The sequence below is a fragment of the Hydra vulgaris genome, chromosome 04 (assembly GCF_038396675.1).
Source record: "Hydra vulgaris chromosome 04, alternate assembly HydraT2T_AEP".
Classification (NCBI taxonomy): Eukaryota; Metazoa; Cnidaria; class Hydrozoa; order Anthoathecata; family Hydridae; genus Hydra; species Hydra vulgaris.
The window spans coordinates 30,195,676-30,256,623 of record NC_088923.1 but is presented as its reverse complement, the minus strand read 5'-3'; the positions used below and the strand labels follow the sequence as shown (position 1 = coordinate 30,256,623).

Here is a 60,948-nt window from a genome sequence, read left to right as displayed (position 1 = left end):
TAAAACGCTTGCCCCCGGCCCAATTGTGAGGGCACTGATGTCGTAAAATTTTCAACTTCACTATCTTAAACTAAATTTAAATTTATCGACAGATTTTAAATTTCGTAAAAAAATATTAAAAATTACAAAAGTTATGACCGCGCAAAGTTTACACCCCCTTCATTTTGGTGGGGTCGGAAAATTTGCATGGTCATAGCTTTTGTAATTTTCAATATTTTTTTACGAAATTAAAAATCTGTTGACACATTTAAATTTAGTTTAAAATAGTAAAGTTGAAAATTTTACTACATCAGTGCTCTCACGTGCTTGGACATGTATTATAATTTTTCAATGTTTGATTTGCATGCAAGAAATTTGTGATATTATATACATTGTAATACAATGTATATAATATGCACATAAATCTATTGAATACAAATCGTATATAATATATATTTATTTATAATATATGATTATAATATATTATATTATAATATACTATATAAACTATATTATATAGTTTATATTACCTATATTATATAAACAAATATAAACTGAATGCGTACAAATCACAGAGTATATAAACTATGTAGCATAATATATGTATATACAATTTGAATATAAATATTTTATGTTAGATAGTTTATAAGTAACTCATGGGCTTAGTAGCCTATTGTTAGCATTTTAATCATGGTCACGCTCAGATTTTTAGAAAAAGAGTTTTGAAAACATAAACAAATCACGCTTTTAACAGTTAGATATTAACAGCAGAGAATCCCAGTTTTTTTATATACTAAAACATCTTTATCTTGATTTTATCATTCTTGAATCACAGTTCAATTATCTTTAAAATTATTTCATTCTATCAAAAATTTACAAATAGTAACTACTTAGTAAAACTATGTTGTTGCTACTCAAAAAAAATTTTTGTATCTAAAGGCCGTCACCATCTTTAAAATTGTAATGTTTGTATTTGACACTGCGCTTGCGTATAATAACTTTCCACAATTAAATGATCTGGACATGAAGTTGAGCTTGTGTTAGAGCATTTACTGATATTGAATTAAATATAAATGTTATAGAGACAGCAGGAAAAAAACTTTAAACAATCATAAACGGACAAACTAAAACCTTTAGATTTAAGTGACCCAAATTAGGTACTTAGGGGAAACAGGAAAGACTTAGAAGCTGAGTGGCCTTGTATAAATACGGGAAAGATTTTTTAGTATACCCTTAAAAAAAATACTTTAACTTGGAATATATTAGCGAGTATAAGGACTAAAAAGCATTTTCATATTTTGACAGCAGTTTTGTTAGCTCTAAATGCACATTAGTTTTTAAAAAGATATTTTGTTTTCGTCACGTATTTCATAAGAGTTGCTTAATTCCGAAATTTTCTATAAAGCAAAGAACCCGCTTAAAAAGTGTTGGTTAATTGCAATTGGTATAAAAAATTTATAAAATGGTTTTTTTTCCAATTACACGCATAACTTATATAGCTCAGTGGTTTAATGCGCTCCTTAACATAATACATTTTCAATTTTTTCAATCTGGCTGTATATAAATTTTAATTTATATATTTAATGTATAAAAGAAGTATAGCATAAAATACTTTGAATTGTTAAAATAAAATTTTAAAGTTTTTGTTAGCTACAGGCTTTTTTTTTGTCTCCACAGTAGCACCTTTTAGAGTAGCAGGATGGGCTTATAAATTTTTTTCTTTATTAGATTTAAAACCATATTTTTTTCAGATCATCCGCAGCTTATTAGGAATAATTAACTGATCACATTGATAACATAAGTACCTCTATTATGACATATGCATAGCTCACAAATATAGTTTTTAGGTATAAAATAATATGACCCAGGAAGTTTTAATGAATTTAGGTCATTAATATCATATGTTATAAGGATCTAACTTTGAAAAAATCTAATAAGTGGCCCTTTTTGAGAAAATTTAGTTTTAAAATTTGCAAAAATTTGATTGTATTTTTGTATGATTTTTAATGGTTTTGTTTCTATAACTAATATTTAAATCAAAAGTATGGTTGATAATGTTTATCAAAAGTATATTTGATAATGTTTATCAAAAGTATGGTTGATAATATTTATCAAAAATATGGTTGATAATGTTTATCAAAAGTATGGTTGATAATGTTTATCAAAAGTATGGTTGATAATGTTTATCAAAAGTATGGTTGATAATGTTTATCAAAAGTATATTTGATAATGTTTAACAAAAGTATGGTTGATAATGTTTATCAAAAATATGGTTGATAATGTTTATCAAAAGTATGGTTGATAATGTTTATCAAAAGTATGGTTGATAATGTTTATCAAAAGTATGATTGATAATGTTTATCAAAAGTATGGTTGATAATGTTTATTAGTTTTTATGTAACATATTACAATGCTACAACATTTTAAATGATGTAGCGTTTTAATTAATAAATCAATGACAAAAAATCTTTTATTAATATATTATAACTTTGACAAAACTCTTTGATTACAGGTTTGCACAACTAACACCTCTGCAACTGTCTTGCTTCTTGTGAGATTTTTTTTGCTCATTTGGGAAACATTGAATCTGTTGATAATAGGCTTCATCATGCTCATCATCAAGCCTGCTCTGATATCTTCCAAGAGAATAGCCTGATCTGGAGATAAAGTCTTCTAAGTGTGCTGTTATAGCATGTACTTTCCAAGTGACAGTCAGATCATTTTCAAGAGACCAAAATATCATAAAATATCAATCAAATATTTTTAAATAATGCTGTTTATTGAAATAATATTTTTTTTTTTTTTTTTTTTTGGTGCCCCAAGAAGTCCTAACGGTCTTGTCACAGAGCACCGCGGAAGTGCATTTAACCAGGAATTTCACGCCTCCTTCCTTACCGTGAGGCGAAAATATCTCTTTAAGAAAAGTATTATGTATAAATTATAAGGAAATACTAAAAAATGTACAGGGGCAAACAATATTATTAAAAACAAAAAGGGACATTCTATAGTCTACCTCGTTACAGTTTTCTTGGGTAACCACGTAAGGTTGCGTAAATGCCTGAATATCATTTTTGTAATTGGGGTGTAAAAAGTATAAATTTGGATTATAATGTATAATACCGAAATTCCCAACAAAATGTTGATAAGTTTCATGTCTGATTCAAGAGAATATTTGCATTCATGCAGATTTAGGCTCCCAACAATCTGCAATAGGTTGTCATGGGTCTCTTGTAAGTTATCTGTATATGCAAGAACGACAGCCCTATTGATCCCCGAGTATGTTTCTTTGTCCCCTATGTCATCCTCTCTCTCTTGTTCAGGGTAAAATATGTTGCAGATTACTTTCAATGAACCTCCACCTGAATTAAACATGGAGTTTAGGGATTATTTTACTAAATACTAGATTAAAAGAATGCTCATTTTATATCTGTCCCTCATTTTTAATTTTGGCTATCTGAATCAATTCCAACTCTGACAAAAGTACAGTGGTAATTTTGACCTCTGAAATTCATGACAAAGTTGAGAAACTCTGTAAGATCTTCAACATTAGCAAATTCTCTTGTAACTACCTTTGTAAGCCTATTGTTTATCTTCTCTTCAGCTTGAATAGTCTTGACAGCATAAAAATCTGATAGGATCTTGCTCCTCTCATCTAGTTTTGCCTCCATGATTCAAATTTAATACCGCATTTTTGAAGCCCCTTCAACATCTACTTTTTCATATATTGAAAAAGTCTAATTTGTTCAAAAGAGGCTGGATCTCTTCAAATTTTACTTTCCTGGTTTGTTCAATTGGTTTTCCAAGGATTACAGGAAATGCTTATTCTCCTATAATAAAATTTAGTAATACTGAAAACACAAAAAGTTTCACATTTTATTTAGAGTATAATAGATAAGTAACCTAACCTGTTGAAATATTGATCTCTTCTCCAAGGTTTGTCTGTGAAGACGCATAGATGTTTTTGAGCAGAATTGAAGTAACTTGCTGTTGTACCATTGATGATTAGCTGCTTAGCTGGCTTGAAGCATTTACCTTCTCCTGTCCAGGAGAACATATATGAAGAATACCTTTACCAAGAATACAAAAGCAGTTAGGACATAAAAGAAGAGGTTTTTCTGACTTTGGCTTTTCAATTCTAGCTTTGGTTTTCCCTGGCACCTAACGATCCATGGATTTTGCCATAGCGCAGACTGTACACTGTATGATACAATCACTTCCAGACTTGAAAAGCATTATTAAAGCATTAGATCCTCCATGCTTCCAGTTTTCAGTAATATTTATTGGAATAGGATTTTTGGAAGCCAGCTTATACATGTATGATTTGCATAATGAACAAATTTCTAAAGTAGAATAAAACTACAATTGAGGATTAAAAATAACATCTGTTTTTAACAAAGAACATTGATGTGAGTGGGCTGTAAGACATGTTTTTTTTTTTTAAATAATTCGTTTAATATACTGTCAAAAGACAACATTGAATTAATGACAATACTCAACCTCTATAAAAATGTTCAGTGTAAGTTTTACCTGTTGGATATTCATGTTTTGAATAGTTGGGATTGATATGGTCTTTAATAAATTTCTCCAGTTTTAGGTTAATGGGTATACATTTTAAATGTTTGATGTGGAGCAGGTCAAATCAGTTATATACTTATACTTATTCTTTTTAGAGAGTAGACGTGGCATAACTCTTTGTTTCTTTAAACTAGCTTTGCAGATTTTATTTTTCAGTCTTGTGGATTATCTATTTCAGACAGATAAGTATGTATGTTGTTACATATTTAAGTTTAGAAAGTGAGCATAAGTAGACAGCACAAACTAGAATAAATATTAATAAGAAATACTATTTTAATGAATCCATTACAATATATTAGACCCGCAAGCCGCCGCCATTAGCCGCTAGCCGTCGCCAAGCACTGCTTTATTTTTAGCCAGCTGTGAAAAATGCCTTCGCCAGCCATGAAAATAAGTCGCCATAGCCAGCCGTTAAAATCATAGTTAGTTAATTGATTTAAATCTTTAAATTAGTTTATGTTCAATTTTTTTTTTAATTTTATCATATCACCTATCACCAATCTCTTCGTAATATAGGTTTTGGTTTAACCATGGAATTCCATAAGTCTCGTGTTAATATACCGTATGATCGAATACCTTAATTTTCGCGATATAAAAAAAAGTCTCTTGCAGTCCGAAAACAGTAGTCAATGTTAATCATAAAAAAAAAGAAAAGTTGTCATCTGCGCAATTTAAATTTTAAAATGAAAAGAAACAATCATTCTAAAGGTCCGAATTATCATTATTGTTTGTATTATATATATATATATACACACACATATATATATATATATATATATATATATATATATATATATATATATATATATATATATATATATATATATATATATATATATATATACATATATATATATATATATATATATACATATATATATATATATATATATATATATATATATATATATATATATATATATATATATATATATATATATATATATATATATATATATATATATATATATATATATATATATATTTATATACAGTTCGTGAACGAGTAAATAAATTTGTTTCCATTGAAAAAAAAACTGGAACAATTTGCTTGCTCAAGGATCTGAGATGGATTCCTGTGTCCAACAGCAAATCTAGGGCTTCTACATTCAAAGCATGGGACTTCATGGGTCAACTAAATTACTAATTGGGTCCACACTGTACAAAAGAATAAACCAGCACAAAGTTTGAATTCAACAGAGATATTTGTCTGTTAATATGTTTAGATCTTAAGCCATTTAGTTCAGTTGAAAGATCTGGGTTTAAAAGTTTTTGTTCAAAAAATACAGCGTTTCAGCCTCCATCATCTGACTGTATATCTGGATCTGCCCTAAAAAATGTTTATACTTCTGTTAAACAAAGAGTCTTAGAAGTTCTACAATCATGTGTAAGTGGAACTTTGATGATGGATGGTTGGACTGACAAGTGTAATCGTTTACCTTATTTTGGAATTCGTTTAAGTGTTGTGCATGATTGGAGATTTAAAATTTTCACATTGGCTGTTCAGCCAGTGGAGTCGCACACTTCTGAGCAGCTTTATCGATTTGTTAAAACTGTTTTAAAAGAATTTTTACCTCAAGATAAGCATTTTTTATTATTTAACATAACTGATGGTGCAGCTAATATGAAAAAATTATCAAAGCTATTAGGCCATGAACGTATAACATGCACCGCTCATGGAATTCATCTGCTTTTAACCTCGGATAGCTTAAAAAAAATTCCAGAATTAACTTTACTAGTAAGCAAATGCAAAGAACTAATAAAAGCTTTACATTTTAAGGGATATATGCTATCGAATGAAATTGAAACTGCGAAAGACGAGGAGTTGTTCAAAAGAATTACAACTCATGTTGACGAGCAAATAGCTGATGAAGAGGATCCAATTCTGGATTTTGAAATTGAAACTGAAAATGTAAGCATTCTTCCACAAACACAGCTAACTAAATCTGTTAGTCAAGCTGATGAGAGTTCACTTGAAGAGTATTCTGAAGAGTATTCACTTCTAGATTTTGACATACAAGCTAAAAATGATGTCATAAAAAGTCATGAGCACAGTTCTTTAAAAAATAGTGTCCCAACAAGATGGAATAGTACCTTGGAAATGATTGAATCTATCTTAGATCTAAAAACTCATGTTGATACAGTGTTAAAAAAAATTGGAAAGTATGATTTATATTTTCTTCCTGAAGATTTAGAACTTCTGCAAGAACTGCGCAATTTTTTATCTCCATTTCGAGAACTGACTCTACTTGTTAGCGAGGGAACACCAAATTTGTCTTGCCTTCCACTCATGGTAACTAAAATTAAAAATTGTTGCATTATTCAAGTCACAGATTCTTCTGCGATAAAACAATATAAAAAGTTAGTTAGAAAATGCATTGAGAAACGGTTAGTTGTTACTAATTTAGTTGAATTAGTGTGTTGTTTTGATCCAGCAATTCGTGATGTTGTTTTGACGAAGGAAAAATGTGAAATTTTGTTAAAAAACAGCTATGACAAAATAAAAACTTCTTTATTTGGTTCAAACATTTTACCACAAATAGGAACCGATAAAAAGATTAACTTCTCTGCGTCATACATTGACAATAATCAAAATAGTAAAACCTCAAACGCAGCTCAGGATTTTAAAAAACTTAGACTGACTTTATTACAGGAAACTGCAAAAACTTCACTAAACTCTGGAGCAATATTAGAGAATAGCAATGGGTTGCAAGCTGAAATAAATCTTTATCTTACCATTTGTGATAATCAATCACCAGCCTTGCTGTTTTGGAAAAAAAAAAATGCAGAAAAGTTCCCTATTCTAGCATCCATGGTAGAAGATAATTTTATTTTTGACATTAAATTAATACTAGTGACAAAAATAACAGCAAACATTAATTTTTTTCTGAAGTTTAATGTTGCTTATTTTACATAGTTTCTATTGTTTCAGGTTTATCTTGCATTGAGCATCGGCAGTGTACCTGTTGAATGTCTTTTTAGCACAACTGGTTTAATTTTGAATGGAAAGAGATCCTCCTTGGCACCATTTCGAATAAATGCAGTTTATTTCATACACGATAACTATCCAAATGCTGGTCTATGAGCTAAGTCTTGCATTTTTTGGATTAGGACATTATTTATGTTTTTATTTCATTTTGATTAACTTTGTATTTCATATATGAATATTTATTATATGCAAAAGTTTGTTTTGTTTTGGTTAATGCTGTCAGTATTACACTTGTATATATGTCATTATTATACTATAAATATATTATATATATATATATATATATATATATATATATATATATATATATATATATATATATATATATATATATATATATATATATATATATATATACACATCTGCATAGCAATATAAAATTAAATTAGTAAAAACACTTATCTAATTTTTGATTACTTCAACACTGTGTTTCACCATCAGTAGGTTCATCAGGATTCTTTCTGATGAACCTACTGATGGTGAAACACAGTGTTGAAGTAATCAATAATTAGATAAGTGTTTTTACTAATTTATATATATATATATATATATATATATATATATATATATATATATATATATATATATATATATATATATATATATATATATATATATATATATATATATATATATATATATATATATATATATATATATATATATATATATATATATATATATATATATATATATATATATATATATATATATATATATATATATATATATATGTAATAGCCAGCTATGCAGCCAAAAAAATCAGGCGGCTAGCCAGCCACAAAAATGTAGGCTAGCCTCTCATGCCATCAGCTAGCCGGTCAGAATTTTTTTTAGCCAGCCATGAAAGTAAAATACCGTGGCTAGGAGGTCTACAATATATATAAGTAAAAATAATAAAAAAGGCAAATATGTGTGTATATGTATCTATATATATATATATATATATATATATATATATATATATATATATATATATATATATATATATATATATATATATATATATATATATGCGCGAGTGTGTGTGTATGTGTGCGTGCATGCGTGTGAGTGTGCATATATATTTATGACTAGTTATGCAATATAGCTACAAATATTGATATAGAATGGGAAACAGATCAAAATTTTTTGCTTTTTAACTAAAATATTGTAGTGTTGTAATATTTAACAAAATTGATAATAAAAATTGTATTATCAGCCATACTTTTGATATAAATACTAATTAAAGGAGTTAAACCATTAAAAGTTCTTAAAATATTATAAAATTTTTGCAGATTTTTAAACCAAACTTTCTCGAAAAGGGCCACTCATCGGATTTTTTTAAAGCCAGTTTCTTTAAACATATGATATTAGTAATCTAAATCCATTGAAACTTCCGGGGTCATATCAATTTATACTTAAAACCTATATTTGTGATCTGTGTATGGGCAACAAGAATTAACTGACATGAGAGATAACGAATGCATGACACAACGTTTGACGACCAGAAGGATGATAGAAAATAAAAAAGAAGGCAAATGGATATTTTTATAATCTTTTCTTTCACTTGATATGACTGGTATTGTGGTTTATCCGTTTCCGGCTAATTGCCATATAGAGGCCACATACCAAGGCCCGCAAAGACTGGCTCAGCTCCAAAAGGAGCGTCATAACCCGCTAGTAACCGAGAAAACCGAGAGTAAGGTGACTTTGGGAATAACGAAAATATGTTAGAGTAAAAAAACAGAAGAAGCGTGTTAGAAAGATAGCAAAGAAAAAGCGGACAGGATTGCACACGATGTTAGAAGGTGCAATACGTACTGTTAGTTAGGTCACCTAACCAATGCACAGTGGGCCAGAGACTGCACAAAAGTATAAAAACCAAAATTAGAATTTTGATGTCTAAATGGTTTCAAACCATTATAAAGATATTATAAAACAATTTAAAACCGTTTATATACACTTAAAGTTTTAATAAATATACTAATGCTGTGGTTGAAGTAGACGCGAATGTAAATTAGAAAAAAAAATTATAAAGAGAAAAATGTTGTTTAAAAAATCGATGGAAAGAAATAACATTTACATAAAATATTGCGCTTTTTAAAATATTATATAATAACTCTATATATTATATAGATTTTAAAAGTTGCTGGACTAAAATTGGTAAGTAACTAACATATTTATAGCAACTTTAAATATGTTTAATATGTTATATTTTAAAGTTTAACTTTTGCTTTTAATTGACCATATATTTTTTTTATTGCTATATTTTGTTTTTATACTTAGATATTTTAAAGCTTATATATGTTTGCTTTAATAATTTTATAAACGTTTGAACTCTTTTACCTAACAAAAAATCTGTAATTGCGCTCAAAAATTATTTTGCACAAAATTTTAAAAAACGCAGAAAACATATAATACGGTCTTACTGATACTAAACGTATTACTGAACAATAATATATATATATATATATATATATATATATATATATATATATATATATATATATATATATATATATATATATATATATATATATATATATATCCTAATTTAAATTTTGTTTATATCAATTTAGCGCTTGTCAAATCAAATGGATTTAATAATTTTGGTTGGTTTGGTTGTGGCTACTCATTTTAGATGCTGAAATGCTGTTTTTATGAAGGCTTACTGAGTGTCACAAGAAGCAAAATTCACTAATTTATTTGACTCAACAGTCTGTCGATACATGAAAAAGAAGACAGTATACTCAAATACGACTATATTAAAGGGCAAGATTTGGAGTTTCAAATCAAAAAGTTAATATTAAATAATTTATGAATTTTGTCCAGTAAAGCGAATTCTGGCCCACTGTGCAATGTACGCCGACTAGGACTTGATCGGAGTTCACTTGATACGAACTCTTTCTCGAGTAACTTAGTCGTTTTTGTTCTCAAGTCACTTAGCCTTTCTCAAATAACTTTATCGTCACGCTGTATCGTATTGTAGTTTATTCTCCTCGGGCATTTGCCCTGCAGAGGTATTAATAAATGTTACAGTAGTTAAGAAATAAAAATACAAGCTGGTCTACTGTTCCACTATTAAAATACATAAAGACAGACTCCCAGGGGGCTCACGTTTAAGAAAATAAAAAACCCACTATATAAAAAATAAAAAATCGAAAACGAAAACGAAAAAACGAAAAAATTAAAATTCGAAGAAAATAAAACGAAAAAGCGAAAAAGAAAATTTCAAAAAAGAGATTTTTCTAAAAAGTATATCTGGGCATTTTAATTTACAAGAACTTTGTTAGTTTCTAGATTAAAATTATTTTCTCCGCTCTAGATATTTTTGCATTCTTGTAGAAAAGAAATCTTTTCATTATTAATAATAATAGAAATTTGGAATTCGTCTGACAAAATTCTTTTAATTTTGCCTTGGAATTCCAGCATGAGCGTCCTTCTGGGGTAAAATTTTTTGTCGTGGAACGACCTCATTCTATTGCAATATATTATGTATAATAGTTCGTTAGTTATTAGTTTTCCAATATAAAATTTATTTACAAAAGTTGATGAAAAGAAGAGCAGTGATTTGAAAGTGTTTTTAAGAGGTATTAGGTATGGGTATATTTTGTGAATGAGGGCTAAAGTGTATTTTACTAAGGGTTGAACTTTTTCACACTTAAACATCATGTGTTGTATGTTTTCTGATTCTTTCATACATTTGGGCAGAGATCGTCTGTTATATGGCCTCTTTTTTTAAACAGTGTATTGGTGGGTAGTGCAAAATGTATTAGTTTATACTTTATTTCATCGGCTTTGTTGTTGCTTTTTTTTTTGTGTATGGATATAAACAAATGGGCCCATTCTTTTGTTGAGTTATTATTCATACTGTTGAAAATGTCCTTCCATCTGTAAAATATATTGGGTGTACTTTTATCGTTGTTATTTAGGGAAGTGTTGTAAATTGCTTTAGGAGTTAAGTCAAGGAATCGTATTCGACGGTTGTTTTTGGTGCTTATGCACAACGACTTTTTGTTGTAGTCGAATCTTTGACTTTGGGTGTTTATCATGTTTTTCCATTGGGGTGGTAATGAATTTATTATGGTTGTTAAGAGGCGTTGTTTTATACCAATAACTTGGCTTTCCAGAAAGCCCTGGACAAATACTTTTGATATGTCCCCTAGCATGATTATGTTATTATTTATGGATTCTTGAGTTGGTTTCATAGTTTGGTTTTTGTTGCGTATGTATGGGTTAAAAAATATTGGTTGCATTAGCACTTCTTCGATGGTGAGATTCTCATGGTTATTGTGTTTTAAGTAGAATTTATTCCAACTTTTCATTGTTTGTTGGTAATACGGAGGTAGAGTTTTTAAAGAATCATATGAGTGTGATGTGAGAAGGACAAGGTTTCCTTGATTAGCGTTTCGGTATTGATTAAGTATGTAGGAAGCTGAGTCTTTCCAGGCGCCGTTTTTGTTTTTGTTATATAACTTTGAGATTCAGCTCAGCTGTAAAGATTCAAGTTTTTTCTCGACTATATTTAAACCTCCCTGGTCTATCGGAAGTTTTGATGTTTGCTAAGGGGTTTTTACGGTGCTGTTATTCCATAGAAAACTTTCTACTTTACGTTCAATTATTTTGATTTCTTTGTCAGAAGGAATGGGTATTGTGAAGGCTAAATGCTATGAGCTGCTTAAAAGGGTTTGATTTATTATGATAGCTTTACCTTTTATAGATAACTTGAAACGCTTCCAGCTATCAACTTTTTTGCTAATGATGTTAATACTCTCATCCCATTGATGGTTTATGTAGTTACTTGTGTTTGAGAAAGTTATACCTAGACTCTGGAGAGTGTTGCTGTGCCAGGAAAAATTGAGGAAATTTTCTTTTATCCGAGATCTGTTCATTCCGAGCCAAAGGCCTTGGCATTTGGTAGTATTTAGTTTTGCTCGTGTGGCTAGTTTGTATACATTTAGGGCGTTGTCTAGAGCTTTTATAGAGTTGTCTGAAGAGAGGTAAAAGTTTGTGTTGTCGGCGTATTGTCGGAGCTTTGTCTCTTTGTTGTTTAGAGTTAATCCCTTTATTTCGGTATTTTTACGGATGTATCCTGCCTGCAAAAACTTCAGCTTGCAGAATGTAGTGTCATTGAAAGAGGACATCCTTGTCGTACTCCCCTGTGTTTGTCACGCTGTATGAATTTTTTTTCGACTTTTACAGCCGCTAGTAACGATTCAGAAAATTAACCTAAGATATATAGAAATTAGCTACTATATTGCTAGCGGGTTTGTTTTTAGAAGAAATCTTTATTCATTAACAAATATTTTCATTTTTAAAATAGCTTATATTGCTTGTGGGTTTGTATTTTTTTTTAATAAAAATTGTTTTCTTTTATAATTACATTTATTTATTTTTTTAAATTGGCTAGTATTGCTTGTGAGTTTGTTATTCTTTTTTTTTAATAATATTTCTTTTATAAATCTTTTCATTTTTAAAATTGGCTAAAATTGTTGTGGGTTTGTATCTTTTTTTAAATCTTTTAAAAATACTTTTTGTTTAAAAAAAAAAAATTTGTTTAATATATCGTAACTTTTTGTAAAGATTAAAAAGTAGAAAATAAAATATAGCAAAAACATTTGCTCAAAAATATAATCTTTTTTGTACTAAAAAGTAGAAAATAAAATTTTTAATTTAAATTTAATAGATCAGTAAACTAAAGATTGACAGGTATGTTTCAATATAAACCTTGTGCAGACCTGTCAATCTTTAGATTACTGAACTATTAAATTAAAAAGTCAATATAAACGATGCACAAAGTTACACAACAGTATAAACAAAACATAGAATTACACGACAATATAAAAAATACACAAAAATACACGACATTATAAACAATACACAAAATTACACAATATAAAAATCCAAACAACATAAATTAATAAAACTTAAAACATGTTATTTTTGTTTTCTTTTAGTAACTTATTCAAGTTTTTTATTTTCGAATTTGTCACGAACATTTTTACTCGTTTAACTTTGAATTTAGTTCTTCTGTTTGTTTAATGTTTGTCAGTTTTTATTCTTTAATATTTTCATTGTTTTCACTTTATTTTTTTATTTTTCAAATCATCTATATTAAACAATTTTTGTTTTTCTTTTCCTCTTTTATCTATTTTACACATTTCACCATTAAAAAAAATACTCCATTTGCAATGTCATTGCAAACTCAATACGAGGGTCGTTCAATAATTAACAAAACAATTTAATATTACTCAAAAACGGTTGAATTGATCCTTATAATGTATGTATATATATATATACAGGGCCGTCCCGAGGGGGTTATAAGGGTGTCTAATAGACACTGTCTAGCCCCCTACGAATTTTATTAATCGACAAATTGGACACTGGGGACGTCAAAATTGGATCTGTAGTTGGCAGTCGGCAAATGTCGGCCAACAAGGACCATTTTTTTAATTTATATAGTCGTCAAAAAATCTTTTACATATATATATATATATATATATATATATATATATATATATATATATATATATATATATATATATATATATATATATATATATATATATATATATATATATATATATATGTATACATATATATATATGTATTGCCCCTTATCATAAAAAAATATATGTGTGTTTATTATAAACTTATCCTACAATGTGATAAAAATAAATTAACAAACATCGAACACATCGATATACACATCGTACACATATACATCGTACAAATATACACATCGTACACATATACATCGTACAAATATACACATCGTACAGTTTTTTATTGACAAAAAATAAAACTATAAGTTTTTATTTTTTGAGCTTTATTTTTAAAACAATTTTCAAAACTTAAGTTTTTAAAAATGTTTCAAAAATGAAGCTGTTGCAATTGTACTCAGAACCTGGTGTTCAATTGCTAATGTAGCCATCCACATAGGCGGTCCTAAAAAAGGGTCGATCGAACGCAATTTTTAATAATCCTTAATTTAGAAAAACTCATTTGTCACTCATTTGTCACTCTTTCCGTCAGCTTTTAAAACGGAATGAAGGTTTTTGCACTTTTTTTTAAAATGCGTCTGTTTCACGTTTTTCAATTTTTTTCATGTTATAAAAAAATTCAAAACGTTTGCTTTGATTTTCCATCTGTTCAAATTTTCTTATATAAAAAATTAATTGCTGTGTCTAAAACTACAAATAAAAAATTTACTTTGAAAGACTCTTTTGCTGACTTCACTGATTCATCAGTTAACTTCTTAAAAGAAGAAGTTTTCTTCCAGTTCTATTTTTCTTTCTCATGTTCTCCAAAAAAGTCTTGACACTTTTAATTAGTTTCGAAGGTTTCGAAGGACAGTTTTTATCTGAAGTGTTTTGCTTACTAAATTAAACTTGAACAAGACATCATACCAAGTGACCAAACAGCAGAGGAGTTTGAAATCTGTAGTTTTCTTAGCCATTCCCATAGCGTTATATTTTCCAAAAGCATCAATCTTGAAATCTAATGTGGGTTCATAGACAGCGTCATAAACCACATCAATATTGTATCGCAAAAGTTCAAACGGATTTCACTGGGAGGTTTTACAGTCAAATTATTTACATAATTTGTTAATATACTTCATCTATGGCTTGATCCAGAAATAATTTCCAGAATATTTATTAAACAGTTAGCAGCTACAGTGCAGGGAAGCGCTGAATTGTTTACAACAAGGTTTAGTGAATTGCTTCCACAAGAAACAAATAATGCTTGTGGGTTATTGTTAAGGATTTTTTATACGCCTACATTCTTTTCTTTCATGTTTGATCCAATATCATAACTTGGCCACGAATATTTTGTAAGGATATTCCTTTTTTTGAAACCTTGTCTAACAAGCAAGCTAGATGTATATAAAAGCTGACCAAATCAAAGAAAATTTTCCCTCGTATTTACTTCAGACCTGCATAAACAAAGAGAATAACAAGTACCATCTGTTTTTTACAATTTACGTTAACAGTGCAGTCAAGAATTATAAAATAATAAAAAGCTTACAGCAGTTCACACAAGATTAACTCTAAAAAAGTAATTTTACAGGAAAAGTCCAACGAACAAATTTTGAATTTTTTTGCTTAATAATGTATATTAATTTTTTTTAGTTGTTGCTTATATCCAATGAAGATGTTTAAAAGAACAGTATCAAATTTTGAAATATGTTCAAAAAGTTTTTAAAAATTTCCATTGTTTTCTTTGTAAACTGTTTCACTTGTTCCATGAAAATCTAATCCTTGAGTACCAAGGAATTGCACAATACAAAGGATTTAAAGCTAAAGTTTTTTTTTTAAAACAAAGGTTTGTACTGTAATTTTATTCAATTTATTTTTTCAAGAAAAGGCTAGACCTTAAAAAAAAAATGGTGAACTTGACTTGAAATTAATTCGCTCTTATACAGAAAAAGACTAAGCTCAAGCTGCTTCATCAGGAATGCCTTTTAAATCTTGACACTGTGAATTTTCTCCTGACGTCTTTTTCTCCTAGAGTACAAGAGTAGAGTTTAGTTTCTGTTTGTTATGATTTATAAAAATGGTTAAATATAAACCCAACACCCAACATAAATAGAACACAATGGTTATTAAGGCATAAATAACGGTAATCTATTACCTCTCTAAATTATTATTGTGTTGTGTTTATTAACTAACTAACTAAGTAATAAATGCACTCGTATATCTTACCTGCTAATTTTACCTGCATTTAATAATAATTTAATCGTAATCTTACCTGCATTTAATACTGATTATTGTTTAGACCAATTTATTCAATGTCTCTGCTTGTTTTTTGTCTTCTCTCTCCATATCTGATTTGTGTTTTCTATAAAAAAAAAAAAAACCCGAAGATTTCTTTTTTGTCACCATGATGACTCACAAACTTTTTCTTTCAAATAATTAACTAACGACAACTTTTTGCAGTAATTATTTTTTCATTGAAGTGCAAATCCATACAAAATAAATAGTTTAAAAAATAAACTATGGCGCCCCTAATTGTAAATTTAACTTAGTACTTGTTCACAATATGGACGCCAAAAATTATATTTAAGTTTTTTTTAAAAAATCAAAATTATGAAGCTATAAAGAAAAAACGTCGGCTAAGCCAGCGCGGCGCCCCAGCCACGCTGGTACCCTATGCGACGACATGAATCGCATTTCCATTGCACCGGCCCTGATATATATATATATATATATATATATATATATATATATATATATATATATATATATATATATATGTATGTGTGTGTGTGTGTGTGTGTGTGTGTGTGTGTGTGTGTGTGTGTGTGTGTGTGTGTGTGTGTGTGTGTGTGTGTGTGTGTGTGTATTATGGGTAGAGTGAAAGGTTTATTATAAAATGATTATTTTTTGAAACTTTCGCATAATTTTGCTTCGTTTGAAACCCAACATTACAACATGTTTTTGTTGATAATATTAGCATAATAAGATGTTAAATATTCAAAGGTCTTTTATAAATTTATTTTTTATAATCTTTATAAATTCATAGAGCACTGAAATTTTTCAAGTATTTTTATGATATGAATGGACCACTTACAAAATGATTTAAAAAAAATTACCTTAACAAAATGAATTAAAAAAAAAAAATTCCATTTGCACACATAAATGCGTTCCGCATTATTCTCGGCGTCTATTAGAAAACAGACTTTCACTTTCATTACTACACCTAGTCCAGGTGAAGTTAACAAATACAGTTAAGCATAAAGATAGTTGCATGGTTACATTTATACTTTTCTACACATAAGTGAGCGTTGTTTCCATAGCTTGATTTAATATATTGTAAGCTTATATTTAGTTTTAATTAAATGATCATTGTTAACAATTTTTAGATAATGTATATAATGTAATAATGTATACTACATCGTGTAAATTAACAATGACATTTACTACGTAGCATAATTTGATAATAGTAACAATAATAACAATATTAACAACAACAACAACAACAACAACAACAGCAGCAACAACAACAACAACAGCAACAACAAGAATAATAATAATAATAACAATGATAATAATAATAACAATAATAATATTAATGACGTGAAAAGTAGTATGTATTTTTCTTATTTTTAGTATGAATGAAAATTGAATGAAAAAACACAAAATGAAAATAATATAACTTTTATTCTTAGCTTGAATTTATAATAAAATAAATGTAAGAAAAAGTTTAAACCATATTTGATATGTATAAAAATTGCTCTTCAGAAACCAAATGCACAATCATTTTATCAGAATAGAGTTAATCCGAGATTTTAACTTCTGATGTCTCTGCTTTATTGGTATTGTCTGAATTCATAGTTTAAATTTTGTTTTTGCTTCAACTTTAGAACTTAATTTAAACATTTTAATTTGTTTTATACTTTAATGTTTTTAACACTGTTTCTAGGTCAGGAATTGCTTTTATATTACCCGAATCAACAAACAAAACTCAAGCCAAAACTTAAGGGGTAAACAGATTCTATATGTTGACCAGCCTTGCACCCTTTCTTTATCTATTAGGCTGGTGCAAGTGTATTTAAAATGCATTGTTTCCAGTTTATGATGTTATATGCTGGATCTTCTTGACTCAATGCATGGGTTTTGATTGTGTCTCTGTTTTTATGACTAGGCAACTCATTATGTTATCTCCTAATAAGAATACAGCTCTAAAACTCAGTTTTATGGTTCTGAGGCTGGCTGGTAGTCAGGTTTCTCGAACTCTGTAGTAGCTTTCAGAGAGGCTGATTCCGTCAACAGCTGTAAAATATCAGAATACTAACTATGCCGTTTTGCACATGGGTGGTGTCCTTTGTTATGGATTAGGGTTTGTTAATAGTAATGAGGCAATTGCTTGGACTATTGAATAGTGTACTGAGTACTATCTCTGCTTTAAGTTAAGTTCTTTAAAAAATTTGATAATGACTAAAGTATCAATAACTATAAAACACAAAAAACCATTGTCATCACCAAGTTCTCTAAACCTATCATTCACTAATATTCATGGTCTTCAAACAACTTTTCTTCTGTTGAGTCTTATCTCTTGCAAAGTTCACCAAATCTACTTGCTCTTTGTGAGACTAATTTGAGTTCAGCTGTCTCATTTTGTGATCTTAGTGTTGATGGTTATCTTCCTTTAATTTGTAAAGACTACAATAGTCACATGCTTGGCCTTTGCATTTACCATCATAAGAATTTACCCATTTGTCGGGAAACTAGGTTTGAATCTGACTATTCTTTTATGTGCTTTCATTTAGTGCCACTTCACTCTATTGCCTTTCTCTTTGTTCTATATCGCTCTCCTTTATCTCAAAACTGCTTTCTTTTTGATGTTATTTTTGATCAAATTGACCAAGCCCTCTTTCTTTATTCATCAGCCAATATCATTGTTGTCTGTGACTTTCTCAATCTCTAACTGAGACAATTTTCGTGATGACCCTTGGGTAGAAATTTTTCCTCTTCCTGCTGACAAATATGCTTCTTACGTAACTTATTGGATTCAGGCTGGTATAGACACTTTTATTCCCTCTCGACAATTCCAAGTCAAGCCTCAATCTTCTCCATGGTTTTCCTCGCATTGTGCTGCTGCAATTTCTAATTAAAACCATTACTTCAATATCTATCAGCAAAACAATTCTCCAGAAAACAGATGTCTAAAGCCCGCTATTCTCAGGCCATGAAATCTCGTATTTCATCTCAAACACAAGGCTCTTGAGACTTCTGGAGAATCTTTAACAGCATCAATAAGGGCAAATCTGTTATTCCACCTCTCTTGTATGGTTCAAATTTTGTCACCTCACCTAAAGACAAAGCTGAATTGTTTGCTAAGAACTTTTCATCAATACCATCTCTCGATTCTACTAGTTGCGGTCTACCTGATATTGCCGACAAACAGGTTGATCTATTGCTTCACATTGTATCACTCCAGCTTTTGTATCTAAAGTGATTTCCTGCTTAGACTCTTCTACAGCCTGTGGTCTGGACAACATACCTTTAGTCTTGTAGAAGTGTTCTTCGAAGCTGTCATCTATGCTTTCAAAACTATTTAACAAGTGCTTATCTGAGTCTTGTTTTCCAGCCTGATGGAAAGCGGCATCTGTTATCTCTATTTTCAAAAATTCTGGAGAGTGATCTGACTCGTCTCTAACTACTGTCCCATTAGTCTTCTTCCTATCACAAGCAAGGTTTTTGAGATATTTTTTGTGCATTAGATAGAAATGAAGAGGTTTAGGCTATCACTCTTGACATTTCTAAAGCTTTTGATAAAGTTTAGCATGTCGGTCTTCTCCATTAGGTTTCTTCTTACTGTTTATTAGGTAACATCTTTAAGATTATTGAATCCTTCTTTACCAATTGTAGTATAAAAGTTGTCCTCGATGGACAACACTCTTCTTCATATCCTGTAACCTCAGGGGTTCTTCAAGGTTCTATCCTTGGCCGTATACTCTTTAATTTGCATTAATGATCTCCCAAATAATCTCACATCTAAGGTGGCATTGTTCGCTGATGATACTACCATTTACCATACCATACAGATACCATTTTCTTGTCTTGATAAGAAGCCAACACTCTCTGATTGCTTGGAGGGGGCATTTGAGGTTGAAAAGAATCTCACTTCTGCTACAGCGTGGGACTCGCAGTGGCTGGTGAACTTTAATTCAGGTAAAACCCAATTTTTTTCAGCCAATCGTTATCGCAATAATCTTCCTTTATTTATGAACAGTGATGTACTCAATGAGTCATCTACCCTTCATCTTCTAGGATTAACTCTTACTTCCAATCTTTCTCTGAAATAATTTATCAAATCCATTGCAAAATTAGTATCTGCTAAGGTTGCATCTCTTTATCGTGTGCTTGGCACTTTCTTACTCCGGATTCTATTCTTTATCTATATAAATCTCAAATCCGTCCTTGTATGGAATACTGTTGCCATATTTGGGGCGGATCTTCTAATGGTGTCCTTTCTCTTTTAGACAAGGTGCTAACCTCCAATCATTGTCACATTGTTGTAATGTTGCTTCTCTTTCTTTTTCTACAAATACAATGCCATCTGCTAAAATTCATTCTTATGATCAATTAATTCTCATCCTTTTACTGTGACTGTTCCTAAGTGTTCCAAAAACTCGCTTTATTATTTATTTTTTTTCTCGAGCTTTAGTTCTTTGGAGTTCACTTCTTTCATCTTGCTTTCCTGATTCATTTAATTTGCAATCTTTTAAGTTGTCTGTCGATCATTAGCTTGCTCTATAAACTTCACCTTTTCTCTTCCAGTAACTTCCAACTAAAATAGTGGTTGTTTGCAGCCTTGTTGGAAGTGAAGATGTTGAAAAAAAAAATGCACAAACATTGGCATATTATTAATAAAACTCACATTTATTATAATTATTAAAAATATGTTTATTTTAAAAACATATAACTTTGTAGTAAGCTACCCCAAACATCCCAAATTGGGGGGAGGGGCAGCAAATTTAGAGGGGCTCATTTGCAATATTTAGGAGCCCTTCAACAAATTTGCAAATGGGCTTTTTCACTTTTAACAAGATAATTCACTTTTATCAAGATTGCAAGCAACCATTATTTAGTTATGATTACTAGAAAACAAATAATAAGGTTAAAGAGAAAGGAAAGAGTTAACTAAAGACTTAAAAGTTGTAGCTTGTATGATTCAGGAAAGCATGAAGATGGGTGAGAGTTTAGAGGTTTTGTTGACGTGTGAAGAAATAAACTAGATAGATAAATGTGCCTGGAGGAACAGATACAATAAAAGGATGTGAGTTTGTGGAATAACAAGCCAAGCAAGTTGAGTATTGGTTCATCAAACTAGAGCTTGTTTGAGTAGCAACCATGATAGTATTTGTAGAAAAAGAAAGAGATGCAACTTTACAAAAACAGGATAGTGACTCAAGCTTGGCAAATAAAGCAGGTCAAACTACATTTACAATGTGCTTTTGGACCTTGTTTGAAAGTGAGAGGGTTGTTATTCCACAATATAGGAATGTCAACAATATTTGGATAGTTGTTTGCAATAAATAACTATCCAAATATTGTTAGAGTTTTGTTGGAGTTAAAATCCATATGCCACTGCATGCTCCAAGCTGTTACATGAAAGCAATCAGATCAAAGAGCAGCTGCTTGTTCTAAGCTATCAAAAGAAACTTCACAGGAGCAAGGATAGAACTCCTAAAGTTACTAGAAATAAAGTAGAGCATAGGCCTTTGAGGATGACTTTAGTACTGCAGTTAGAAAGATCTAACTGCTGTATTAAAGTCATAGGAAAGTTGGAGAGGTCTGAGGTCTAGAGTTTTTAAATATTGGAACCACTTATTTAGCACCAAACAATTGTTGAGCAAGGGTTAAAGAATGCTCTGGAGAACACTTTTGTTAGACTATGATGAGTTAAACTGGAATTGCAGGAAAAGTATGTCCACTACATTCAAGAGTTAAATTAGAGGAAAAGTTCTTTGCAAATAACTCTGCCTTATATTTCCCTTTTCATCTTCTGGGGAGAAGTAATAAGATGAGACTCATGAATTAAGGCAAGTTTCTACTTATCTATTTTTTCATGGGAACTGGAAAGGGAAGAGAAAAATAATCATATGGGTATGCGTATTATAAGTTTTAATTTGTCAGAAGTAAAACTTTGCATGCTCATGTGATTATTTTTCTCTTTCCTACTCTGTTCCCATCGAAAAACGGATAAGTGAAAACTCACCTTTAGAGATGTAATGGCGGACTTTAGTTAAGGATACTTTGAAAGATTTTCCAAAAGTCTCTATAACCTAATATCTAAGATAAGATATAAGATTTAGTAAATTGAGAATAATGGAGCTTTGCATCAGACAGGACTCTTCAGCCTTAACTTCTACTAATAAAAAGACATTTCTTCTCAATAAGGATATTCTTTTGAAAAAGACGAGAAAAATGATTATCGGTTTAATATAGCAACTGCACAAAAAATGTGAAAAATGTGGAGTAGAATGAGGCTTAATTTAAAACCAAAGAGAAGGAATAAAAACTCCCATACCCGCATGGATTCAGGAGATTAAATAAGAGCCACATTTATGCATACATAATAAACATATATATTGATATAAACACATATTTGCTATTTATTTAGATGCTGGAGTACAATATCTTTACATATTTGTATAAACTTTAGTATTTATGTAGTGTAGTATTTGCCAAAGAAGAAGATGATGATCAGATTGATGCATGGTATGATTCTAACAAGACAAGAAAAGGACCCATAATTTTAGACAGATTAGAAAAACGTTGTATTGAACAACTTTTGTCAGAGAAGATTAAATCGGTTTGGATATGTAGAGAGGTAGCAGCATCAGGAGAAAATGGTAGAGGTAAAGGTAAGAAAACTTGTAGAGAATACATTACATATGGTATGAATGAGCTTTAGTTGAGGAAAGAAAATGCTCAAGATTTTTTATATTAGAGAAACAGTAGGAAGGCTAAAGCTTGATGATGATGATAGTGATGATGATGATAATGATCATTTTAATCATGATGATGTTTATATATAAATATACATGCATATATATATATATATATAAAATATAACATGAATTTTAAATGAAAAAAGTATGCTTTAGGATGTAATAATGTTTATGCAGCTGCAATCACAAACCTGGCCGTGGCTATTTTTTATCAAGCTTGCTTCCGGCCCCAGTTTAATTTCAACTACAGTCACTTACTATGATGTTTTTATTTAATAACATTATTGGCTCAATACATGTTTGTTTAAAAAATAGTATAAAAGTTAATATAAAATAAAAAACGAGGTTTAATACCAATAGTTATACCATTTTGATAATGATATCATTTTGATAATATAATAGACATGAAAACAGAAGTATTCAAACAATTTGTAAAATAGTGCTGAATAAAAAATATTTATTAATTATCTATAACACTGACACAAATATTTTCAAATTAATAAAATTCAAATTTAAATTTAAATTTAAAAAAAAAAAAATGATATTTAAATAAAAAATTTTCACATTGAACATGAAATTTTAAATACAACTGTGGCAAATCATAGTATGTTAAGTTACACTGCTAGATAAAATATGCATAATAAAACAAAATTGCTTCTCTAATAATTACTTTAAATTTTATATTATTTTAAATTCTAAATATTAAACTTTACAGGTATAAAAACAATTTTTACAACATACTTTTATTTCAAAGAGTTTCCTCCCGGAATACAAGGTTACTATCTGTAAGTAGTGGTAATTAATTTCATTGATCTATTTGTGGCTAACTGTCACTCTAATTGCAGAGTTGTAATCAGTTGACACAACTTGTGTTTCAATTTGCTCAAAAAGATAGTGTCTCCTTTAAGTCATATTGGATAGACACAAAAATATTCTAACACTTTTTTGTTTAATGCATTAAATGAAAATTTATAAGAACTTTTTCAAATAATAATCTCAAAGTACTAAAAGCAATAAAATTTTCAATAATCATAAAATTAGAATAAACTGTAACAAAAAATAAATATTTTATGTAAATATGCCCTATAACTTTTCATTTACTTAATTTGTAAAAGAACTTTCATAATAAGGTTCAGAAATACATAAAAATTTAGCTTTATATACTAACTATATAGTCTTATTTCATAATATATAAATATTATGCTATATATACAACAGTCTCGAAAAAATATTATATAAAAACATACTATTTTAATTCAAGTACTTATTTTTATTTCTTCTCATCATCCTATCTGTTTTAATTAAAATAAAAGCAGGTCTTCTTGTGATACAACAGTGAAAATTGCACTGTAAGGATTTTTTTTCCTCCTTTTTAAATTTTTAAAAGTTTTGAGAAGATAAGTTGTAACTTTTCATTTATTTAATTTTTATATAAAATTGGAGTTTTTATTAAAATTAAAGAATAAATTTTTTTAATAGATTTTGCAGCTCATTATCTTTTACATATGTCTAAAATAATAGAATACAACTTCCTTATTAACAAGCCTTGCTGCAAGACCATTTTATTTTAATTCTGTTTGTTAAAAGGGGTAAACAGATTCTATCTGTTGACCAGCCTCGCACCCCTTCTTCATTTATTAGGCTGGCACAGATGTGTTTTTAATACATTGTTTCCAGTTTCGGATGTTGAATGCTAGATCTTCTTAACTCAATGCATGGGTTTTACTTGTGTCTCCATTTTTATGACTAGGCAACTCATTCTATTATCTTCTAATGAGAGTACAGCTTTAAAACTCAGTTTTATGGTTCTGATGCTGGCTGGTAGTCAGGTTTACCGAACTCTGTGGTAACTCAAAGTGAGGCTGGTTCCATCAACAGCTGGAAAATATCTAAGTATTAACAGTGCCACGTTGCGCATGGATAGTGTCCCTGTTTGTACTGTTGGTGTGCATTATCAAGGCCACATTTACATTCGTAAGAATTCACCCATTTGTCGGGAAAATAGGTTTGAATCCACAGACTATTCTTTTATATGCTTTTGTTTAGTACCACTCTACTCTGCCTTTCTCTTTGTTCTATATCGCTCTTCTTCATCTCAAGACTGCACTCTTTTTGATATTATTTCTGATCATATTAACCGAGCTCTCCCACTTTATCCATCTGCTAATATTGTTGTTGTCAGTGACTTTAATGCTCACCACACCAAATGGCTTGGCTCTAGTGTCAACGACTCTGCAGGCATTAAAGCCCACAATTTTTGCCTTTCTCAATCCCTAACTCAAATAGTCATCTTTCCAACTTGCTATCCAGACAACTTGAATCATTTACATTCTCTACTCAACTTATGTCTTGTTCTGATCCTAGTCAGTGCTCAGTTTCCCCACATTCACCCTTAGGTGCTTCTGATCACAGTTTGATCTCTCTAAAGCTATTATCTCATTCTTCTTTATCATCGGGATTCCCCTATCATTGTGCCTCTTACAACTACCTTAAAGCTGATTGGGACTCTTTCCGTGGTTTTCTTTGTGATGGCCCTTGGGTAGAAATCTTTTGTCTTCCCGTTGACAAATGTGCTTCTTAGATAGTTTCGTGGATTCAGGCTGGCATGGAATCTTTTATTCCTTCCAAACGATTCCAGGTCAAACTTCACTCTTCTCCATGGTTTTCCTCACATTGTGCTATTTCCCATCGAAACCATTACTTCCATATCTATGAGCAAAACAATTCTCCAGAAAACAGATGTCTGTTTATTACTGCTAGAAACCATTGTAAAAAGGTTTTGTCTAATGCCAAAGCCCGCTATTCTCAGGTTATGAAATCTGGTATTTTATCACAAAAATTAGGCTCTTGTGACTTTTAGAGAATCTTTAATAGTATTAATAATAAGGGCGAATCTGTAGTTCTAACTCTCTTTTATGGTTCAGATTGTGTCACCTCACCTAAAAACAAAGCTGAATTGTTTGCTGAGAACTTTTCATCAATATCATCTCTTGATTCCACTAGTTGCGGTCTACCTGATATTGCTGACAAACAGGTTATCTATTGCTTGACATTTGTATCACTCCAGCTTCTGTATCTAAAGTAATTTCCTGCCTAGACTCTTCTACAGCTTGTGGTCCAGCCAATATACCTGTTATAGTCTTGCAGAAGTGTTCTCCGGAGCTGTCATCTATACTCTTAAAACTATTCAACAAGTGCTTATCAGAGTCTTGTTTTCCAGCCTGCTGGAAAGCATCTAACTACTGTCTCATTAATCTTCTTATCATAAGCAAGGTTTTTGAATCTTTAAATAACAAACACTTAATCTCTCACCTTGAATCTAATAACTTACTTTCTAATCATCAATATGGATTTCGATCTTCTTGTTCTACAGTTGGTTTGCTAACAGTAATAAGCGATAGGTTTTATTTTGCATTAGATAAAGGTGGAGAGGTTTATGCTATCACTCTTGACATTTCTAAAGCTTTTGATAAAGTTTGACATGCTGGTCTTCTCCATAAGCTTTCTTCTTACTGTGTATCTGGTAAAATCTTTAGGATTATTGTATCTTTTCTTTCCAATTATAGTATAAGAGTTGTCCTCGATGGACAGCACTCTTCTTCTTATTCTGTAACTTCAAGGGTTCCTCAAGGTTCAATCCTTTGCCCGGTACTCTTTTTATTTACATTAACGATCTTCCAGATATTATCACATATAAGTTGACATTGTTCGCTGATGGTAATACCATTTATTCTTGTCATGATAAGAAGCCAACACTCTCTGATTTCTTGGAGGGGGCGTTTGAACTTGAAAAGGATCTTACTTCTGCTACAGAATGGGGGTCACATTAGCTGGTGAACTTTAATTAAGATAAAACTCAATTTTTTTCAGCTAATTGTTATTGCAATAATTTAGATCTTCCTATATTTATGAATGGTAATGTACACGATGAGTCATCTACCCTTCATCTTCTAGGATAAACTCTTACTTCGGATCTTCCTTGGAAACCATATATCAAATTGGTTGCAAAATTAGCATCTGCTAAGGTTGCATCTCTTTATCGAGCTTGACACTTTCTTACTTTGGATTCTATTCTCAATCTTTATAAATCTCAATCCTGGCCTTGTATGGAATACTGTTGCCATATCTGGGGCGGATCTTCTAATGATGCCCTTTCTCTATTAGACAAGGTGCAAAAACGCATTGTAAGCATAGTTGAACTTGCTCTTGCAACCGACCTCCCACCATTATTATATGGTCGTAATGTTGCTTCTCATTCGTGTGCTCCAAAAACTCTTATTCCTCTAGTTTTTTTCCTCGAACGTCAGTCCTTTGGAATTCGCTTTCTTTATCTTGCTTTCCTGATTCACATAATTTGGAATCCTTTAAGTTGTCTGTCATCTTCATCTTTTCTCTTCCAGTAACTTCCAACTCTAATTAGTGATTGCTTGCAGCCTTGTTGGAAGCGAAGATGTTTCGGAAAAAAAAAAAAAAAAGTTAATGGATTTTCTTTTATATATGTTTATATAATTTATAATTAATGAAAAAATAATTACTAATTAAACCATTGCATCATAAGTTAATTTATTTAAATACTTCTCTGTTTAAGCTGTAATTGTCAAACTTGTTAACTTCAAAATATACTAAAGGACATTATATAAATTACTTATGTTATATATATTACTGATGCTCTATAAGGTATGCATGCATATAAATATATCAGTAGAGGCAAAATTATATCACGATAAAAAAATTAATTACAAAAATTATCTTTGTAATTAATCTTACACAGTTAGCCTTAACTAAATTTAGGTTTTCTGAGTTGTGTCCAAATTAATTTCAACGTTTTCTGAAAGAGTATAGTTTACTGATCACTATGTATATAGTCCACCAAATCAGAAAATTCCTATTAAGTAATTATGGCATTTTAAAGATTTTTTCGCGCATTTTATTCTGCGCTATTTTTTGCAAGTGTTTTGTGCCATTTTTTGGTCTGCCATGTTTTCATTCAAAATTTTATTGTAAAAGTTACAAACAATTCATTGGAAATGAATAATACATATGATATTGTGTTATATTACATAGTTTAAAAGTGAATAAACAGATAATCAGAATGTTTTAAATCTTAAAATACTTACAAATATAAAATTAAAAGCTTTTTCTTTCTTGAATTGAATCACTAAAAAATATCAACATTTAGATCAAAATGTCCAAGAGAAACAAGATGTTTTCCATTATAAGAGTGTAATGCCCTTACTAAATTATGTCCATAATTAAAATTATTTGCGGACACCTTGTACCGGTTCCACGAGGCAGTTTTGAAGAGGTAGTGAACACTTTCTCCTGATTGCTCCGAATAAACTCCAAGGCCCATTTTTTTTGTTTTATAGAATTCAGATACATGATTGAACAGGATATGAAATTTTGGTGTCAAAGTAATACCATGTTCCAACATCAAATTTTTATAGCAGGCTTTTAAATTTTCGATATTAGTTTGAAAGTTTTCATCAAGTCTGGATCCAAAGCAAGACTCAACAACTAAATTTAACAACCTTATGCATTTAAGACTTTAGTTTAATTGGCAGCTTATCATTAAAGACTTCCCACTTTTTAAGAATTTTTCGAAAAGAATTTCCATTAAATTCTCCACTATGCTGACCAGTCTTAATAATTTGCAACTGTTCGTAAATCTTCTTCATATTCATTTCCGACCAAATCCATGTTATCCATTACATGGTTGACAGTTCCCTTCATTATATGAAGCTCCTGTAAAACAAGTCTATCTACAAGAAGTTCAGAGGGGTTTCCATGTAATAATCAGGGTTTATACAATTCTTATAATGCTGTGCACACTTAGGTTTTGAACCAGATTCTTTGAATTTTGTATAGTTGTTTTGACAGCTCTCGAAAGTTCTGTATTGAGCATTTGTCCAAGTTTCTCTTCTATCCCACTCATATACATAACAAGGATGAATTGAACTGCTACTTGGAGATATACCTGTCAGAATTTGACTAGGTTTAATGTCACATACCCAATGTGCTCAAGATTTAATTTTTCAAATAATATTTTAATGATTAAATATCTTTCTGGGATTTCTGGAGCTACCAGAAGAAGAAATGAAGCATTTACTGCGGAATCTTTAAATATTTTTTTTAGACCATCTTTATATAAAGACCTGCAAGCTGTTACCGGTTTTGTTTTAAGGTAATCAATTTCAACTTTGCCATAATTTTCAAAAATTTCATTGAGATTAACTATATTTAAACAAAATTTGTTAAAACCACTTCCCCGTCAACAGTAATTTTTAGCAACTGATTCTTAGAATCAACACATTTAAGATCCAGGAGTAGTTTAACAAAAAGAGTAACATCATTGCAATACGCTACTGTAATATTTTTATATTCAAAATTTATCATCTTTGTTTTTAAATTCAAATAAAATATTTTCTTCGGTAAATAATGGGAGAAGGTAACTGTCCAAATCAGAGACACAGTTTTTCAGTCCATGTTCTACAGCGTTTCTTCTTTTTTCAACAACTCTGTAATTATAAATTTTTTTATATAATAAGTTTTACTCCAAATATCACATCATTTTATTGTGCAGAATTAAATTTGTATTAGTATTGTGATTTTACCTTATAATATTAGCAAGTTTTACCATTTGATGGTTACTTAAGGAAAGAGAATTCTGAATATAAAGAAGATTTTTGTGGGTAAAATTGGTTGTTTTTGGAGTATTCTCAGATCCAATAGATAGTTTCAGTTTACTACCTCCTGTCTTCAATGAAATGGTGTTACCACTTTCACTACATAGCTTTTCTTTAATATAGTGAGAAGCAATTTGTTCCTTGACATCTAAATAAGTTACAAAACTATGGAGACTGAATGAAAAAGGTTTTGGCAACTTTACATTGTTAAAAAGGTTATAGGTTCAAAAGCTTACAAAAGTTTTTTTAAATTAAAATTATCATTTTTGATTTATTATTCTTCACATTTCTTTCACTTATCTCTCTATTAGTAACGCAAATTAATACGGTTTTTCTAATACCTTGATATTCGGATGCCGCTGATATGTTATTTCTGAAAGAAAAAAATTACATTTACGAGCTTGATTTCTATAGAACATGGTATACAATCTTTCACAGTCAAATAATCAAAGTTATAAAAAGGTTTTCTACCTGAGCGTTGTTTCATTGCATTTATGATGCAATCCTCTTTTAACTTTAGTCAGACAAGAACTACACCGCGGATTAATAGCTGGCATTTTAAAACTCTTTATACCAGATTTTTTCTTGGGTATCTTTCCCTGCATTCTTGCAATTTTGCATGTTTCACAGCTGCAAGTTTTTAGTTTCCTGAAATTATATAAAAAATTATAATTTTATATTTCTTTACAACAGATATACAAATAAAATAACATTTTACCTATTTCGTGTTTTAGCCGGGATAGTCACCTTTGACCAGTCAATGTCAAAATTAATTTTCTGCCTGAGATCAACAACATTTGTTCTTTCAACTATACCCCTACACCTTAAAAAGATAAAGATATGCTAGTACCAAGCAAAATGAGATTTGATTCATTTATCAAATCTTATTTCTTTGAGTTCAACAAGGTATCCATTTTTTCAGTTATTTGAATGGTTTTACGTTTATGACATATATACTTTTTATATATATTTATTTAGTTAAAAATCATTAAGTATACCAACCTTGGACACAATCCAGTAGGGTATCGATCATCAGCAATGTTATTATCTGAAAAACAGCTCTGAAATTTAGAAATTATATGGCTTTGGCTGTTTATTTTCATATGACATTTGCAACCACAAAAAAAACATACTTTTTCTCTGTACTTTTGATGATCTAAAATAGTCTGAGGATGTGATTTACCGATTCTTAACATTTTTTTAAACAAAATTTGTTCTATGATTGTCTTTTGCAATTAAACTTGTGGCAGAAAAAATGGTGGATTAAAGATGGTCATAAAAGACAAAAAAAGCGCAAAAAAATCTTAAAAATGCCATAATTACTTAATAGGAGTTTTCTGATTTGGTGGACTATATACATAGTGATCAGTAAAAGTAGTGATCTAAACTTTTTTTGAATTTTGTGTAGTTTAGCACTTTTCCTTAATTTTTTATGCTGATTTTGAATTACTTAATACTTTTTTTTATTATAAATATTTGGCCTTCTATTTCAATTTCAATAAAAATGGTTATTTTGACAAAACAATTAGTTGTTTAACTAAATGAAATCATTATTATTATCAAAGTAGAATCCGTGGTGAATATTTTTCCTTTTGTTTTGCAGTGATTTGAGTTCTTAATCAGAATCAAAAGGTCTGAGGTTCGATTTTGGCTCTGATCAGATAAGCGACATTAGAAAGGAAGGATGTGTAAACTTCCTATTTAAACTGCTCTCCCACAGTGCTTTGTGATTAGATGCTTAGTTCTTCTTGGAGCACCTTAATAATTGTATAAAAGTCATCGAAGGTGATAGTGGATTGTTGTGAGGACTTTCCAAGTAAAAACTTCGAATTATTAGCTTATTCTTCTGTAGAAATAAGACTTTTATTTATATTTTTATCAATAATTATGATTTTAAATAAAGTGGATCTTTGCTGCAATGACTTACTATTTTTTCATTATTACTAAAGTAAACATCCCATTCATCAATCATTTTTTGACATTTAACATATCTTTCTGTTTTTCAATATATTTATTGACATCTGATTCGCAAGTAAATGGGCTGCCTTGGAATTTCAAACAAGCTAAGATATATTTCTTGGGCGCCTAATGTAAAGCTTACAGTTTTTTTGCTAACCCGTTCTGTCTCAGTTGTTTCTGTTATTGGTTCCAGTTGTATTTTATATTTTTAAATTTTTTAACAATGAGACACATTTTTCAAAAAATTTCTAATTTACCTAAATCTTGATTTCACAATTGTTTGGATATTTAAGCATATTACCACAAGGAATTTTTGTAACTGACGGTATTTCCGAAGCCAGTTATAATGAATGCCACGCTGATGCTTAAGTTCAATGTTATTTGTAATTGTTTTATAAATTGCAAAAACCTGATTAAAAACGTAATACATCAGTTGTTTCATTATTGTATCTTTTTTCCAAACCCATAATACTTTCTTATTTTCTGTTCAAAAAAATATAACTCTAACTAACTTTTTGAAATATAATTTATTGTTGACTATATTAAAGACAAGTACAAAAACAACCCTGAGTAAAGGCAGTTTTGTATGATAAAATTTGTCTATTGCTGGGAAATTTCTAAAGAAGTTTATTAATTTTGATTTATTTGTTTACTAGTTTATGACTTATTTTTTTATTAGTTTGTTACTTCCTGTTGCAATATCTTTCATTTTAATCGTTATCTAAATTCAGTTTACAAAATTGATAGCAAAGTATTTTCTAGTAGTAAATCAAAACAAATTTTTACACTAGATAAGACCTATTTTTCCTAAGTTATCCAATCAAAATTTAAATTGCATAAATTTTGACATAAAGTTGCACAACTTTACACTCAAAGAATATGCTGCAAAGAGTTCTAGTTTTTAAGTTTTTTTAATATTTTTAAAATGTTAAAAATTAAAGTAGAAGGTCAACCACAAAAAATTAGCAAAACCTGAATTGTTTATTGAACTTTTTAAAAAAAATTAAGAATAATTAGTTAAACAAAAAGAACTTTGTTTAACTAATTATTATATAATTTTGGACCCCCTCCCCTTCCCTTCCATGAAAAACTAATGATATTACTATTACATCACATTGATCTCATTTTTTGATTAAAAAATGCTATTAAAATTTTTATTCAAAAATTGAGATCAAAGTAATGTAATTATGATATCAATAGTTTCTCATTATGATCTTATGATAATGTCACAACTACAGCTAAATATACTTAACTATTATTTTGATATCAACATGGGATCTTAATGAGACAATTATGTGATATCAAAGCACAATAAATTTTTGATATCATAATAATATAACCTTAATTTCATATGTTGGGTGGGTACCTTCATTTGCTCTACAAATATCAGTATTTTAACTTATTCATAAAATATACACATAGTTACATTACATGCGCACACATAGTTAAAAAGTTAAAAAAAGTACTTAGTTTAGATGCAAAATGTATAAATAAATTTTCAAGTCAAAACAATCAAGAACTTAGCTAAATTTTTTTAACAAGTTCAATGGAAACTGGAGATAAAAACCAATCCAATTCTAATTAAAAATGAATGCTATTGGTTAGGAATCCAAGAATGGCCGTGAAAAGTTCCCTGATTGGTTAGTTAGTCTCTATCATGCTTATTCCATTTTCTTTTCATACAATAACACTATGCATTTTATTATATAAACTAAGGAAATGGGGCTTAATGCCCCATGTAGCTTAGTGTCCCCAATTACCCTCTATATTACATTCATTTGCAATAAAAAAACATTTTTGTCAATTAGTTGTTGTTTTTTCAGGTAGATATTTGAAAATGTTTATATTTGTTACATTAACATTTTTTGTTGGAACAATTTTTGGACAAGAAAAATTAACTTTTGAAAGTCCAAAGATGACTGAAGAGGAGCAATTTTCTAATCATCTCCCAGGAAACATGAAGTGTGATGCATGTACAGCAATTTCATATCAGGTATTATAGTTTTTTAAACGTTTTTTTTTACATGCAAAAGTGTATTAAAACTTGAATAGGACAAAACAATAAGAAATTTTAACAGGCCATATAATAACAAATTTCAACAGATTTTTACATATCTATATTCCTGTCAAAAAAAACCTAATAAATTTATTTTAATCAACTTATTTTATTAAATATTGTTTCTTGAAACTGTAATGTTAGTAGATTTTTGGTAAATGTTTTATCATATATTTGTGTTAATGTCATTAGAAATCATTTTTGCTTTGTTTTTAGATCTTTTTGAAAAGATTTTTTAAATTTGTTAACAATTATAAAAAAAATCTAAAAAGCTTTTTTGCATCCTGCATCCAATATTTTGCATTCTTTTAACAATCAAATCATTTTTCTTTTACTTTTTCTAATTTTTAATGCAGATCCAGGACTTGTTCTTGAAGTACGAGAATTTTTATTTCTAACTACTTTAGTGTTTAAATTAAAAACTTGCATTTTATTTTACCAGGTAATTAACACTAAAATAAAAGTGTAATGTAAGATATAATAAGATATGATATACTATAGTAAGATATGACAAAAAAACAATCAGTATTATTATAAGTTTAAATTTGTGAGTTTGGTAAGGATTCTTCTTTGATTTTGGCTTTATAATCAATAATATCTAAAGAATATTTCTTGCTAGCATAAAAATATTCATAACTTATAGTTATACATAACAACAATTAATTAGGTATTGTAATGTATGGTAGTGAAAAATATCCATTTAACAATTAGTTAACTAGATATTACCAAAATAAATAATTACATCTTTTCAAATTTTAAAGAATTTATTTTTACAAATTAATTTTCATTGACATTTTGGCTTCAATAGATAACAGTCTAAAGTCATTTTATAAGATTTTGCGTCATAAAAAATATAGTATAAAGAAAAACTGCCATCAATGTTTTCATGGATAGTATTATTAGAAATATGACAAGAAGTATGTATGTACGTAGGTACATACATACATATATACTCTTCATACATATATATTTTTTTGTCGGGACATTTTTAAATCCCGATAAAAATAACAGCTAAAACTATGTTAAATCGATGTATTTCAATGAGTTATTTTTCAAGTCTCAATAATGGGGCTTTACACGAACATTCAGCTGCCAAAATACCAAAAAATCAAAATCAGCATTGCACGGTAAAAATTTGTCATAATGGTGAAGACATGTTCATTAGAGGAAATATCTAGTTAAAAAAACATTAAATATTAATTTAAGCGTAATTTTATGCAATTATTTACACGTTAATTTGACATTGTTCCAAAATGCTATTTTGCATTTTTTATTTATCAACTTTTTTACGCTACTATTGTTTTAAATTAACTTTATTGAATTTCATTTTAAAATATATTATTTTAACTAACAATCTTTTTTCGCTCAGACTTTTAAAAATAATTTAACGTAGATGTAATCATTAACATGAAAATGTTAATGATTACATCTACAAATGAACATGTAAAAAAGATGTTTTGTACACAAAGAATACCTACAAAATCTTTCATTACTGTTATAATATATAAGTTTTGTAAATATAAATCTCAAAAAGTCATTTTATGACAAATACATGCATCAAAAAGTAATATTTTTAATGTTTACACTGATAAAAGTTGTCTTGTCCATTAAAAATATTTTGTATTTTTCACCAAAATAATTAATTTTTTTAATATTTTTTTTTCTATATTATATAATTACATGTTTATTACTTTATTTATGCATTTTATATGTAAATATAGCTATTCTAATAAAAAAACTACGAAAATAATTTTGGCACAAAAAACTCGATTTTGTGTGCTGTGATGAAATTTACGATTATCCATGATAAGAATGTGATTTGGATTGCTTCTGAAATATGGAATAAGATTTTGTGTAATAAAATTTTCAAATCTTTCTGAATTATAAGCACCATCACTTAACTCATAAGAAACTATTCCATTATTATTAATAACCATCATCAAGCTACACCTTTACACCTTTGCTGGCTGGGACAGTAACATATGCTTTTTGATTTACCAATGAATATCCATAATTAGTAGTGGTATGCAGGTTAAAACCTGTTTCATCTAAAAATACTAATTGGTCATAATTATAGTTTGCTAATTCTCTTGCAAATAATTGCCTGGCGTCTAAAATTCTTGGAGAATTTCTTTCAATTGGTACTTTAGTTAGCCTCTTTCTAGTATATACCTTTTTTTTTTTAATTTTACTTACATAACTTTGTGAGCGATTGATTCCAATATTATTTAAATTTTTTACAATTTCTTGCTGAACATAACTACTGTCATTATTTAAATATGTGGCTATTTCATTTTTTATTATACTGTTATCCTTAAATTTCGGCCCTCTTTTGGCACCTAATATTTCTTTATCTATTAAGCCATCATTAATTTTTTTAATTAATTTACGTACACAGCTGTAGGATAAGTTGGTAAATTCTTGAATTTTTTTATTAGATTTTTCAAATATCTTTTAACATTTTTAATCGTTTCATTAGTAATTTTAATTCGGGTCTTTCTTTCTAGTGTCATACTTGGGCAATTTTTTTAAGTTTATATATTTTAAAATAAAGTGGTTTTAATTATGGAATAACCCTGTTATGCTATATACATCAATTTGCTTAAGATACTGTGTTGTAAAAATAGATAGTGGTCTACTTCTGTTCGGCTAAAAAGTTATTAGCTTACACGATTTACATACTTGCGCATTTTCTTGTGTTCTTTAACCATGACTTTTTCTATAGTTATGGCAATCACATGAAATTATGAAAATTGTTATGCCAATAGCCTTTTTTTTCGTAAGGGAGCGTTTTGTGATTATTTTAGTTTCTTTTTTGAAAGGTTGTTAGATTAAAATCATTATAGCGAAGTTATTGAATTGTTCTTTTTTTAAGATTAATTAAATTTTAGTTAGTTTTTTTACCCACAAAACTTCCTTTTTGGTGAATTATTAGAGAAATCTAGAATATGCATAAAAACAAAGTAAATAAACATTTTTAATCAATTTGATATATATTCAATTCGAAAATAAAACACTCTGATCTTTTTATATACACTTAAATCAATGCACAAAATAATAATATAATATTCAATCAACATTAATAAATTTGCTTTCAAAATAACTACTTCAAAACACACCATTATTTGTAGGTGCCATTTCACATCCAGTTTTCCACAAACATACATACTTATATAAATATATTAGCATGCATAAATTAATTCTCTCTAATAATATTGTTCAATTTGTTTTTAATGATTTTATGCCTTCTTATATGAAGACAAGGTATACATTCGATAATTTTTTTACATCAAGAAACAGAAATTTTTTTCTTGATATATATCGAAAATGCTTTAGAAAGTGATGCATTTTCTTTTCAAGTTTTATTTGACTAAATAAGAATACTAAACTATAAAAACAACAAAATTTAAATACCATATTATTAGAGCTTTATTTAAGTTTATAAAAAGAATTTTTTTAAAGAAAAAAAGCAAAATAAATATAATTTCAGAAAATAACCTCTTTGTGGACATTTTGTCTTTTATTTTGTCTTTTTTTTACGTTTAACATTAACAAACTTATTTTCAATAGCATCGCTATTTACATTATTTACGACATCTTCATCCAAAGAAGTGCTAACACTAGAATGTTCTCGTGCATTATAACAAATAATGAATAAATGGCAACAACTGCCAACATTTATAAATTTGAATAAAGGGCATTACCTGTTTTTTAACCAATGCATAAAATAACAGTTTGAATATTTAATCAACATTAAAATATGTTTTTAAAATCAAAACTTTAAAACTCAGTTATTCATGGGTGCTGTTTTACACCCATTTTTTCTCACCTGTTAGTCTTGGAAGCTTTATTATTCATCATATCATATTTGTATAAAAATGATGCTAAGTAGTTAGAAACAGATTTACGACTAGGTTTCGTACCATACAAAAAAACTATTTTACAAAACGATATATTTAGGACATAATATATGAAGTGTTCATCTGCAAAATGCTTTAAGTCACAAAAATAAAAATTTTAAGTTAATTCCAGTTCCACACTCTACATACTGAAACCTGAAAATTTAAATATTAGACCAATAGAAAAAATTTTGGTCCTAAAACTGGACAAAGAAAATATCAGCTTCTGTTGATGCACAAATGAGGTTAGTTTAGTTTTTTGTTGTTTTCTCAAAATGAATTTACTTGGACTTAGCATGTTTTGCAAATGGACTCCTCATATAAGCTACTCATATAAGCTCCTCATATAACCTTATATAAGAAAATTTTGATTCCAGGTAACCAACATTTATATGCAGAAAAAAACGTAAAATAAAGAGTAAAAAAATTCTATAGTAAAATAAAAAAAAACTATTTCCTTCCAAACCATTTAGTAATAGTGTATCAATTTTTTTTATTTTAAATGCACCTTGCATCGCAATTGTCCATTGCATGAAAAACTTTTGCTACTTTTGTATTCTATAGTAGAATCCTCACATTGATACTAATTTTGATGGACATCATTAGTATCCCCCATGTGATTTGCAAGCCACAAAAGTTCAGAATTATTTATGTCGAACAACTGCAGAATGGTTGGCAAATACTTTCTAGTTCTAGTTATAAAAAATAATCGGAACTATTGCTTTCACAGAAGAACCTAATTTAATTACATATACAACATAAAAAAACATTAAAATTTTAATATCAAATGTTTGATGTCATTAAACTTTTAATGTCAAAGTGAATAAAAAATAAAATTCCATACCTTACCTTCTTTTTTGCCTTAAATGTAACATAGTTCGAATCGTTCTGCAAGCTTTTTTTCTATAGGATCCTCTAAGCATCTATGTCAGTTAGGCATTATTATCTGCCTTTTATCTACCATATTACAATCTGTCAGTGTTAGCTTTTTTTCTGGTGCATTACCTTTTTTTAAATCCATATACAGAGCTTGCATTGTTTAATAAAATGCTGTAGTCTGATTACAGAAGAATTTCCAATTTTTCTTGGTCCGCAATAATTTGCACAAACTTTCATAGAAGAAAGAATGTTGTCATAGTTTTTTTTTTTCACTAAATCTCTTACAAATGTATTTTCTGCATTAAATTTTTTCTGTATTGCAACAATAACTTTGCTAAAACTCGAAGTGTGTAGCTTATATCATAGTAACAGTCTCTTTCTTTTTTACCTACTTCTACTGCTTCATAAGTCATTAATAGCTTATCATTGTGAATAATTAAATGAAGTTCATCATGTTTCATACTTGTAAATATGTGCTCATCTAAAATTCAAGCATTGCTGAATTCTCTGAAAATACTGAATTCTCCTACCAATATACACGACGCTTTTATATAATTTAATTTCTTATTATCACCGCCACGTCTAAATTAAATTATTATTTTTTCTTTATTAGGACAAGTCATTAAAAAAGCAAACAAAAAAAGAAAACATTAGATATATAAATAGTTTTTTTCCATTAAAAAAAATGATTATACTTACCAATACCTATGTCGTTCAAGTTGCCATTGTTTTATTTATAGATATCTTCACTTCTTTCACCCTCTTCTAGATATAAAACAAACAAAAATCAAATAAGAACTTTTATCTTTAAAAAATAAAAAATAAAATTACTTGTTACTTTGTTAGATTTCAAGTAATATAGCTGCACAAAGTACAATGGTACAATACATTATAGAAATGTTTACACCTCTTTAAAATATTTTGTAATGTGAATTAAGAAAGGATGAAAAACATAAATAAAAATTAAAGCAGTGTTTTAATTAAAAGCTGTAATGGAATTGATTACAAAAAACATGTTTAAGATTGTTTAAACCACTTTGCAAACATTTAATATCAATATCTATTATTAGATTATGTAGAAATTAAAAATAATATAGAGTATAAAATGCTAACTATATTATAGAACTTATATAAATTACAATTTATCTATTAATTACTATATACTGTATTAACTATAATAGTTAATACAGTTGATACTTTTAATTATAATATAATATATAGTATATTATTAATATATGTAAATTTTAGTATATAGTTACCTATGTAAATTATCGTTGTAGATACCCTAATAGTATTTGATAAGGTTTAATGTTTAACAATATTTTTAGGTATCGGAAACAAAACAATAGGGTAAACAAAACATTATGAAAATACTTTAATTAAATTAGAATTTATTATTGCTTAAAATTAAAGGAGTCTTGACTGGTTTTAAGTTTACAATTGCTAAGAAAGTATGATTTTGCCAGAGCTCTTAGCCTCAGTTACGGTGCATCAAAATTTTTGAAAGAGATTAGAACAAAACAAAATCTAAACCAATGTTAAGCCTTGATCTCAGGTGTTTAAAAAAAGATGAATGTAGTACCTGACAAATAAACATATTTAATATGAATTAAATTTAATAAATTTAAATTTAATAGGTATATAAACACCATTACTGAGACTTATTAAGTTTTTTCTAATATTTGTTTTGTCTTAATCTGTAAAGAAATAAATTTTTGATACACCATAACTGAGACTCTGAGGAAACCATGCATTCTAAGCCAGTGAAACTTATTAATGACCAAACTCAGCCATTTTAAATTTAATAATTATCAAAATTTATAAGTAGTATATAATAATAAGTATTCCAATACTCGGTATTGAAGTATTTATTACACGGTATTACACTACAGTATTATTTATTAATTATTACATTACAGTATTATTTATTACACAATATTAATACACAGTATTGAATACTGTATGAAGAAATTACATTGTAAACTTAATAACAGTTGAGACTCTTTTACTTTCAAGAAATATATAAAAATAAATACTCAATTGTTTAAACGATAACATTTTTAACTTTTTATAACTAATTGTTAATTGAATTTACTAACTTAAATTCCTCATTGCACCTTTACCGGTACTGCATGTGGCATACTCTGAAGAAAAACATTAATGCTAATGTATAAACATAATTTGTGTAGTGATTAAGTAATAAACATCTCCTCAGAGTCGTATCTATTATTACTGGCAATTCAATGAGGATCAGCACTAAATCTGAAATTAAACTTTTACGAAACTACAGAATATTTATTCTTTTTTAAACACCGTTACTTAGACTTAAAAATTTAATCCTTTTTCTAGATTTTAATTTAATTTCTTGTAAAAATAACTTTTTAATGCACCATTACTGAGACTCAGAGCATTGGGAAATCATACTTTCTAAGCAATTGTAAAATTAATAACATTCAGGACTCCTCTACTTTTAAGAAATATATAAAAATAATTATTCAATTTTTTAAACGATAACATTTTTTTATACCTACTTTAAAAAAATTTATTCACCTTAATTCTTCATTGCACCTTTGTTGGTACTGCACATAGCACACTCTATTTAACTCCAAAATATTTATACAGAAAAAAAACTTGAAACCATGTACCGCTAAAAATGACTTTTAAAAGTGCCAGGAAAGGTTCAAGAGTTTTCACCCAAATTTACCCCGAAATTGAACATATTTTAAAATGTGTGATAGAGTGCTAAAAATAAATGTAAAAGTAAATGATTTATTACTTTCATTTTTTTTAATTTTTAAAATTACTAGTTAAATGGTAATAAAAATGTACAAACCCCCTGTCATGTTTTTTAGAGTTAATATTTTTCAGATTTTCAGACAAAAGCAAACTTTTTTTGTTTTTATTTATTTATTCATCACTTTCAGTGCACTGTTACTGAGACTCAATGAAAAATCAAACATTCTAACCTATTGTAAACTTAATAACAGTTGAAACTTGTTTATTTTCAAGAAATATATAAAAATAAAAAATTCAATACTGTATTAAAAATTTAATATTTCATTTAAATAAAATGTTTATGTTTGCTTGTCACTTTTTTTTAAGCACCGTTACTAAGACTTGTTAGCTTAATCATTTTCTAATTCTAGATTTTGTTTCGTTTTAATCTCTTAAAGAAAAGTTTTTTAAAAACGAAAAAACAATTCAAGATTTTGTTTTGTTTTAATCTCTTGAAAAAAAATTTTTGATGCGCTAAAACTGAGACTTAGATTAAATACACACTTTCTGTTCCAAGAAATGTTCCAATTATTTCCTAATATAAAAATAATCTAAAAAATATTCCACCCATTTTCTAAACAATAACATTCTGATATTTAATGACTTCTAATTAATTAAAATTAATTTCCTTAGTTCTTTATTGCACCTTTATCGGTACTCAACGTTGCATACTCTGAAATATGACTTACTCAAAAAGAAAGAATATTTATACAAAAATAATAATTTAAAACCATTTGCTGGTAAATGGTTTTAAATTATTATTAAAAAAATGCTGGAAAAGTAAAAGAGTCAATTCAACCCGAAATCAAACAAACTTTAAAATGTGCATTAGAGCATGGTCGACAACAACGGGGGAATGGGGAGCCAAAGTGCTCTGCTCTCCCTCTATTTTTTGTTTCTATAGACTTTTTTTTTTTTTTTTTAGAAATTTCTAGATTTACATAATTTTATAATTTGTGGACAGGCATGCTCACATGACTCTTTTATTTTCAAGAAATAAAAAAAAGTACAATAGTGTATTAAAAATTTAATATTTATTTTATATTAAATCAAAAAAAAATTTATGCTTATTTCGAACTACCTTATACTTTCTTTCATTATGAATAATTTAGCCTTCTACTTCAATTTCAATAAAAGTCATTATTTTGACAAAACAATCAACTGTTAAATTTAAAAAAATCATTATTTTTATTAAAATAAAATCTATGAAAAGTATACAAATTTTTTATTTTATCAATAATATATGTAATCATTATGTGTGTTGATACAAAAAAATAAAAAATAAATAAAAAAATAGGCATTATACACGTAATAATTCCATATAAAGAACAGTTTGTAATGATTACTAGTGAAAACGTGAAATAACTTTACATCAGCCATGGGGCAGTGGTTGGATTTCTTGCTCAGAATCAAGAGGTCTGAAGTTCGATGTCGGCTCTCGCCAGAAAAGCAGCATTAGTAAGGAAAGAGGCATGAACTTTCTGGTTAAATTGCTCTTCTGCGGTACTCTGTGATAAACCCTTAGTTCTTATTGGAACACCTTAACAACTAAAAAAAAAAGTAATTGTAGGTGATTTTGGATTGTTGTGAAAATTTTTCATATAGAAACTTTAAGTTTTTAGCTTATTTTTATGTAGACATATGTCGTTTTTTTGTATTTTAATCAACAATTATGGTTTTATATAAAGCGAATCTTTGATTAAATAGAATTATCTATTGGATCCCTAAAATAAATAATCTTATTCTTTAATTAGTTACGGCATTTAACAAAACTTTCTCTTTTTCAATATATTCATTGAAATCTGATTCGCAAGTAAAAGGACCATAAAATTCAAAACAAGCTCAGAATGAATTTCTGGATTTTCCAAACCCGTAATACTTTATTTCTGTTGAGGAAATGAAGCCAATTTTTAATACTGTATTTGCAAGAATAATACAAACATTTAAGTTCTTTGATGCATATTTATGAATTGCTTCTACCACTACTGAGCTAATCTTATTTAATTTTATTTTTCATAAGATAATTTATTGACTTCATTAAAAACATTTACAATAACAACCCTAAGTCTTTACTCATGGTCAACTTCGTATGATAAAATTAGTCAACTACTGAGAGTTTCTAAAGAAGTTTATTAATTTTGATTTGTTTGTTGCTTCTTGCTGCAATATTTTTCGTTTTAGTTCGTATCGTAATTACATTTACAAAATTAATAGCCAAGTATTATGTAGAAAAGCTAAGTAAAAGGAACTTTTTACACTATATAAAATTTATTTTTGTTTAAACGCAAACTTTTATTCAATCAAAATTTATTTAATCAAATTTTAAATTGCATGAGATTTAGCATAAAGTTGCATAACTTTACATGCAAAGAACTCGCTGTAAAGAAATTTTTTTAATTTCTTAAAGTTTTTAAAACCTTTAGAATGTTAGAAATATAAGTACAAAAAAAACAAAAAATGCCAACAACCAAAAAATAGCAAAAATTAAATAGTTTTTGAACTTTCAAAAAAATTGATAAGGAATAATTAGTTAAAAAAAAAAAAAATTTAGCTCCCATACTCCCTCCCCTCCTCCTTGATTATTAACTTTTTATATTTTTATCCTTTTTTTAGATTTTGTTTTGTTTTGTAATCTTTGATTACAAACTTGATTTTTAACTTGATCTCTTTTATATTTTATATTTTGATCTATTTTCTAGATTTTAGTTTGTTTTAATCTCATAAACGTAAAGTTTTTTAATGCACCGTAACTGAGACTAGGAGAAAACTCAAACTTTCTAAGCCATTGTAAACTTTATATGTTGAGACTTGTTTATTTTCAAAAAATTATATAAAAATAAATTATTCTAATCATGTATTAAAAGTTCAATATTTAATTTCAATTGAATTTAAAATGTTTATGTCAGGTTTATGTATTTGTCAGGTATTACATGTTTGTTTTTTTAAGCACCGTTACTGAGACTTATTAACTTTATCATTTTTCTAGTTTTTGTTTTCTTTAAACCTTTCAAATGTATAGTTTTTTAATGCATCGTAACTGAGGAAAATCAAACTTTCTAATCCATTGTAAACTTAATATCGGTTGAGACTCCTTTTTTTTATGGTGGCCTCTGTGAGGTGTAATAGAAAAGTTAGTGGCTTTAAGTTAAATTTTAGGTAAATATAGTTACCTAAAATTTAACTTATATATTATATATAACTTAACATAGATATTTGTTCTTTATTTTATTAAATAGCGTTTTAAAAACATTTAGCATCATATCGTTATTAATTCTGTACATAAAAATTAAATAATGATTTATATTTATTTGGTAAACACTCAATATTTTTAGATTAATAAATAGTGGTTGTGAATGAGAGAGACGATCTGCATTGAATGTTTTCTCTTTGTTTGTTGATTTGTTTGATTAGTTTTTTTTATTGGTGCTGCACTAAGTAATGTTAGCATAATTGAGATAACATTGGTGAAAAGATAAGTAGATATATTTTAAGGAAGTTTAACTTTGGTAAGGTTTTACCTTAAAAAGTTTGCCAATATGTTTAGAAATTTTATTTTGAATTAATTTTATGTTATTTATCCATTTGATACTTTTGTTATTCGCTGATTTTATCCATGTGATTTTTTCGTCATTCGCTTATTGTACTAAAGCCGATATTGAATCACAATCCTCTTCTTTCTCTTCTTTCTTTCTCTTCTTTCTTTCTCTTCTTTCTTTCTCTTCTTTCTTTCTCTTCTTTCTTTCTCTTCTTTCTTTCTCTTCTTTCTTTCTCTTCTTTCTTTCTCTTCTTTCTTTCTCTTCTTTCTTTCTTTCTCTTCTTTCTGAGACATAACTCTAACGACTGTGCCACAGCTGCTTAAGCTTATGCTTAACTTATGCTTTCCCCTTGCAACGACTGTGCCACAGCTGCTTAAGCTAATGCTTAACTTATGCTCTCCCCTTGCAAGATTTTTAAAATACCATAACTTTACAGATGGTCAATTATAAATCATAAAATAAGTTATTACAATGAAATTTTAATGTTTTAATGATTACAGGTTACTATATTTATTTTTTAAGAATCTAAACATTGAATAAAAAATTTCCATTCGTCTAAAATAAACAGAATGCTTTTTGCACTTTTGCCAGTGAATCTCTTTTGGATTGGACCTCTTTGCGTCAGCAAGTCCTGCTATACGATTGTTATAATATTGGTCTATTTAATTTCAAAACAATATTTCATGTAGGTGAAAATTTTATACAAAACTAGAAAAATATTTTACGCGTAGTCACTTAAACTTTTTGATAAAAATGAAACTTTGATAAATACAATTGCACAAAAAGTTATTTGAAGACATTTACTACATTTACTATAGTACAGATGTTTTGTATATTTTGATATTGTGGTTTATCCTCCACAGGCTAATTGCCATATAGAGGTCACATACCATGACAATAAGTTCAGTTCACTAAAGAGCTGAACTTATCACATAAAGATAAGTTCAACTAGCTAAAGTGCATAATAACCTCGACAGACCAAGAGTTTGAAAAAGAATAGAAGTAAATAAGGTTAAAAAGACAGAAGTAGTGGAGTTAAAAAGATATCATAGAAAAAAGCAGATATTGATACAGACTTTGCAGAAGATGTCAGAATGTGAAATTTTATAAACAGAACTTTTTATTAAGTATTTTGTCGTTTTTGTATTCTTGATAGTTTGTATATTTTTGTAAGTTCATAATAGAAAAATGCTTAATCATGTTTTAGCTTCTCTACTTCTGCTTATGCTTTAAAGCACTTGTCTTTATGTAATTTCTATATTGCTCACAATCTTGCGCATCTTCATTTCTCTTTACTTTTTAGCGTATCGTTTGTGTTCCAAAAATATAACTTTTTAGAACAGCGCAATATATTATTGAATTGATTTTTAAACAAAGATTGAATTTCTTGAAACTCAAGTCAATGTGGAGTTGATATTAGAAGTAACAATACAATGTAATGTCATCAAAACTGCACCCTATTTCATATGTTGTCTTTTAACCAAAAAATAAGGCAATGGGGTTTGCCAAGTATAAAAGTTTTATTTTCTTAAATACAGTAGTTCATCATCATAAAAATACTATACATATGTTTTGCAGTCCTTCAGAAGCTTCTTGACCTGAAATCAAAGTTATGTTTGGTATTTATTTCGTTTATTGTTATTGTATTGGCCACAAATCGTTCAATATATTAAAAAAAAACTAAAACGATAAAAAAAAATTAGTGCAATATAAATGCAGCCTAAAGTCATGTCCCAACATTAGTGCAAAAAAAAAAAAGACTTACTTCGAAATATCACCAATACCAGGACATGCGAATTTCTTTGTTTTGAATCCGTCATATGATAAGCAAACATACATAAATACTAATTACCTTAACATTACCTTACAAAAATATAAACATAAAAATAAAACTCGAGTTTAGGAAAGTCCCGGTTGCTGGACGCCAAAAGCAGTCTCACTAAAGGTGTGGATGTTTGTATGTATGTATGTATGCATGTATGCATGTATGCATGTATGTATGTATGTATGTATCTGTGTGTATGCATGTATCTGTGTATGTATTACATACATCTAATAATCAATATTGTTCTTATAGTTAACTGAAATGTTAAAAAAAGAAGAAGCAAAAGCTGGCAATAAAAAGTTGAAGGAATCTGATTATCTTGATGCGTTTGAAAAAGTATGTGAGGCAAAAACGTGGGAAAAGTAAGATTTTTTACATTTTTTTTTAATGATTTAAAAATAATAATTACAAAATGATTCTAGGAATATTGACTGATAGGAACCTACTCTTTTGTCATAAGCATAATCAGTGTACACACACTTTTTTTGCAACTTAGAAAACAAAGTTTTTTCAATTTTTATCTTGCCTATTTTTCCAACACTTTTAAATAAAATTTTATACATTATAATTGTTTTAAAATAAAATTTTATACATTATAATTTAAAAAATGCTTTTATAGCACTTTTAACTTGAAACATTTTAATATAAAAGTTTGGATGACAGCAATCTTCAACATTTTAATATAAAAGTTTGGATGACAGCAATCTTCAACATTTCAATATAAAAGTTTGGATGACAGCAATCTTCAACATTTCAATATAAAAGTTTGGATGACAGCAATCTTCAACATTTCAATATAAAAGCTTGGATGACAGCAATCTTCAACATTTCAATATAAAAGTTTGGATGACAGCAATCTTAAACATTTCAATATAAAAGTTTGGATGACAGCAATCTTTAACATTTCAATATAAAAGTTTGCATAATAGCAATTTTTAACATTTATATTTTTAACATTTAGAAGTTAACTTTACTGCATAGATAAAATCTTCAAAATCAAAAATCTTTTTTTTTTTTTGATGAAGTAACTAAACATTCAGGGCTCAAATTAAGTGTAACTAGTTGTTAAGTGTTAAGAGTGCAGGCGGTGAGAAACAAACAAATTAAGTGTAACACGATTGCTATTGCTTTTCACACCTTCATGATAAGTTTTTTCTTTAAAAACATATTTTTGCAATTTGTTTTTTTATTTCGTTAATTTTTTTTACTTTTCTAATTTAGCGTTTTTTTGGCCATTCTTAAAAGTAATGTTTTTGTACAAGTTTTTTACAAGAGGTCATAAAGTATGTCATGCTAAATTTATTTTTGAATAGAAGTATGATCTTTGCTCTCTTGCGTGAAGATTTTATTCAACATCACGCACTTTTAAATTTAAATTACTTTAAATCTGTGCGTGGAAGCTAATATTATTTTAAAGTTATATTTAGTTTGATTTCACAGTAAATTTAATTTTAAACTAAGTCAAGGCAACCAGTTAAGTTACTACAGTAACTTACAGTGACTCAACTAATAAATTTACTTAATATACTCAAAGACTAACCTTATAAACGTTTCTATTTATATCTTATATGTTGTTTACACATAATATAAGCTTCTAACTAAAAGTTATTTTAACAAGAAATCTTGAATAGAATATAAAAAATGCGATACCACTTTTTTATATTTTATTTAAAGCAATATCACAATAGAACATATTCTATAATCTATACGCAAGTTGTTTTTAGGAATTTTATTTTTAAAAAAATCTTGAACAAAAGAATTTTAGTCTTCTAAAATTCTCTTATTCAAATAATTTTGTGATTAAAATTTGAAATTGAAAAAAAAATTGGAAAAATTTAAAAGAATTTAAACGTTCAATTACTATAAATTTAATTCAGCAGTGTCCGAAATACCCAGTCTCTAATACTCATCATACCAAGAATCATTGCTGAAAGCTAAACTTATATCTAGCTACAGTAACAATATCAGATTTAGAACATAGTGCAAGGAAGAAAGTTTTATTTAAATCGTAAATGTTTGGAATAGTTTTATTTTGTTTCTTGAAAATAGTTTTATAAGTAGAAACATTCTCTTGCAAACAAAACTAACATTGATTGAAAACTAACACCAGTGATTGGAAAAGTTAAAATAAGAATTAAATTATAAAAAGTTAAAATTAATAAATTATTTTGCTTCTGTTCAAAGAAATTTTTTTCTACAAAAATAATTTAAGCATATTCTTAAACTTAAGGAAATATAATTCAATTTATTAAGCCAAATTTTTTTGTTAATTTGAGGCCTGACATTTAAAAAAGTCAATACCTTACTTCAGCCATTAAATTTCTTCAGGAAAGATACGATGTAGATTGTTAATATAATGCTACTTGTTCAACAGTTACAGGAACAAAAAACTACCATTGTTTTATACCATAATCATTAACTGTTTTACAGATGAGATGGGTGTCATTCTACAATGAGTAGTTTTGTTTGTGCATAAAGACACTTCATGCATCAGACATAAAATCAGACACATAAGGTGAAACATTCAATAACCAATTAATAAAATTATTTGGTAGATTCTAGTAATAATAATGCTAGACCTCGGAATTAGAAAAAACAAGGTTTACAATTTATTGCCAACCTTAAACCCACTGTTAGATGGTGGCATCAGGTTAGAAAAAAAATTTGACACAAAGGTATTACCATAAAACATAGAAACAAGGTCGGCGATTTTTGCTGACCTCAAACACATTTAGGTCAGCAGTTAGGTTGGCATTGCCAAATGCTGACCCTAATTCCGAGGGTTGTGATGCTAATAACTATGTATTTATAAAAATTAATTTAACACTTTTTTATATTAATTTCTATCTATTCAGGTATTAAGTTTATTCAGATATTTATGCAAACGTCATAACATCAGGATTTTAGGATCATGACAGAATTTATGTCATAAAACTTTATTAGTACATCATTTAGATTAGTGATGTCGTTATCATCACCATGGTTTGATTGGTGATATCGTTATCATCACCATGGTTTGATTCTGCCATTATATAATAAATATTATGGCATTTAAAAAACTATAATTGAATTTAAAAATTGTATTATGGACTTTAATCAAGTATGTTTATAAATAGGTAATTTTTAGGGAAAATTAAAATTGTAAATTATAAAATTTAATAGCTTAAATTTAGGGTTATTAAAAATACTTTGTTGAAAAAATTGTTTACTAAGTAATGTATTTATATCTTGTATCTTTTTTTTATTTTTTAAGTATGCTAATTATGACAGCAGCACTGTCTAACTTCTGCTACAAATAGTTAAACTAATGCATATTGATGATAACTTCTTTAATGCATATTGATGATAACTTCTTTAATGCGTATTGATGATAACTTCTTTGCATATTGATGATAACTTCTTTGCATATTGATGATAACTTCTTTGCATATTGATGATAACTTCTTTGCATATTGATGATAACTTCTTTGCATATTGATGACAACTTCTTTGCATATTGATGATAACTTCTTTGCATATTGATGATAACTTCTTTGCATATTGATGATAACTTCTTTGCATATTGATGATAACTTCTTTGCATATTGATGATAACTTCTTTGCATATTGATGATAACTTCTTTGCATATTGATGATAACTTCTTTAATGCATATTGATGATAACTTCTTTGCATATTGATGATAACTTCTTTGCATATTGATGATAACTTCTTTAATGCATATTGATGATAACTTCTTTGCATATTGATGATAACTTCTTTAATGCATATTGATGATAACTTCTTTAATGCATATTGATGATAACTTCTTTGCATATTGATGATAACTTCTTTAATGCATATTGATGATAACTTCTTTAATGCATATTGATGATAACTTCTTTGTTAATGCATATTGATGATAACTTCTTTAATGCATATTGATGATAACTTATTTGTTAATGCATATTGATGATAACTTCTTTAATGCATATTGATGATAACTTCTTTGTTAATGCATATTGATGATAACTTCTTTGTTAATGCATATTGATGATAACATCTTTGTTAATGCATATTGATGATAACTTCTTTGTTAATGCATATTGATGATAACATCTTTGTTAATGCATATTGATGATAACTTCTTTGTTAATGCATATTGATGATAACATCTTTGTTAATGCATATTGATGATAACATCTTTGTTAATGCATATTGATGATAACTTCTTTGTTAATGCATATTGATGATAACATCTTTGTTAATGCATATTGATGATAACATCTTTGTTAATGCATATTGATGATAACTTCTTTGTTAATGCATATTGATTCTTTGTTAATGCAAATTGATGATAACTTCTTTAATGCATATAAATGATAACTTCTTTAATAACCAGAAAAATACACAATAGGGTGTCACACAATAAAGTGTCACAAAATGACAACAAAAATTGAACATCAAGAAATTATACCATCTAAAATATGTGATTTGGTCTATGAAGATAAAGCTATGCACTAAAGTTTAATCAAGATTCAACCGATTTCATGCACATCTCATGTGTCACTTTTAACTAGTACTTGTTCAGAAGTTGCTTCAAAAGCTCAGTTGATTGAATTTGATGGTTTACCAATTGAGTGTCGATCCATGACCAAATATTTTCTTTTGGGTTGATATCTAGTGATCTAGGACAACAAGGCAACAAATTGATCTTCTTTGTGGTAAACCAGTTTGTTATATTATGTACTGTGTGTGCTGGAGCCCCGTCTTGATGCTTGCTTTTGCCATACAATTGCCTTGTTGATGGAGTCAACCATGTTTCAAGTGTGTTTTTGTTGATACGACCATTATAGTATTATTGGTTGATACAACCATTATACAGCTCACAAAAACCAAGGCCTTTGTGGGAAAAATTTCCCTATATAACTAGTGAGCCTTCATCACTTTGTTGTCTTGCTTGTAAATAGCGCTCGCAATATTTCTCAGTTGCAAATCTTTTAACATATATTCTTCCTTTGCTGTTCATAAACTGAAAATTTGACTCATCATTCCAAATCACTTTTGCCCAATCTTCAACTGCCCAATGCAAACGTCTTGCACAATTTTTGTTATCGAGTGTGAAAAATATATAATTAACTCGGTTAAATTTTTATGTCATCCGTAGAGTACATCGTATTTAATTAGTTTTTTGGAAGTAGTGTAGTATGTGTGAATATATATATATATTGTTTATTTTATCGATGCAAACATAAATAGCAAATCCGTTAAGATGGCTTCTAAATTAAAAGCATTTTATTTCATTGCAATATGGGACACCATGGTTCAGCTTTTCAATGTTGATTTAAACTTTCTAAGAAATTTCTGTGCTTCAGATGCCTACTAATTGTAACATGTCAATGAGAACAATACAACCTCTGTAAGGTGCTTATAATTGTAACAGCTCTAGGTCAATATCATTCTGTTATTGAATTTCCATGACAACTTTACATAATGTAGTGCCTCCTCTTTTGCACATATATTAGGAATAGCGTTAACACTAAATAAATTAAAGGAATGCAAGACTAAGTTGCTAGTCTAATTCATCTTTATCTCAGATTAGAGGTGTGAGATTCAGATGAAAGAAGCTTGAAAATCTTAAAGCTTCAGCTTTGCTGTACAATTCAAAACAAAAGATAGAAGCTATCTTTTGTTTTGAATTGTACAGCAAAGCTAAAGCTTTAAGCTGTTAAGCTGAGTTGTGTTATGTGTTCTGAGTTTGGCAAAACTTTCTTTTGTAGAAAAGACATCAGATTCTAAATAAGAGTTATGAAAAAATTTTTTAGATAAAAAACAAATTGTTTACAATTTAATGAGAGATTCTCTATCTGATACTCTTTGATTATGTAAAATTGTTTTCTTAAAGTATATCTATATAATAGCTCCTTTATTATATGTAACCTTTTTTTCAAGTCATATGTATGTTTTATTAGAATTTGCTTTAGATTTAAATAGTCTTAGCAATAAGAATTTACTTATACACATAAACATTACAAATTGTGAAGTCAAAACTTTCCTTTCTTAGAAGAATTTAGCTTAGTGTGCATTGATATTTCAACTAAAAGAATTTACAATAAATGAACCAACTAATTTTTTTATCAAAAGTTTGTTGTGTTTTTTGTTTTAAAATTGGTCTAACAATGTTTATATAATAGAAATATTAAAAATATATTTTTTGTATATTTATTGCTAAAAAAATATACAAAAAATTTTATATTTGTTACTAAAAATTAGAATTAGTTTGTTGATATTCATATAAGTTTATCATTTAACGAGTTTATTCAAAAAACGGAGTTTGTAATTGTTTAGTTGATAACTCATGTTTATTTGATAATGTCATAAGATAACAAATTTATTTGTATTCTGTTGTATAATATTTCAAAAGTTTTAGTGACACCCCTTAAGTGAACTTTTCATAAAATAATAAGAAACTATATTTCTACAATAAAACAGCTGTGAGTTGTTGAGTGCTTGCTTCTTAAGGGAGAGTTCAATCACAACCATGTCCTATAGTACAGGCTCGATTTATTTCTCTGTGCAGCTCTTGTTAGTTTCTTGTTTGTTTTCTCTTTCTTTTCTTCAGGAATTATTTTTTTCTGGATATTTCCGGAATTCTGGATATTTTTCTCAACTTTTAGTTTTTCTGGATATTCAAAACTTTTTCCATACATACAAGTTTATACATTTACAAGTTTTATATTTATTTCTTTAAGTAATTTATTTCTTTTTTAAGCTTTTTCACTCATCACTCACTAAGAAAAGTTTGAAAAAAAATTAGAGACAACTCAGCTAAAAGCAAAATTAAATGGAAATTTCCGGATATTTTACCCAAACAATTTTCCAGATTTTTAAAACATAGTCTGGATGATCTATGTTTCTTTTTTATTGTTTTCGCTTGTTAGTTTCTTGTTTATTGTTTTCTCTTGTTAGTTTCTTGTTCGTTGTTTTTTTTCTTTCTCTTTTTTTGTTTGTTGTTTACTCTTGTTAGCTATTTGCTATTTGTTAGGTTTGTTGTTAGGTTTTTCTATGCAGCAATCTTGTTAGTCTAATTATTATGAAGGTAGCAGTATAGATCATGGAGATAAACAAGAAAGTAGTATATATAGTAATTTTCTTGGGACATGAATTTGAGTATAAAATAAGAAAAATAAGATATTTAAGTATAAAATAAAATTTTGTTAACAAATTTAATTATTGCTATTTTACTGAATGATTGATTGGTATTTTACTGTGAGTAGCAGATGAGGTTACTTTACTGTGTGGGGCAGATAAGGTTACTTTACTGTGTGGGGCAGATAAGGTTACTTAACCATAGTGAAGGGAATTTACCTATGAGAAAGAAAACCTGGTATAAAGTTCCCATTTTAAATGGTAAGAGAGAACCTCTGATGGTAGATTAGTCAATAAAGTTATTAACGATGGTAATTGATACATCACCTAGAAATTTTACAAAAGTTTTTTTGATCAATAAAAATATGCTTAATCAAATATTTAAATTTGATTTTAGCTATGGCTTAAAAACAGTAAATGGAGTAAATAGAATATCTGGAAAAGGTCTTGAAGCAGATCAAATACCTGGCATGATGCAAGGTGGAGGAAAGTGGCCAGGAAGGTATGTTTACTAATAACTTTTTATTATTTATATATATTATACATTATTATAGTTATCATCATATCTAAATTTATGTTTTAAATATATAAATGCTTTTTACCTTTATAAAGGATTAATTTTTTTATTGACAATTAGTAAATATATTTAAAGTTATATTGAAAATACTTTGAAATTTTATACAGCGGACTGTTAATTTGAAATTTTAAAGAACATCAATATTTATAAGCGATAAGAATCATGATTTGTAGTTGCAGCTGTAACTAGAAATTTTCTTTACAAAAACAAATATATTAAATTTATTTAAATATATTAAATTTAAACTTGCAAATATATTAAATTTAAACTCGCAAATATATTAAATTTATCGCTAAAATATACTAACACTAATTGGAAAAAAAAGTATAATATTATAAGTTTTACATTTAACAGGAAAGTAGTTATGAGTTATAAGTGAATCTTTTTCTTAAATTCAATAAGAACCAGTCAGTAATTTGATCATTGATATTAAAAATAACAATAAAAAATTCATCTGCGTGAACTTTTATATTGTTTATCTCATCAAGCAAAGCGACTTTTCTTTTAATTTTTTTTAAGTATTTTCTGCAACGAATATAAAGTTATAAACGAATAAAAGTTCAATTTCTATAGTTATTCAAGCCCTAAAATATTTGATTGATGATTGGTAATTTCATTACTGTGCATTCAAATTATATTAATTACAATTTTTGATATTTGGCTTTGATAGAAAAATAAGAGAAGCTGTTTGTGATTTACATTACTTAAGAATTCATGCATTTACATTATTTAAAATTTCATGTGTATTTATATATATATATATATATATATATATATATATATATATATATATATATATATATATATATATATATATATGCAGTTTTCTTGTATTTATTTAATTTAATAGAAATCTAAAAAAATTTTTATATATTAAATAGTTTTCTAAAAAATAAAATGTTTGATCTAGGTTATCAATGAAATGTTACGAATTTATTGAAGCGATAGGAGAGGAAGGCATTTACAATAAATATCGCAAAAATAAAGACTTAAATAAGTTTCTCTGTCATGAGCATACGAAAGATTGTAGATCTGTTTTGAAAACTGATCTTTAATTTTTTAAGATAATCATAATGTTTATACTTTTTTGTGTTTATTATCATTTTTTTTCATTTAACTATGTAATTTTTTAAACTGTTGATGATAAAGTTGTTTATTGCTTTTTATTTTTATTTTTTTTCTGTTGTTAATATTTATCTTTCTACTTTTATTTAATATTTATCTTTCTACTTTTATTTAATATTTACCTACTAAAGTTGAGTATAGGAAAGTTTTGTATTTTTATTTAACCTTTAAATTTTAGAGAAAGAGTTTTTTGAGACCTTTAAATTTTAGAGAAAGAGTGATTTGATTTTTTTAACCATTCCAGAGAAAACAATTATAACATCAATACTTAAAATGAGGGGGTTTAGTCTGATATTAAGAGGAATGCTCAATTATATTTTACTTTGATGGAATTTGCCTCTATCTGAATCTACCCCCCCCCCCCTACCAAAACAATCTGTCATAAGGGTCCCAAAACCTTAAAAATTTATTCCATTAGGTATTAAAAAAAAAAAGCTCCTTAAATTTACAAAAGGACCCCTAAATTCGCTGGAACCCCCACCTCCACCCCCTACTTAGGGAGTGTGGGGGAGCCCAGCCACGGCTCTGAGGAGACGTGATGTTGCTCTTTTGTGATGTTATGTGAAAAATGCTCTTTTTTATTTCTGGTCATAACGGAACACCGTTATAACTAGATAATAAAAAAGTGAAAGATGAATTGTTACTTACTGTTACGTTTCTTTTATGATTGTTGTTATTAGGGTTTACTAAAACGTTTTAAATAATTTTTAAGGTTTTAACTTTTAAACATTAAAAGTGTATGTTTAAAATTAAAACACTATATTATTTTTAAAAAGTTGCGTCATTTTATGATTACATCATTTATTTAAATAAGCAAAAAAATGTTATTCGTATTTTTTTAAAACTCTATAATATACAACAATTTTTTAGAATTCTATAATATACAACAATTTTTTAGAATTCTATAATATACAACAATTTTTTAGAATTCTATAATATACAACAATTTTTTAGAATTCTATAATATACAACAATTTTTAGAAACATTTTGGCTTTTAAATTTATTTGCTAAACCTTTATGATGTTTTCAGAACCTTCAAGAAATTTTAATGTTTTAAGTATTTATTTTAAAAACCAAACAATAAGAATCAGCATTTTAATATTTTTAACATGTCATTAAAAATAGCTTAATAAGAAAATTAAAAAATCATGAGAAGTATATATATATATATATATATATATATATACTTATATGAGAAGTATATATATATATATATATATATATATATATATATATATTAGTAGAAAATCACTTAACAAAAACTTTTTCCATTTAACACTGTGTTTCATCAACAAAGATTCATCAGAAACTTTTCTGATGAATCTTTGTTGATGAAACACAGTGTTAAATGGAAAAAGTTTTTGTTAAGTGATTCTACTAATATATATAATTGCTCTGTTCTTTTAAGAACATTGAGCACTCTATTGTGTAGAATACTTTTTAAAGTTGTTTAAATATTATATATATATATATATATATATATATATATATATATATATATATATATATATATATATATATATATATATACATACAGTATCGGACAAAACGAGTGCAACCAAATAATGCTAATTTAATTTCTTTATATAAAAGTGCTGCATTTTTTCAATTTAGAGAAATAACTATGTAACTGTTTGGAGACAAAGTTCTTCAAGTTTTATTCATCACAAAGTTCATTATTTGTACACGAAAATTAATAAATTAATCAAAAGTATTAAAAAAAGTTGATTTCCTTCTGGATAAAACAAGTGCAACTCGACAAAATGTTGACCAAGCTGTATTTCGCTATCAATATTGCGTGGCGAATCCTTTGTTGTCGATCACAGCCTTGCATCTTCGAGGCATAGATTCAATCAGGTGATCAATGAAACTCTGTGGAATCGCTGCCCAGGCCTTTTGGATTTGTTCAAACAGTTGATCCTTATTAATAAATATTAATTATAAATATCCTTATTAATAAAAATTATTAAATTAATCAAAAGTATTAAAAAAAGTTGATTTCCTTCTGGATAAAACAAGTGCAACTCGACAAAATGTTGACCAAGCTGTATTTCCATTACATTGCCTCCATCATGCTTCACGGTCTTATGGCAGTAACGTAAATCGAGGCGTTTTCCTGCCGGTCGACGTACACGACAAATGCAATCGCTCCCAATGATGTTGAACTTCAATTCATCACTGAACAGGACAGTTCGCCATTTCTGCATATTCCAGTCAATATGAGATGTAGCAAACAGGAGTCTTTTTTTCTAGTTTTTTAGTGAAATCAGTGGTTTCTTTGCAGGGTGTCGAGAAAACAATCCGGTTCAACAGCACGTCGTCTGATTGTTCGGTCCGATACAGGCAGCTCTAATTGCTTTTGTATCTCGACTAATGATATCCAGGGATCCTTCTTGATGGATCTGACGATCATAGAACCCTCTCTAGAAGTGGTGGAACGTGGTCTTCCACCTTTGTTATCTGCTGCCAACTTCCCCGTAGAACGATATTTGGAACATAGTCTTGATACGGTCCATTTTTTCACGCGATATTTATCACAAATACTTTTTTGTGACATTCCACTTACGTAATCGCCAATAATTTTCTTTCTTAGTTCCAATCCGAGAATGTTGGGAGCCATTTTTGCACTTGAAGTCATAAAAATAATAAAAATAAATAATCACGCTTCTCAAGGCTTACCGTGTTACATTTACCTTGTGATGATACAATAATGCTCTGTGGAACACAACGTCTTGGTTGGATGTGGACTGTATTGATGTAATGAAACACTTGTTGTATTTCACTTCTTGTATTAATGTTCTTCGATAAAACACTTTGATAAAACTCACTTCGATAAACTGTCTTGATAATACTGACTGATTGACTTCCATATACTGACTGAATTACATGACGATTTACATGTCTCTTATATAGTAAAATGAACCTGTGTGAACCTGTTCTGGAAGATTCTAGATGCTTCAGGAAGCTTCTGGATACTTCTGAATGTTTCTGGATGCTACTGGATGCTTCCAGATGCTTCTTCTGGAAACTTCTGGAAGCTTCTGCATGCTTCTGGAAACTTCTGGATACTTCCTTTAATTATTAAAAAACTTCCGTGACGTTGACACGGACCAGACTTAAGAAAACGAAACAAACCAAAAAAGTTGCACTTGTTTTGTCCGCTGCAAAATGGCACTTGTCAACGAAATTCTGCCTGTGTGCTGTCACCTGTCAGTTGATTGCTCATGTCATGGCATGCTATGACTCCAGACTCCTGAACTGTTTGCTGTGGTAGTGTAGTTCGTTTCGTTTTTAAGACATGTAAAATTAGGAACAAATGTTTTGTCCAATACTGTATATATATATATATATATATATATATATATATATATATATATATATATATATATATATATATATATATATATATATATATATATATATGCACCCATAAATATGCAGGCAGTCTGGCGTCATGCCTATTAAATAGGTTAAACTGACAAAGTGTTTAATTTTAATTTTGAAATATAAAATATAAAAAGAAATATAAAATACTTGAGTTTCAGTAAGTTCATACCTAAATATACAATATTCCGTCTTCTAAATTTCAGTATCATAAACCATACAATTTTTGGAAAGCTTGCTTTGCCTAATTTTCAGAAAAATTAGACAAAGCAAGCTTTTTGTCTGAAATTTAGGCAATAGTCCTTGAAAAGCAATTGTGTCTAAACGCAATGAATAATTTACTGAGTTTTTCTAAAGTTTTAGTTGCAGTTTTTTAAGCTTGTTAAAGTGTGTATAATGTTGATAAAGCATGGAAAAGATGATTGGTTGTTTTTTTCATTGATATTGCAAGTGATTGGTTGGTAAGCTGTTTTTGTCATTGCTATCAAGTATATAATAAAAACAATAGTTTTCTATGTAAAAATAAAAAAATGTGTAATTGTTGTTATGAATAGCAAAGTTGACAAATTCAGGTTTAGACTCAAATTTAGGTATGGTTTAGGCCGGCAAACTCAAATTGCTTTCAGACTGATTCACTTTAAAAATGATTAGATGGGTAAACACAAGGGTAAAGTGAGAAATTTAATAATAGGATCTAAAAAAAAATTTTGCCTAATCAATATTTTTATGTTTGCAAAGTTTTTAGGCAACTATGATGCAGTAGTTTTAGTATTGGAACATAAAAATTATTTGTACGAGTAAATATGGTTGCAAAGATTTTTACCCTGAATGTTATAAAATTTATAAATGAAAGATCTTGTTCTTGTAACATAAGTTATTCGTTTCTTTCATTATATATTTGTTTATTTCATTGTATTTTATTTGGCACTACTATTTTCTTTGAGAAAGTTTAAACAGTTTAAAAAGTTAGCGTGTTATTTATCTCCAAGATATGTTAGCGTGTTATTTATCTCCAAAAAATGTTGGCGTTTTATTTAACTTTCAACATACCAATCTTCATAGATATGCTGATAAAAATTATTCCAACCACAATCTTACTTTTAGAAGCAAGATTATTGGTGGAATTATTTTTAAATTTTTATTATATAAATATTTATAAATTTTATGTGAATGCAAAAACAATTTTTTTAAAAAAATTTTCTAAGTACATTCAAAAATTTTGCTCAGGTCATTGTAGTATATATCTATGCTTGAAAAAATAAGTTTATAACAAAGACAATACTTACCAGCAAAGATAAGCAAAAATCCTTTATAACATACAATACTTTCTTATACTATTAGATTCAAAAAGTTGTTCTAAGATTTCTTTGGTAGGTAGTAGTTATAGTTGCTTACGTTTTGTTTTTTACATGTAGCTCAACATCATAAAGGTATAGTAAATTTTAAGAATATTAAGTAAAAAATTTTAAGGTGATTTTATTTGTCGTAACTTAAATAACATCATTTTTAGAAACCTACATTATTATAGTCTTTATAACATTTTTCATTTGTTTTTAAACGCTTTTGTAGAAATCATAAATCACATAATCTACTACAGTAACACAACTCCGCAATCAACTGCAGCGACATACAAAACTGTACAATTAACTATAATTACACAATTAACAACAGTGATGTACACAATTGCACAATCAACTACAGTGACATAACTTAATGTTGCAGTATATTTAGATAGGGAAAATGAGTGATACATCCCCCACGTAAATTAGCTAAAGTGTCTACTTTTCTGCAGAAAATAGGTCACATCGAGAAAAATGTTGCCAAAATTGTCAGTCTAACAGGATAACGAGCGCCAGAGACGACAGAAAAATCAAAAAAGTTGTCGAACAAAATTGTAAGTAAACAGAAAAACGTTTTGAAAGACCGAGTCATCAATATTTCACTTGGATTTTTAAAAAAGGAGAAGTTATAAGCTCGGACTTAGTTGTAATAAACCACTGAAGTAGTCAAAATTTACCCTAGCGTTTTTTAAAAAATATCTTGCTATAAATTATTCAGCTCTCAAGAAAAATGGAATAATAAAAGTTTTCTATTTTTTTCTAGACATTTAAATATTTTAATGCAAATTTAC

The 60,948-nt window shown here is 28.1% G+C and overlaps 2 protein-coding genes across 4 annotated transcripts; both read left to right on the top strand.

Moving 5' to 3' along the window:
• The first annotated feature begins 5,173 nt into the window (after nucleotides 1-5,173).
• Nucleotides 5,174-7,737, top strand: LOC136079744 (uncharacterized). 2 transcript variants are annotated; one of them, XR_010638171.1, is made up of 2 exons: nucleotides 5,174-5,262; nucleotides 7,487-7,737. XR_010638171.1 is itself a non-coding variant. In XM_065796030.1 (2 exons), exon 2 carries the CDS (start codon nucleotides 5,957-5,959, stop codon nucleotides 7,469-7,471), a length of 1,515 nt encoding a protein of 504 aa, XP_065652102.1. In that variant the 5' UTR covers nucleotides 5,174-5,262; nucleotides 5,550-5,956; the 3' UTR covers nucleotides 7,472-7,480. The 2 variants fall into 2 exon arrangements, 1 of the variants encoding a protein (XP_065652102.1); XM_065796030.1 differs by lacking the exon at nucleotides 7,487-7,737 and adding an exon at nucleotides 5,550-7,480.
• A 9,448-nt stretch (nucleotides 7,738-17,185) lies between these two features.
• Nucleotides 17,186-55,473, top strand: LOC100210976 (marginal zone B- and B1-cell-specific protein). Of its 2 annotated transcripts, none has more exons than XM_065796031.1 (5): nucleotides 17,186-17,340; nucleotides 33,457-33,626; nucleotides 46,856-46,965; nucleotides 54,128-54,232; nucleotides 55,218-55,473. In XM_065796031.1, the coding sequence occupies exons 2-5, from the start codon at nucleotides 33,471-33,473 to the stop codon at nucleotides 55,360-55,362; spliced, it is 516 nt and encodes a 171-aa protein (XP_065652103.1). In that variant the 5' UTR covers nucleotides 17,186-17,340; nucleotides 33,457-33,470; the 3' UTR covers nucleotides 55,363-55,473. The 2 variants fall into 2 exon arrangements, with proteins under 2 accessions (XP_065652103.1, XP_065652104.1); XM_065796032.1 differs by having other exon boundaries at nucleotides 17,204-17,305.
• Nucleotides 55,474-60,948: the final 5,475 nt, after the last annotated feature.

Coding starts and splice junctions, on each gene's coding strand:
- LOC136079744 (XM_065796030.1), top strand. CDS start 5,957: ATGATGGATGGTTGGACTGACAAGTGTAATCGTTTACCTTATTTTGGA.
- LOC100210976 (XM_065796031.1), top strand. CDS start 33,471: ATGTTTATATTTGTTACATTAACATTTTTTGTTGGAACAATTTTTGGA. Junction 33,627..46,855: donor GTACAGCAATTTCATATCAG/GTATTATAGTTT, acceptor TTGTTCTTATAG/TTAACTGAAATGTTAAAAAA. Junction 46,966..54,127: donor GAGGCAAAAACGTGGGAAAA/GTAAGATTTTTT, acceptor ATTTGATTTTAG/CTATGGCTTAAAAACAGTAA.